This window comes from Mytilus galloprovincialis, chromosome 10, assembly GCF_965363235.1.
Source record: "Mytilus galloprovincialis chromosome 10, xbMytGall1.hap1.1, whole genome shotgun sequence".
Classification (NCBI taxonomy): Eukaryota; Metazoa; Mollusca; class Bivalvia; order Mytilida; family Mytilidae; genus Mytilus; species Mytilus galloprovincialis.
In genome coordinates this window covers 6,611,665-6,682,848 of record NC_134847.1, presented here as the reverse complement: position 1 = coordinate 6,682,848, position 71,184 = coordinate 6,611,665, and the positions used below count along the sequence as shown (strand labels likewise).

Genomic DNA, 71,184 nt, shown 5'->3' with positions numbered 1-71,184 from the left:
AATTATATCTAAATAACCAATACAATTCATTTTCACCTGATAAGCGTCATATTGTGCTTGTTATGCCCCATCTGCGATAGTAGAGGGGCATAATGTTTTCTGGTCTGTACGTCTGTTCGTCTGTCTGTCCGTTCGTCTGTTCGTCCCGCATCAGGTTAAAGTTTTTGGTCAAGGTAGTTTTTGATGAAATTGAAGTACAATCAACTTGAAACTTAGCACACATGTTCCTTATGATATGATCTTTCTAATTGTAATGCCAAATAAGAGTTTCGACCCCATTTTAACGGTCTACTGAACACAGAAAATGATAGTGCGAGTTGGGCATCCGTGTACTGGGGACACATTCTTGTTTATCTATTGATTAAGATGTTGTAGAGTTTGATTTCTTGTATGGACACTAATGTTAGATTGGAATCTATATGTTACCCTGCAAATTTCTAACCCGTTCTTGTTTTTGTTTTGTTTTCTTATTGATCTTATCCTCATATCGTTGTTTAATCATAATACTGACTGTACTTTAAATATAGTAATAGAAAATAGCTAGAACATATTGAATTGAGAATGTTGTTAATGGATAAAACATGTATTTTTTTCTTTCAATAGATTAGTAAACACTAGCTGTCACATATGTTGGTTTGAGTTATTTTTTTTTAAACTTAACTTATAAAGAAATGAACTTAATACTGATTTCAGACAATATTAGAGATTTTACTGATTCTTTGATATTGGCAAGAAAAGAAGCAGAACAGGAAGAAAACGAGGAAATATTATCCCAGCTATCTGACACACATCTTAGACAAACTTTAATCGGCATTTTTACTGGTGAGTTGAAATGAATAAAAGTTGTGTAATAATCTTAGAGTTTTACAAATTTAAATGCATTTTTTTCTTGGTGTTAAACATGTTATAAGAAGCATATGCATGTTGAAGAAATGCCACACAGATCTATAGTTTGACCTTAAACAAAAAAGAGGGGAATATAAACTTTAATTTTTTTTTACGAAGTTTTTAAGTACAAATGGCACAGTTTTAGCCGTAAGAGGTGTTTTGATTGGAAATTCATTGTCTATATTTGTACAAGTGCAACCAACAATTACTATAAGCTTGCAAAATGCGCAATATCCACACATTAATTTACCTTGTTTGCCTACATAGTTTTGTCTCAATCATTTATAAATAATGTATTGAAAATGTACTTTTAAATAGCTGGTATCGAAACATCGACAGTAACATTAGGTTTTGCTGTACGTTACATGGCTGGTTTACCAGAGATTCAGAGTAAAGTTCAGGAAGAAATAGACAGAGTTGTTGGTGAGTACTTTTAAGTTTGCTTATGTCGGTTTTTTTGCACTATTGATAAATAAACTGTTAACAAAATTTGATCCTGAATGGTCATTCGTCTCAACTCGGCCGATTCCGTACCCTCATAGAAGGAGAATAGCGGATTCTACCGAGGATTGCCGAATGCCGCAATGGTCTTCGACTTCCCACTGTATTTGGACTTTCCTCTTTTCTGATTTGAGGCAGAGCATCGCTTTTTATATTTTTGTAGACGAAAGACGAGTCTAGCGAACAGAACTATAAACCTAGTAGCTTTGATGAGTTTATAAAAAAAGCTTTAATTTATTTTATGATGATTTAATAATGGATGTAACACGTCATTTAATTGGTGGATTGTTCTTGTCTATCAGGTCAGTCATAATTTTGTCATATAACCGTGACGTCATCAGCATTTTTAAATGAATGACTCCTTTAAAAAGGAATTTAGAATGAGATTATAATGAATGACAGTACAAAAAAGACTGGCTATTTGGAAATAACCTTAAAATGTTGTGTTCACTGAATAACTAAGAGTGGTATTTAAAAGTGTGCACCGCATTTTTGATTTTATATCTTCATAGACAGAAAAATCTATTGCATTCATTCCTTAAATGTACAAATTTGTATATAAAGAGTTCTATATATCTAAACATTTTGGTTCTCTTTTATAAATATAGTGTAACTTCTGTCATAATGACAGTTAATTCATACTTTATACGCATGTTTTATTTGATAGTAAAGTCACATGTTATCATAAATTTTCCAACAGTTCGAAGAAAGTATGGTAAAATATTTTGACATGTTAAACATGCTTCATCCCATCACTGTACAATAATCCTTTCTTTACTTTATTTAAGTAAAATGTCCAAAATACCTTAAATTCAAAACGAAAAGTCCATAATCAAACAGCAAAATTAAAAGCTCAAACGAAAAGAAAACAAATGTGATATTCCTGACTTGGTACAGACATTTTGGTATGTAGAAAAGGGTTATTAGACTTAGGTTTATATCTAGCTGAGCCTCTCACTTGTATGGCAGTCGCTTAAAATGCTATCATAAAATAAAAAAAAAAATACCTTTAGCAGGGAAACTTAATCACATATAAAAAAAAACAAAAAGTCATGCATTTGACTTTCTAAATGACAACTATAGTCCAACTCATTGTATATACTAACAAAATGGTGTTTTTTTTCTCTCTAATAACACGAAGCACTATAAATGTATTGATTTATGGAAGCACCTATTTTAACATACCATATCTGTTCTAGCTCCTGAAAAAAAACCTGTTATTTAATTGAAATAACGAGTTTGTAGTTTGCTTTCTATACCCAAATTAAAAGCTCTCAAATTGTTATAGGAAAAGATCGATTACCAACTGTCAAAGACAGAGAAAATCTCAGTTATACAGAAGCCACCTTGCATGAAGCCATGAGACTTGGTACACCTGCTCCATTAGGTATTCCTCATAGTACACTTTGTGACACACGAGTTGGTGAGTATTTGAATTAATCAGACTTTTACAATGTTGTAGGCAGTCTATTACCAATTTGGACATTCCTCTTTTTTTAATTTGGATTGAATCAGACTTTTACAATGGTTGAGGTAGTCTTTTACCAATTTGAGTGGCATTACTTTTACATTTGCATAATTTTTAACTATATTTGCCCGTACAAAAGGATTACGTCTACGCGCCTTTATTTTACTGGTAAGTTTGGCAGTCAAAATTACTTTTGTTTTGATATGATAGAGACAATTGCAGGCGAGACAAAGCGTTCCTCAGAAATTGTATTAGGTTGTCTTTTATAGGTGGTTACGATGTTCCGACAACATAAAAATTAGACGTTTGTATAGAAATGTATTCAAAGTAAAATTTTACCTCTCTGAACTGCTCCGCTTATTACTATAATTCAATGGGTTTTTTTTCAGGCGGGTATGATGTTCCAAAGGATACAATGGTTATGATTAATCACTGGGCACTCCACAATGATCCTAACCAATGGAAAGACGTGAATAAATTTGATCCGACACGCTTCCTGGACGAAAACGGAAAACTTGGTAAGAAACCAGACAGCTGGTTACCATTTTCAGCAGGCAGACGTGGATGTTTAGGGGAATCTGTTGCTAAACCAGAACTTCATCTGATTTTTGCAACAATTATGCAAAAGTTCAAGATTACCTTACCTGAAGGAACGAGTCCTAAAATAGAACTAGCTGGATCTGGTGCCGTTGCACTACCTGCTCCGTATAAAGTCATTCTTAAAGAAAGAAATGTTGATAAACTCTCTTGACATTGAAAAATATTTTTCTTACTGAACAATTTCTATACTCCCAGTTTAAAACAATAATTGAACTATTTAGATTGTTTTTGTTTAAGTGTTGCTATGATTGTTACAAAAGTACTAGGCAATTGATTTGATATACCATACGCGCGTTTCGTCTACATAAAGACACATCAGTGACACTCAGATTAAAATAGTTAAATCTATGCCCGGAATAAGAAAATCCTTAGTATTTTAGATAATTCGTTCTTTTGCAAACAAATTTGTTTTTAAATGACCATATAGTTGAAATTCATGTCAACATCGAAGTGCTGACTATTGGGTTGGTGATACCCTCATAACGAACGAACACCTGTATTGGCATAGACACATTGGTGTAAATAGTTATCAAAGGTAGAAGGAATATAATTAAGTACGCCATACACGCGTTTTGTCTACATAAGACTCATCAGTGACGTTCATATCAAAATATTTAAAAAGCTAAACAAGTATAAAGTTTGATAGCAATTACTTTATCTTCTGATCAATACCATGGTATCTGTTCCTGCTATCGAATATTTGCATCATTAATTTTATATTATAATTATGAAAATACTTTCATCTTTATTTTCTCATTTAATATCAAACACAACTGATATATTGAAACTACATTTTATGTAATAAAAAGAATTAAGCGTCAGATATAATGAGAATTAAAGGATTTTGAAATTTATTTATTATATTTTTCGTACATAAATGACAGTGCGTCAGATAAGCATATACAGGCTGGTTGGTATAGCTATACATATATATTGACTGCATATTTTTTAAATTGTAATATAGTGTATTTCATTTATATGTAGCAAGTTGCACTTTAAAATAAAAAAGTATTTATCTATAAATACTTTATTAATTTTTTTTATCGGCAATAGAAATAAAGGTAACAGTAGTAAACTCCTGTTTAAAAGTCATAAATCAGGGTGTTATTGATTTATTTTAAACTAAAATCGAGAGGGAAACGCATCAACTATAAGAGGCAAATATTGGAACAACAGGAACACTGAACTGACAAAAAGAAACCCAACAACACCTAAACACCTGAATACATAGAAACGAACTCCTACTATTAGATTACAACTATCATATCCTGACTTGGTACAGGACACATTAAGAATAATTGATGGGTTAACATGGTTAATCCTGGTTTTAAGGCTTGCCGACCAAAGGAAACATTTACATGTATTTTTCATGTGATCAAAAAACAAAACAAATTACGAGATATTTTTCAGAGCTGTCGTAAGTCTCAAATCGATGCAAGTTTTTTTTTACCAGAAAATGTTTTACTACATGCACTGAACATAGCATTGTCGTGGCTTTTTTTTAATATTATTTTAAAATAAGTTTATGAGTATGATTTCGTGCATTCAATTTTTTTGTTTCTATTTCTGACGACACTTCATGCATTCAAAGTACCATCTGTGACTTTAAATTACTAATTATAATACGAGCGCAGTTCCTATTCCTTATGCTTTAGTCTCCTTTCTCATGTGACATTAGATTATACATTTTATACACTATGTTCTTTTTTTGTTTTTCTTTATCCATGCCGTATTTATACACGTATGCATATATAAGTTGTCATTTAATATGTTTTCAACTCTGAAGTAAAATGATGTAAGAAGATTTGACAACCGTTACGTGAAAATGCATTGTCTATGTTTTTGAAAAAAATACCAGCATATAAGAACACACGATTCTTTCTAGAGCATAATTAGACAGTTTTCAGTAATAAAGACCTCAAAAGAGGGTGGCTGGGCAATGAACTCTTCATTAACTATTTGGCGGGAAATCAATGCACTGTTTCATTGCACAGCAACACATACAACCTATTCATTATTTCTTTTCCAAAAAATAGAAAAACAAATAGTCGAAAGCTGAATTCTGTGCCGGTGTCAGACCACTCATTTATTTTATGTTAACGAAACTCTTCCCTAAAAAGTGCTTTTAATGTCATTGTTTACTTAAACTAACCAACACATTTGCGGAAATGAAATTTTAAATGAATGAAAAATATTAAGACCATTTTGAGCTAAACTATACATGAACATGATTTTGCTTTAAATTTGATGATTAATGCATTCCATAGTATACTTATCTAAGACTTCCATCTTTCTGAATATGCATGAAATATTAGCCACTGAACGTCAAGCAAACAACAATCAATCAATCCAAGATTTCAAGAAAAAAGGGTGATTCTTAAAAATGATTATTGTTTATTGCTTTTATCGGTTATTGCATGGTTATGTGTGTTTTGAATATTACTTAGTAAAGATATTCTGACTGCAGAATTCTGGTGATCTCGATCTATTCATAAAATTCTTCCGTTAGTCTTAAATACATATATATAAAAAAAGAAGTTTCACATAAGATAATAACTAACACAAGGATTCTTTTATTCTCTTCAATCAAATCACCTCTTTTGCTGGTCACTTTAAAGGGGCTCGTGGGTACAAAAAAAAAAACAGCAAAAATTGAAACATTTGTTTTTTCATTACAAATTTTATCTAATATTCTATCAGTTGTTACTTTATGATATGGTACAAAAATCAACCTCAAAAAATCAATTTATTTGGCCGCAGATGACTTTTCAAATGTATATATCATTGAAAATCTCCAAATTATCTCCCTTTGATAAAATAATGCAATTTTTTTTAACTCATCGTTGACCTATATTTTTGATTATTTTTTTCAAATGAACTGTACTAAAACTAAAAAATATTTGTTTTAAGCGATTTCTGTAATTTAGTTATTTTTTATTTCGATTTTACCTTTTTTTCTCCTATTAGTTCGACAGAAAAATACCTTAACAAAAGTGCATGCTTCTTTCAAATGCAGATTGTGAGCTTAAATGAACGGTGACCCAATATTTTTATTTACTTTTCTATTAAGTATAGGATAAAGTTTATTTAAATAAATAAAATAGCGAAATTCTATATTGAAAAAAATAAATTGATTTAGACCCGCGAGCCCCCTTAAAGGAGTTCGATTGTCAAGTGTTTTTTTTTTATTATGAGCAAGATTTTATATCTTCAAAGAATGGACCACCAATCTAAACTCTTATTTAGTAGAATAATTCAAAACAATATTAATGTTGCACTTTGTTTATGATTTAAATCTAACAAAAGAACAAATACCATGTATACAATTAGAACAATATTCATATCAGACAATCCTGTTATCAAAGTAACAAATAATTTTGCAGAACAACTATAACATGTAGTTCTAAATATCACAAGTGAATATGTACTTGAATAATCATATTTGAACTTTTGTTGAATTTCTATTGTAACATCAGGTGCTGTCTGGTAAATTTTTGTTATACGTTTTTGCATACTATTAGTATCTAATAAAAGGAATTGGTAGTTCACCTACATCATTACTAACCTGATGTTGACACGGAGGTTGTGAGTTCGAACCCACACGTGCCAGGGTCGTTCGACCCCAATCTTAAGGTTGTACCTAACCTTACAGGAGATAAATCTGTGAAATCAGCTAAACGTTTTAATTACGTTGCGTTGTTAAGGAAATATTAAGCTTCTCAATGATCAAAGTTAGTGTTTGTTTTTAGTTTAGTTTAGTTTATTAGAGAAAACTCAGCCGCAGAAGACTGCGTAACAGGAGCATATTTATATACACAATATTAATTACAACATAGTTCATAATACAAACAGAATACATTTTTAAATTATACATCTTCAGAAATAAGTTTGTGTTTATTACAGTTTTAAATTAGACAAGCATCTTTTCTACCTTTTGAATAAAAATTGACAGCTTAGACAGCACATTACTATTACTATATTTAAGCATGCCAAGTACTTTTTTTTCATTTGGATATTTTAAATAATAAGGAGGTATGAACTTCCCCCTTAAATCCTTAACTTCACAGTTGGTACATTTACATATATAGTGGTATACATCTCCAAGACCAGCTTTACAGAGTGGACAAATCCTATCATTTCGTGGTACGTTTCTCCATCTTCCTGTTTCGATGGGAAACTTTGTATTACATACCCTTAATTTACATATGTTTACTCTATGCCCCCGTCTTAATTTTAACAGATATGTTTCCAAGCAAAGCTCTTCTTTAAAGTGTAGATAAAACTCCCCCCTTGATGGATTGTTTATATCTGAGAACCATTTTTGAATAAACTGGTCCTGGAGACGCTGCCTTACATTAATTTTAATATAATTATAATCAACTTGCTCCGGAAAATTATATAGTTCACAAAAGCCACAATCATTGAACACAGATTTTACATAGTTAAACCACTTAAAATTACTACCTTCTTGCTCATGCATGTACCAAAGTAACTTATAAAGTTTACCCGATAGTTTTTTATCGTTTGTTGCTAGCTTGTGCCAAAAACATACCATTTTTAACTTGATCTGCAGTTCAAGTGGAAATCTTCCAAGTTCCCCATATACCATAAAATTTGGCGTAGATGATCGCACACCCAAACTGCGCTTACAAAACTGTAGATGTAACTTTTCAGTATTATTTTTATTTTCAAACCCCCATATTTCCGAGGAATAGGTCAAAATAGGAACCACCAACGCATCAAATAATTTTAGCTGTAGATCAATCGGAAGTGAGATATTTTGTATCTTCTTGTAAAGAGCATAAAGTGCTTTTTGAGCTTGGTCTACCAATTTTTTACGAGCTTGAAAGAAATTTCCGTTGTAATTAAACAGCAGACCAAGATAAACATATGAATCTTTAATTTCAATAATTTCATTACACAGTTTAAAAGTAACATTCTTATTATACTTTCTCTTTGAAAAAATTACAATCTTTGTTTTTGTAACATTAACAGTGAGTTTCCACTCAAAACAATATTGCTCAAAAAACATCCAGAGCTTTTTGTAACTCTTCTGCCGACTCCGCAAAAATAATTGTGTCATCAGCGTACAGAAGAATAAATAACTTGATGTACAAATCAAGATTCTCTGTAAATTTTCCATTAATAAATTTTAGACCATCCACAGCGTTTTCATCCAGATATTCCTCCAAGTCATTAAGGTATAAGGCAAAGAGAAAAGGTGACATTTTTTCTCCCTGTCTTACACCTACCTCACACGGGAAAAAAATCTGTTTTCAGTTCTCCATTTTTAACACAAGACTTAATATCTGTATACATGCTCAATATAACTTTAAACATTTTCCCACCAATATTATATTTTAATAGTTTTTGCCATAGTCCCACCCTCCACACTGTGTCAAACGCTTTTCTAAAATCTACAAAAGCGCAAAATAATTTCTTTCCCGAACTTAAATATAGTGAAATTAGAGCATGCATGATAAACATACTATCTTGAACAGAATACCCCTTACGAAAACCACCCTGGGCATCAGTTATAATCCCGATCTCGTCTGACAGAGCATTAAGTCTTGAATTAAGTATAGAGGTGAACACCTTTCCTAAATTCGATGTAAGACAAATAGCTCGGTAATTATCCAAATTATTTGGATCCCCCTTGTTTTTAAATAACGGCTTAATGATACCAATAAGCCATGAATTTGGAACGATTCCAGAATCAAACACTAAATTGAATAACTTAGTGTAAATAGGCAAAAATTGATTCACCGTGCTTTTTATATATTCGTTGACAATCTCATCTTCCCCTGGGGCTTTCCCATTACATAACTTTTTAACAGCTGACAGTATTTCGTACTCTGTAATTTCCTGATCTATATTTTCAATAAAACCCTGATTTTTTATACTATTAGCTAAATCCTCAAAATCAATATCATCATCTGGAACATCGCTTTTATTTAATGACTTAAAATACTCATATAATTGATCAATAGTAATTTGAGTATCTTTATCAGACCCCCCTCTATCAAATCTTTTCAAGATTTTCCAAAATTTACCAGAATCTTTTTTCGAAAGTTTACGCATGTCAGATTCTAGTGCATGTTGAAAACTCTCGAAACTTTTATTCATTTCGGTTCTATAAACTTTCCCGGACTTTTTCATTTCATCTCGGTTTTCTTTATTCTTATTTAAACTGTAACGGTTTTTCGCTTTATGGAAACCCTTTCGCTTATCTCTGCATTGTTTATTAAACCAAAGTTGGTTAGAAGTACCAGATGAATAGAATCTTCCCTTTGGTTTAAACACACGATTAGCGGTACTTTTAAAAAGATCACATATGTTGTCAACAGCTGTGTTGATTCGTTCTTTTGGATCAGTACTACTGTCCTCTGACAAAAGCAGTGATATCTCGTCAAATTTAGTAACGTCACTAACGAGTGTCTCAATAAACCGGTTTTCCTTGTCTGGGACCCATCGTGCATGACCACGCTGACTACTACAATTATCATCGGAATGTGTAGTAAAAATGTTCACTGAAGCATGAAAACAAAAACAAAGACCACAATGAACGTCAGAAAAAAGTGGGTTGAATTCGAGAACATTGAATTCTTTTATCAATGGAAATACACTGGAGGACAGTAATAAATAATCAATAAGAGATACACTATTACACGTAGTTAAACCTATCATATGATCATTACCTGGTAACCTACTGTTACCAATATACAAATTGTTACGTTTACAAAAATCTATAAGTTTGTACCCATAGTTATTAGGCACACTGCTATCTTCTGAACATCGCTTTAAAGATACATTGCTGTCACATAAATTTTGATAATCGTACAAATATGACACAAAACTGTCATCTTCAAAATCATCCAGTATATCAAAAAGACTGTCATCAGGGATGACAACATCATCTAACAATTTGGTTTTGGCATTCAAATCACCAACAATTAGAGGTTGACCATTATACTTATTAACAAGTTCTATCATTTCAATTTCAACCTCTGTGAACGCCTCATTGCTTGTATACTTAGTATTTTCAGGTGGAAGATACATACATCCCATTAACAAGTTTTTATCAAAATCAACTAACCCCTTTTCTAATACTACCCACTGTACGAATTCAGAATTAGATTTTGGAAATTTCAAAAATTTTTCTAAATTACTTTTAAAACAAATAATTATACCACCCGACTTCTTTTTAAATTTTGTTCTATGCTTAGCATCAGGCATCCCTAGAATGTCAAATTCATCAGTCTTTGATTCCAAAAATATAAGTATATCATACATCAGCATCAGTTCCTGAAATTCAGGAGACTTAAGCTTCGATCTCAACCCACATACATTTAGGCAAATACATTTCAAGGTATGATTTGAAAAACAATTATTTTCAGTACTCAACAGATCACTCCTGCTACGGAGTCCATCCTAGATACTTTTATGATGTTTACCTTGCTTTTCAGTAGATGAAGGGGTAGTATTTGAACTCAGATTGCGTTTTCGCAGAGCTGGTGTGTGAACAATTGCCTCAACGACATGAGTATTACCAAAAAATGAGGACAATTCAACAATATATTTATCAACCCCTTTATCACTGATATGTACTCCGCTAGGATCATTGATGTCAAAAAGGTGCCTCACAGCATTACCATTTTGACAAAATATATTAAAAGTGTCAATCAAAGATACAGAACTATCCTTTTTCCATAATTTAGCAAGAAAATTGTTTACAGATTGTGTTGTCAAACTGCTCTATAACCAGTGTCATTTTTCTGAAAAATTTGTTGGTTCAAATTTTTGGAAATCTTTTTATTTTCGTCAAAAGGTCAAAGTAAATGTTTTTGACAAAATTTTATGAAATTAAACGAGTCAAATAAATTTAAGTCAAGGTGTTTGGTACCACCTTAATTGACTAGAATTTTCATTTTTTTCTGACAAAGGTGGAGGGTTTTCTCCTGCTTCCTCTATCAATAAATCCAACCTATAGCCAATAATGCAGAAAATGGTTTTAAACACCAACAAACAATCAATTAATCTTAAAATAATAAACTCCCGTCAATTTATTTCTATTATCTTTTTTATTTTTGCTATGGGAATCCCTTAAAACTTTTAGGAATGTTTGTCCTCAATGCTATTCAACTTCGTACTTTATTTGGCCTTTTTAACTTTTTTTGGATTCGAGCGTCACTGATGAGTCTTTTTGTAGAAGAAACGCGCGTCTGGCGTATATACTAAATTTAGTCCTGGTATCTATGATGAGTTTATTTACAATAACATATACGTTTAAGTTAAGAAAATATACGACATATTTCATCATTTGCAATTGGCAAGATCTACAATCATGTTTTTCTTAGATCAGCATATAATTTTAGGCGATCCACAATCAATCAATCTAAATATCAATGTGTGAATGAAAATTCTACGCAGCACATTTTCAAATAAACACGATTTTTCGAAACTAATGTTCTTCGTAAAATGTCTGCACATCAAAATTGACGCTCTTTTTTTTGCATGCCATTTAAAAACTCAATTACAGGATTAAAGCCATTCATTAGGTCATTACTTAAATAAACTCATCATAGATACAAAGATTAGAATTTTGTATTTGTGCCAGACTCGCGTTTCGACTACAAAAGACTAATCAGTGACGCTCCAATGAACAAAATTTGACAGTGACAGTCTCTTCCGGTATAAATGAAATAACGAAAAGACTTTCTAAGGTTCGGATACTTTATTACCAGAGAATGAACACTCACTTGTGGAGTGAGTTCTCCAGTAAATAAGGAACTTGGCACACAGTAAATAATCTACATCAGAGTATAGTCATGTCTAGAAACTGTATAGCTGAGTCTAGTAAATATACAATCTGTAAATATGGGTTTCTGAATAATATATTCTGAGTCAATAATGGACGTCTTTCACTGACCAGTGTCCAGGCAAATTCTACCTAAGGTGCACACAGGAAAATTCAACTTAACAGCCAATAACTAAGAACTAATCAAAACAAGAGTTCAGTTTCAACCCCCATGAATATGTATGAGTAACATTACTCAATACGTAAATTATATACTAAATCAAGTCATAAAGGATATGATAAAGGAATCCTTGTCCATTCGTTTTTGATGCGTTTTGTTATTTGATTTTGCCATGTGATTATGGACTTTCCCAATTGATCTTCCTCTAAGTTCAGTATTTTTGTGATTTTACTTTTTAGTAAAAAATACTTTGCAAGAGTGAAATAATTCAACTATTAAGACTCAATAAGAATTTGATATTAAGTAGATTTTTAATATAAATCAATGATTTCAAAAGTGCAAATTACATAATTTATGAAGCATGAATAATCACTCTGCTACATCTTTATGAATCATAAGTGAATGCCATGAAAATACAAATTCACGTGAGGTCAATTTTATATATGGATGGAGATTTTGAACTATCCGCCAGATACCAATGTATGATGTTAATACTTAAGTAACCATACGGCTAAATACGATGAATATAATGGGTGATGGTGGAACTGTATACAAGATTTTACAGTCAAATGTTTTGAGAGATAGAACGAATTTCAGAGAAAGATCGAGATTTAAAAGTATTTAGATGTTCTTTATAAAGTTCTGTTTTTCTAAATTCATAGTTAGTCCTTCATTTCATTAGAAAAGTTTTGAACTGTTTCATTTGTGACCAATATAACTTTTCTACAGCTGATATATGAAACTATCACAAGAAATAAAAACTATTAGATGCGAGCTAATAAATCGGAACTCTCATTCAATAGTCATTCATTTTTGTGGGATTTCATTTGTCAGCTGTAGAATAGAGATATATTTCAAACACTTCTAATAACAAAAATCTAAATTTTTTTTATTCATTTAACAAAATGATTATATTTTTATTGTTTATTTCATTATAGCTTCTGATCATCACTTAAAATTGATTCCTCTTCATGTATTTATTCTGTCTTCAACAATGATTTGGAACGGAGCAGGTTGTGTATTACTACTAGATCCGCCTAATTTCAGTTCGGAATTGGTTCCTTCGGGTAATGTAATCTTGAACCTTTGCATTATCGTTGCAAAAATCAAATGAAGTTCTGGTTTAGCCACTACTTCTCCTAGACTCACACGTCTCCCTGCAGAAAATGGTAACCAGCTTTCTGGTTTCATACCAAGCTTTCCATTTTCGTCGAGGTAGCGTGTCGGATCAAATTTCTCAACGTCTTTCCAATACTTAGGATCGCGGTGAAGCGCCCAGTGATTAATCATAACAACTGTATCCTGTGGAACATCATACATAACCTCCTAAAAAATATAAAACACTACAAACAATATGTGCAGTTATTTTCAGCTGGATATGAAATTTTGTTTCGAATAAATTTTTAAAAACAAATCTCAATCTTTAGCCATCGATTTAAGGGGGTAGACCTTGGTACAGGGAGATAATTCTTTAAATCAGTTATGTGTTTGTAAAAGTCAAGTTTCCTCAATGAATTTTAAGCATTTACCTGAAACAGATTATAAATAATCTATGTAACCTAGAAGCTTAGAATATATTTATGAAAATGGTTGACACAAACGTACTGATGATTTTAAGAGTTATTTCCCTTAACCTAGGTCTACCTCCTTAAGCTGAAAATTTCAAACATTCTTTCAAAATAAAAACTCAACTAACTAACATGTATAATAACGCTGATACTTACTCAATATCCTCTGACTATGATTCAATTATAACTTGACTTTTTTGTAATTAACCGTTAAAACGACCCAAATCATTTTTCTTATACAACTGTTAGATATCAAATATGTGTTAAACGGTTGCAGAATCAAAACGCAAGTAATGATGTCACAAGTTTGAGAAATATGGCAGCTGCTTTTGTTGAGAAAATATTCCAATTAAATCGTCTTCTGACACTTTCTAAACAAGGAGATAGAAATGTTGATTACTTATTTCATAATTATAAATATATTCTGTAAATAATAACAAAATAATTTGGTTTACTTCACCTTTAAAGAATTACATAATCCGTTTCATTAATCAATGAAAAGTCTGTTATTTTAAAGGTTTACTACTTGTGTCACTTTGTGGGGAAATGACTTTTAGAAAACCTCAACTAGATTTTACATATTAAATGAAATTGGTTTCTTATGATCTATTTTTGATGTGAGTGTCATTGATGAGTCTTATAAAGACGAAATGCGCGTCTGGCGTATCGATTTGATAACTATTTATGGTGTACCTCTGATTGTGGTTATTGGTGATTGGTTTTTGGTCATGTCTAAAAACAGAGAGAGTTAAATGTATTTTTTTTATCAAATAAACTAACGGATGAAATAGATGTGAACCTAAAATTTTCTAATATCTAAATTTAATCTTGTAAGTATTGAAATGATGCTACAGAGAAAATTGGTTTAAATTAAGTCACAAAAATAAATATAAAACATATATAGTTTATTCTAAATCAGCAAAGACGTCTGCTCTCACAATGTCCAAAAAATGCAGCCTACTACATGTTCTTCAAGATGTAATGACTAATGTGGATTCATTTATTTTAGTGGGTACCAATTTTCATGGATAGAATAAACTTTGCATTATCGTAGATATTTTATTTCGTGGTTTAACTATGGTCTGCAAACAAGTCAATATAAAACTAGTTTTTCGTTGAACAATTGCATTTGTGGTTCATTTGTAACCACGAAATCCACGAAAATTGTATTAAACGAATATTATTAAATCCACAATTATCCACCGCAACTGCAACTGCATCATTAACATATATTAATTTTCCAAATTAGATAGGTAAGACCACCACATAAAAGTCTGATTGATTTTAGTACTCACCAACTTTTGTGTCACACATTGTACTATGCGGAAGACCTACGGGAACAACTGTAACAAGTCTCATTGCTTCATGCAAAGTGGTTCTGTAAAGCTGATATTTTTTTGTCTTTAACCGTCGGTAGTCTATCTTTTCCTAATCAAACATTGACATAGAAAACTGAGGTGCTAATCTATAAAAAAAAACAATTAACGGAAAACAAATATGACAGACGTAAACTAACAACAACCACTGACATACAAGTTCCTGACGGTGGACAGCAAATAAAAAATGTGTCAGAGTTACACGTTTTACTCCAAAAAATAAAAATTGTCAGCCGCCAATTGGTAGTTCTCAAATACAGATATGATAAATATTAAGTGTAATACTTGACCGTATAAACGCCCGTCCGTCCGTTCGTCAAAACATCGGTTTTATAATATCCCCTTGTTAATTATATCATAAGAGTTATAGGTTCGTTCTAAAATATAAATGACTTAGACAAATGTTTCCTTTTTATAATTTTATTAACTAAGAGTTAATGGTTACGGTTATGATTGTAGTGCTCACTTCTTAAAGTAAAATATTTTATTATTTTACAACATTGAATATGATGGTTTTTTTTTTGTCTTACTAACTTTAAATGTAGTATTACTATTTTTAACAAAATAATTTTGTATCCATAACATTTTGAGACACTTTGTAAACATCAATTGTCAACGTATTTTATAAATAATAGGTCAATTTCTGTTACAAGCAATAAAATTAGCCCTGCATTGTTTTTCTGCACACAAATACATTAATGACAAAATGAAACGTGTTTATCATTAGTTATGGGCTTTTATTTAAAATTAATTGACCATGTATTTTTGGTGTGAAGTGGAATAATAAGATGATAAAATAAAGGTTCACAATCTTTAAAAGCTTACATCTACGGAGGAAAAGAAAATAAAGAGAGACTGGATAAATCAATGTGTGATGTAAAAAATAGAAAACAACACGTTTATTAATTTATTGCATCCGAAGCGCTTTTCTGGATTTACCTCATCAGGAACGCTCAAAGCCCACCATTTGAAATCCGATATATTTTAGACCAACAAACTATATTAAGGCATCTTAAATGAAACATAGACCCCCCTAATAAGTAAAAATACAATAATACTAAACTCAGAGGAAATTTCAAAACGGAAAGTCCCTAATTAAATTGCAAAATAAAAAACCTCAAACCCATTAAATGAATGGAAAACAACTGTCATAATCCTGAATTGGTACAGGCATTCTCTTATGTACAAAATGGTGGATTAATTAGATATACGAAGATTTGGTATAAGTGCCAATGAGACAACTCTCCATTTAAGTCACAATTTGTAAAAGTAAGCCGTTATATGTCAAAGTGCGGTCTTCAACACGAAGCCTTGGCTCACACCGACAGCAAGAAATAAAGGGCAAAAAAATTGACTAGAAGAATAAAATTGAGAATGGAAATGGGGAATGTGTCAAAGAGACAACAACCCGACCAAATAAAAAACAACAACAGCAGAGGGTCACCAACAGGTCTTCAATGTAGCGAGAAATTCCCGCACCCGGAGGCGTCCTTCAGCTCTTTAAATGGAAAAAACCGACGGTCTAATCTATATCAAAAAGGAGAAACGAGAAACACTTATGAATCATATTAACAAATGACAACTACTGACCATCCGATTCTTGACAAATGTAAACCTTGTTTTATAGCTAGCTAAACGTCTCTTTGTAAGGTAGTCGCATTCAATTACATTATATTGACAACGACATGAACGATGCGTGAACGAAACAAAAACATAAAAAGCTGTTCAAACGATAGAATGAAACGGTAAAAAACTCACCAACAACTCTGTCTATTTCTTCCTGAACTTTACTTTGGATATCTGGTAACCCAGCCATGTAACGTACAGCAAAGAACAACGTTATTCTTGATGTGTCAATACCAGCTATAATTTACATTGTAAATGGTTTAATTAGTTAGCTTAATGTTGTTTTATTGTAGGACTGTCTTAGATCAGATTTGAGTTTTTACAAAATGTATAACCCCACCATTTTTTCTGTTTCCCTATTCAAACCCAGAACCCTGTAATCAATTGGTTGTTATTGGTTGAAACTTATTCTTAAATGATACACGAGTATATTATTTGGATAGCTGTGAAATTGATATTTGAAGCCAAGTACACATACTAGATCCATCTATTCGTTTAAACATGAAATTTAAAAATGTATTTGAGTGATAAACAATATTTACTGGTCTTGAATTTTCAAGGGGCAAAATATATAATTGTGTAAATTTTGGTCAACTAGTACAGATAAATAAAGAGTTCTCTCCACCATTTTCTACATAATGAAATGTCTGTACCACGTGAGGAACATGGCAGTTGTTTTCTATTCGTTATTTCTTAGGAGTTCGGTATTTGTGTAATTTTATTAATATTAAAGGAAACAATGCGGTACACAAATTCAAAGAGTTTTTCAATGTATTTAATAGATTACTATGTCTGTTACACATGTTTTGTTATTCATTCTGTTAACCTTGCAATTAGTTGTGAGTTTTTGATCCCGGGTGTGACTTTTAGGTGATCAACAACAATAAGAGCATTATTTGTTTTTTTGCTTTTTGTGTGGTCTAAGTGAGTCATGAAAGTGCAAGAGTTTTATATTATAGATAATCATATATACTTTATTTGTTCTTTTGCGGTACATGTTGATCCAATACTTAAAAAATTGTTAATCTGCCATAGATTTGTGAACTCACCGTTAAATATATCCATTAGCGTTTGTCTTAGATGTGTGTTTGTTAACTGAGATAACACTTCCTCGTTCTCTTCCCGTTCCGCTTCTTTTCTTGCCAGTATCAACGAATCAGTAAAATCTCTTATTTTGTCTGAAATCATTCATGAGTTTATTTCTAGTTTGAACAATTATGTTGTTTTTATCGTGATTAAGATGATAACACAATGTTGACAGCTGTATCCCTATTTTTGACATTTTAAACTAGTGTGTCTGTTTGATTTGTTCACGAATCATTGTCAATATAATGGAATATGATGCGACTGTCATACAAGTGAGTGGTATAGCTAGCTATAAAACCAGGTTCAATCCATCATTTTCTACATCAGAAAATGTATGTACCAAGTCAGGAGTATGCAAGTTGCTATCCATTCGTTTGTAGCGTTTGAGCTTTTGATTTAGCCATTTGATAAGGGATTTCCTTTTTGATCATTTCCGCGAAGTTCAGAATTTTTGTGATTTAACTTTTTGTAACAATCTATGATGGTTAAAATTTGGGAGTTTAAACAGATCAATTGAGATAAAAATTATTCCTTAAGATGTATTTAAAAATTACACAGTTTAAACCTTTCTTTATGTAATAGTAATACAAACTTCCATTGCATCCAGTCCAATAAAAAAATAGCTGGGGGACAATTCAATGAGAAGCAATACAAAACATCATGCATAAAAAATGGTGTTTAAGATATAAAACTGCTGACATACCAGAGTTAAACGTATTATCGTGTTCGTTGAATTTCTATGTGACTATAAAAACAAGTTCATCCGCCAATTTGGTAACTGTTCTGTACTTTTTTGTTGTCCATATTTTATACATAATTGGGAACATATCTTCAACGAAACCCTTTCCTGTCATTTATGTCAATTCATGGTCAATTTTCATCAATGTCACAAATTCAGGATCATCTAAGTAAACACTAAAAGAAAAACAAATATGTTCTACATTCTTACCGGATACATTACACTTGTCTAGGTCATTTTGTTTTATAAACTACGCCTTTGAATTAGCCTAGCACAGTGACTTCAGTCAGCAACATTTCTTCTAGGGTAAACTAGATAAGACATTAGAAAGGCTTACAAAAAGTTTAAATTATAAACATTTCAAGTTAAAATGGATCTGTTTTTTGCCACCACCCCCTTCCAAAAAACAATATCAGAATATTTTAAATCTGTGAAATAGATTTCACCTAGTAGGGAACTGAATTAGAAGGGTTCGTGTTTCTCATTATTTTTTTTATTTTCTTTTTTGTCTTTTGTTTACTGTTGTTTTTTTTTTGTCTGTTCATCTTTTTCCGTTTTAGAAATGGCATTTGCAGTTTATTTTCGACTTATGAGTTCAAATGTCCCTTTGGTATCCACGCCTCTATCTCAACTTAATGAAGACCGCCCGACTGAAATAGGCTGAGAAATAAAACAGCAGTTAAACAACAACAGATCTCGTAAAGCTGTATAAATGCAAACAGGCAGTCGTTACTGCTAAAAATATGAAAAAAAAATTTTGTATAATAAACCAAGAGAACATATGAGGAGATGACATGAATACAAAGCGGAGTAAACCAATAGGGGCGTGTATTTTATTTTTTTATCAGTAAAACGTTCTAATACAAATGCAATAAAAGTCTATCTTTGTTGATAAAGATACCAGTCTTGTATTACAACTCCAGTTTCCGGTGCATGTCAAAACATGGAGGGAAACAAAATAGTGCATTTTTTTCTGAATTTTTTTCTGAACTCAATTTTTTCTGTTTGATTATAGGTTTATGCTGAATTGAAACATATATATAGACTTTAAAAAAATCTTGCATCTTTTGGAGGATATCAATTCAGGAAAGTGGAAGGATATCATGTTTACTGGAAGTGGTGCGGCCTAGTAAAAATAGCAAACAGAAAGTAGAAAAAAAAATGTTTTGACTTCTGGATTACGTAACTTTTTATTCTTCGTGGCAAGACCCTCTTTTTTTTGGATTAAATCACAATTTCACATAAGTACATTCATGATATGAACATGAAAAAAAATTCTATGTAGCATTTTTTATTTTTTTATTTTCAAAGATCAGCTGTTTTGCATGTAAGCCTATGGAGCAGTCAATTACAAGACTGCAACCTAAACGGAGCTTTCGTAACAGATGACAGCACATAACCATTACAATGTTCTTTTTATTAGAATCACAATTTAATTCAAACTCAAATAATTTGTGGGGGTAATAGCAACAATTTACTAGTCTTATATATATAGATTGGATCCTCAATGCGCTTCAACTTTGTACTTGTTTGGCTTTATATATAATTTGATATGAGCGTCACTGATGAGTCTTATGTAGACGAAACGCGCGTCTGGCGTACTGAATATATAATTCTGGTACCTTTGCTAACTATTATAACAATGGTTATTAATTTGGTCTCGTGTTGAGAGTTGTCTTATAAGCAGTCGTACTACATCTTCTTTTTTATATATATCAGGGTTTTCTTTCTTTTATTTGTACTTGTATGTTATTTCTCTATTATATATATTCAATAGTTATCAAAGGTACCTGGATTATAATTTAGTACGCCAGACGCGCGTTTTGTTGAAGAGCATTCAGGATCCAAAATTCCAAAAAGTTGTCAATGTCACACCTGAAATTTTCCTTTTTTAAATCTTGTTTTAACTTTAAGCACGCATGAAGCCTACAATTGTTTTTTTACATTGTATCTACTTGATGGCTTATTGTTCGGATTCGAAAGATGAAAACAATGTTTAACAGTTTTTTTCGTTTTTTTTTAATTCAAAATAATGTATTTTGATATTTTAATTGTTTTTCAAGTTGCTTTTAGATAACTGTAACCGTAAGTCGAGTGTGCGTTGTAATGTTTATTTCAATTACTGACAGAAATGTTTTTAATGCGAGATTAAACGTCCATGCATTTACCTTTTCCAATTATAGTATTGACCTGACGGTGAATTAAAACCACAGTCTCATTCTGTCGTGCCAGGTAAACATCCACGAGACCACTATGTGTGGAGCTGAGGTGTAACAATATTCCACTCATATCCATTCATTGCTTACCTTTTCCCAAAACACACAGCATTAAGAATATTGAACACCATTAAATCTATGTAGTTTTCTGGATTAAATACTCCGGTTTCTTTTAGCATTAAGGGCAAACATTTGTTCATTGACTCATGAAGAACTGCTTCGAAATGATTTCCAATCATATATTGCCTACAAAAAAGGTTTCTGATTTTATTTTAATGATAATCATTTAACTTACCTTTTCAATTATCAGCAGTAATGCTTCCAATGTTTTCATGTGTTTTGAAGCGAGTCGGACACAACATATTTGCAAATGTAGTTTTGTTTTGTAATTATCTTACTTAATATAAAGCATGTCGAATATACATGTACTGCCTTATACAGGTATGAATAATTTAGAATACTAATGTTCACGCCAATATAATTGTTTGTTTACATAATGTTGATTTGTTAAACCGGGTCGTTGACTTATCCAACGCCTTGTAAACAATCAAATCACAACCAAATGGTTAAGCAAGAAAAAAGGTATTGGCACTTTTATTTTCTGTTTAGGATCACTGGTACAAATTATCAAAATTATAGAGTAGGTCGACTATTCAGCATTTTATTATTATCTGTAAATAATTTCGTTAAAAAGGAGACTGTACTACCACAGATAACTGAACGAAAGCTTGTTTTGTTTATTACTTGGACCAATGTGATTTAGAATGACATCAGAATAACTTTTCTCCCGCAGGTTAATTCGGACAGCCCAATCAGGTTTTGACAAAATGTCAATGAGTTAATCAAACTTATATATCAGTATAAAGATATTAATTGACAGTGCTTCGTAAGCCTTTGAAGGCTGGCTGATTGACTTTGTATTAATGTATGTTAAAATGTTATATCAGGTTGCACTATAAATAAGTGTTCTACCCCGTCATTCTAAATGTATTTGTTTTATATTGTTTATGCTAAATATGTTATAATGTATGTTGGGTTTAGATTGTCTGTTAATTCATCCTCATCCTTTGTATTGTATAGTCTTAGGCTTATAACATGTTTGCAAAGGAACAACTGAGACTTCCATGTATATCAATGATTCAAGCGTTTCATATATCTTTTATTTTTGTGCACGGTTATTTTTTACCATGACCTTATACGTCAATAGTTCCATTTATTATTGATAATTAGACGTATTACTAGAATTATTTCACTTGACTTGGCGGAGTTTAAGAAGTTCGTTCATTTAAAACCAGTCCATCTGTAGACAGTTTTAGGATAAGCTCCGCAATGAAGTGTCCAGTTATTCGTCCCATATCATACACTCAGTTCTTTTTTATATGCGTTTTGTGACACTGATTAGTGATTATAATTCAATAATAGTTATAACGGCAATCCTCCTTATCACACACATCTTTAAATAGACTGTCCTTATGCAAATTAAAACATAAACTCCGACCGATCAGTTGAAATAACATTGGTAATATACGAGTATAAAAAGACAAAAACAATTGGCCACTTGGAGAGTACACAGGCAAAATTGCAACGCATGTTTACCAGGTGTTTTTGAAAACGTATTGTAAACATGCGTTTCACCATATGTTTACCATGTGTTTTGAGTAACAGGTGGTAAACATGTGTTTGAAACCATGCGTTTCCCATACGTTTGAAAAACATGTGGTAAACATGCGTTGATGAACGCATGTGAAACACATGTTTACAAAACACATGAGAAACATACGTTTTACCACATGTTTAACATTTGTTTTAAGAAACACCTGGTAAACATGTGTTTGAAAACATGTGGTTTACATATGTTTGGAAAAACACCTGGTAAACGCATGTTTTGAGTAACACCTGGTAAACATAATTATGTTTAAAAACAGGTTGTTAACGTATGTTTTGAGTAATACCCTATAAACATATTGATGTTTAAAAACATATGTTTTCATATTTTATATTACTTAAATTAAGGGGGAAAGCATTAAACTTCAAAAAGAGGGGGTATGATTTTTTTTTTCTGACTCAGAAGGTTTTTTTTTGCACACAGTGTGAACAAATTTAATTAGTTTTTCGACGCTATCAATCAAATTATTTTGTCAAAATTAAACACTATAAGGTATGTGGGAAATCCACATTCAGAATAATAGTGTCATCTGCTTGACCAGAATATATTTTTTTCATCAAATTTGGAGTCAGATTTTTTTTTTAAACACACCCCCCTTTTTTGAAGTTAAATGGTCTTCCCTTAGTAAGTGTCAGATTGTCTGGGGTAGTTTCTATCTTGTTCAATGAGGCTCTTTAGAATTAGTGGAAAGAAACATGTATCCTGTTAAAATCATGACAAGCAATAGTCACTAAATTATATTCCTTTAATATGCCAAAGCATGCTACTAGAACAGTTGTAACTTTTGGGAATAAACGTCCTTCTCAATTTCTCTTTTCTATACAACTCGACCAACTCAAACACTGTTACTATAAAAAAAATTATGACAACTAATTTTATCAAACTACTACCCATGCACTTAAAAGAAAAAAGAAATGTAACAAACTAATTGAATAAAAATAAATACAAGGTTCTGGATGAGGGTCCTTTATATCTTTAATTTTCAGACCATTAACATTTTCTCTGTTTCTTCATTTATAATGTGTCCTTTACTTTCAATAATTCTCAATATACAGTCTAATTATAATTTAGAAGTTGAACCCCATGATTCTCAAATGTTCTTTATTCTATTTTTTGCATTTTTACTCTCCCCTTTCCTTTCTCTATTTTTTTCTCATTATTCTGCACTTTAATTCGTCCATCATTCTTTATTCTTTCCTCCCGAGACGGTTTCCAGACCCTCACTTTAGCAAATGTACGAGAGTACGCAAACCCGGAATTCTCACCGTTACCATTTTGTATACTATGACGCAATACATGGACGCTCACGAGCTGCGGATGGAGGTTTCAATTTTTTTAAACTAACTGCAAGAACGGACAGAGTCAGAGATACATGGTATACACATCTCTGGTTGTTCAAACTGATGGTCAAACCGATAAACAAATAAATGGAAATAGATAACTTGTAGATTCACTGGAAGAAACAAGGGAACGATTGAAATGAAAGTCAACGCAACGAAAGTGTTTTTGTTTTGATTGGTGACTTGCCACTTGGAAAGCTCAAAGAAAGGTAAAAATTAAAATTAAATCATTCACATTTTTTTAAAATGGATAAGCAGAAAGATGTAAGCATTAAATTCTCTCTGTGTCGACCATATACCGCCACACCATGCACATCGTCCATAGTCCATACTCTGTAAATAATTTAAGACATCTTCCATACTTCATGTACTTCAACTTTCAGTTCCATTGAGCATGTTGAGTTTATATCATAAAATATAATAATACAACACTATCCGACATATGAATGGTATGTTTGTATCTGGGAAAAAAGGGGGGGGGGTACTTCCTATATTACTTTTACATTACAAATATGCCCAAAATCAGGGTCACTGTTTCATGCGAATCCGGGTCCGTACGCCTTAATTCACGTTCGCCCTAGTACCTGTTCGCCCTGATACCTGTTCGCCCAGGGTCCATTCGCCCTGATTTTTATTTTTTTACTAATTGTTGTCTAGTGGCATAATTTTAAGTATTTGAATAAAATATGTTGAAGTTTGTTGAAAAAATCACCGAATATTGATATTGCCGCAATCAATTTCATCATTTTCCCTTTGATTGCAGTAGAATACTGGAATACAATGTATCATTTATCTTTGTTGATATTTGTTAACAAAATAATTGTATTCAGTCATTCACTAATGTATGCAGTATATAATAACTTAGACTAGTCTCAGAGTATTTTGATGAATGAACTTGTAAATCCGTTTTACAGTTCGTACATTTTTTTAAAATTAATTTCAAGCTGAATATATTATCAAAACAAATTTGTTTTTTATATTATAAATCCATCAAAAGACAGGTATCACAATAAGCAGTGATCCGAATTATTTTGTCATATATAAAACAATAAATTAATGATCCTTAACAAGCCATAAACTTTTAGATATTTCCATGTTTCCATAAATTTCAAGAATATATACCATAGAAATATATCTGATTAAGTTTATTCAACTTCAATGCCCTGAATACAAGTGCCTGAATATTAATATTTGTAGTAGGGCGAACGGACTCTAAGGGCGAACGAACTCAGGGCAAACGGACCCAGGGCGAACATGTTACTAGGGCGAACGGTCCCGATACCGTTTCATGCCTTGCTGGTTAGAATAGGCTACCGGTCCCTTCTTTATGACCTTCTTGTGAGAACAGTTTTTTTTGTAAACAAAGTACAAATGTATTTGTCTTCTAGGGGGGTTGGAGGGGTCCTGATTGCAAAATCCGGGGCATAAAAACATGAAATCCAGAGGGGTGGGTCTTTTCGTCACCCAAAACAACACCAAAGACCCTGAAAACCATTGACCACCTTTTGTCAATCATACAAGCACAGAGTTTGGGATACACAGTCACTTTGATTTTATATGATTTTAGTTTATGTAAAAATTTGATCATTCCAAGTAAATAAGACATAGGTCAACTGTTTTGTGTGTAGTGAATGCCAAGTTTCACATAACCTTTATCTCATTTTCACAGCTGGTTGAATTGGTCAACAGTGGGACCTTCTCTAGTCATGCGTGATGATGCTTCAATAATTCCTTTTTTAAAAGGTAATTTAAATAAAAAAATAAAATTTCCATCCTACATGTGTCTTACAGACCACTCTAAAGTGGGTATTCTTTTCTGAAATGTTTTCTAATTTTAATACCCGTATCCTATCTGCTTGTTTGAAACATGAATTAAAACTCACAGTGAGTCACTGATAATTTTATTTAAGACATAGCAATCAATATCCAGTACCAAAAGAAATATCACTAAACGCATGAAGCCAGACACAAAAGATTGTTTACAGGTGTACAAAATAAATATACAAGTCTCTTCTCTTTATAAAAGGGGGATGCTGTTTTATACATTTTTTTTTTCGTGTCATTTTTGTTGTTAAAAGGCAGATAATTAATCATGTGGCTGTAATATTTTAATTCTATAGAAAAAAAAAATTTTGAGCATTAGATAGTTTGATAGACATGTAAATCATTTAATGTATAGATATTCCCCATTTCCATTCTCAATTTTATTATCTATAGGTGTATTAAAGTCAGAACTGACACGAATACAGCACAAAATCGTGATACATACATGTATATACTTGCTGTTCGGTGTGAGCGAAGGCTCTGTGTTAAAGGCCGTACCTTGACCTATTATTTTCATTTATAAATTGTTATTTTGATGGAGAGTTGTCTCATTGGCACTCATACCACGCGTACATCTTCATATAACTTAAAATTTCAAATTCCTTAATCATGTTAATACATGTACATGTATTATATTTATTGCCCAAAGATTGACATTAATTGACAAAATCAGAGATGCAATATAACCAGTTCATTCATTAAAATGTTGTATTGATCATATTGATTTGAAATGATGCAGAAGAACATTAAAATAATTGATGAAATGCTTTTTGTAAATTCATATTATTTTGAAATGTCAAAGTGAGGCAATTTTGCCAGGTAACTGGTTAATTACATATATCATAACTTCCTTTTAACATGTTTATGCATTTAAACATTTTTCTTTTAGCATTTTTAATGAAAGTACATGCACTAAAAGAAGTAGTGGAAAATAATCAACAAAACAGAAGTCATTAGAGGCGATGCTTTCTATATTTATACATGTATCTAGACTAGAAGTGGATTTGAAAAGTGCTGTATTGATTCATGTGCAAATAAGGAGCAACAGCCAATGAAACATTGCAAATGTGTGATTAGAGGTATTTCATGAATGTTATGTTTAAGTTGTTTAAAATTTTTTTTGTTTTCAGACTTAGGGACGACATCAAAAGTTCAATGTAGGATAAAAAACTTACTTCACAGTTTTTTCACTGACAACCCCCCCCCCCCCCCTTCTTAACTAAATTTGGGAAAAAATGATTTACCAATAGGGATATATGTAAATATCGATTTTAGATATACAAAACTTGCAGAATTTTACCCCCACCCCCCACCTCCCACACCCCTCACCCCCAAACTATTTGATTTAATTTTTTTATCCTACATCGATCTTTTGATGTCGTCCCTTACATGTACAATGTACGTACATGTACAAGTAAATGTTGAGGACATAGAGGTGACATTTTTTATTCTTGGGTTAGTTTGAAATTTAACCATGTTAGCAGTAACATACTATTTATTTTAATTGGAAGCTCTCTTTACAATCAAGTATAGAAATCTATGAAATTTAAACACAAGGTTAATGACCATAAAAGGAAGGTTGGGATTGATTTTGGGAGTTTTGGTCCCAACAGTTTAGGAATTAGGGGCCAAAAAGGGCCCAAATAAGCATTTTTCTTATTTTTCCCACAATAACTTTAGTATAAGTCAACAGAAATCTATGAAATTTCTATGAACATAAGGTTTAGGACCACAAAAGGAAGGTTAGGATTGATTTTGGGAGTTTTGGTCCAAACAGTTTTGGAATAAGTGGCCAAAAGAAAGGTCCCAAATAAGCATTTTTCTTGGTTTTTGCACAATAACTTTAGCATTAGTACATTTGTAAGTTGAAATCTATAAAATTATAACACAAGGTTTATGACCACAAAAGAAAGGTTGGGATTGATTTTGGGAGTTTTTGGTCCCAACAGTTTAGGAATAAGGATCCGAAAGGGTCCAAAATGAAACTTTGTTTGATTTCATCAAAAAATGAATTATTGGGGTTCTTTGATATGCCAAATCTAACCGTTTATTTAGATTCTGAATTTTTGGTCCTGTTTTCAAATTGGTCTACATCAAGGTCCAAAAGGTCCAAAATTAAAGTTAGTCTGATTTTAACAAAAAATGATTTCTTTGGGTTCTTTGATATATATGCTGAATCTAAACATGTACTTAGATTTTTGATTATGGGCCAAGTTTTTAAGTTTCAGATGGGGGTCCAAAATTAAACTTTGTTTGATTTTAACAAAGATTGAATACATGGGGTTTGTCAATATGCTGAATCTAACCAAGTATTTAGATATTTAATATTTAGGCCCCGGTTATCAAATTGGTTCACATTGAGGTCTAAAGGGTCTAAAATTGAACATTATTTGATTTCATTTCATTTTCATTTCATCATCAAAAATTGAATTCTTGGGGTTCTATGATATGCTGAATCTAACCATTTATTTAGATTTTGGATATTGGACCATAATAGATAAATGTCTAATTTAAAATTTTTAAGTTTTTAAGTTTAAGTTCTTAGACCACATTTATTCTGTGTCAGAAACCTATGTTGTGTCAAATATTTAATCACAATCCAAATTCAGAGCTGTATCAAGCTTAAATGTTGTGTCATATTTGCTCCACATGTTCAGGGTTTGACCTCTCACCTCTGCAATCTTATAAAGCTGTGCACTGCAGAGCATCTGGTTTACTAAACATAGGTACATAAGATGGGTATACATGTATAATCCTTAAATTAGTAAATTGTAATAAAATCAATATTTTTATTGTTTTAATTTCAGAGGTCATTTTTCCACAAAAACAAGCTAATATATGTCAATGGGCCTGATGAAGTTGAGTTTTTTTTTACTTTTGGGAGAAATGGAACATATATATAAGTGAAGAAAAGTAAAGAAAAGGGGAAAATATTACAGACACAGTACATGGACACCAGCATGAGCAAGTTAAGACAAGGTATTATGTTATATAGAATATATATATATTTATGAATGTTTTATTAACTTGTTACCTCAACCAATCAAATTATATCACCACTAAATGAAGTGGGTGGTAAACAGGAATTTCCTTGACCAAATTCACATGTAAACATTAAAAAAATAACCTAGAAAATATAATAAACAAATTCAAATTACCACCTTAGCAATTCAGCAAAGCTATCGATAAAAAGTGTCACAATGCCATCATCGCACTTTGACTTAATCAAAATTTGCGATACTGCGTTAACCCATTGCACATCAGCATGACATTTGTGGTGCAGAATCCTGCATGTGGGATTACAATGTTACTTTTGAATTTCTTTGCCCTCATCAACCAAAAAGTAGTAAAATTTAAAACATAATTATTTTGCAATTTGGATTATTTAATTTATTAGGAAGTTTATATTAGTTAGACAAAACACATTAACATGTACCTTTATTCTTTAAAAATGACATGTAAAGTATATCAAACAATTAAAACTAGAGAAAGGTGACAGTTGAGGATGCAAACAGAAATTGTTTCCTTTATAAGTTATAATGAGTTATTTGAGAAGAAAAAAAAATCAGTTTAAATAGGTATTCTGATATATATGTGATTTTCAATGGTTTTAACTTTTAAGTTCCCTTTCTGTGGTCTGTCCATCCAGTTTTCCACACTTTTTATGCCCCTTTTATATGTATGGGCATTTTGTTTCTCGGTTTGTGCATTGGTTTCTCTGTCTGTCTTTCTTCAGGTTAAAATTTTTGGTCAAAGTAGTTTTTGATGAAGTTGAAGTTCAATGATATGATCTGTCTAAATTTAATGCCAAATTAGAGTTTTGTTCCCAATTTCATTGTCACTGAATAAAGAAAATGATAGTGCAAGTGGGGCATCCATGAACTAGTCTATGGACACATTCTTGTTTCTTCATGCTTGAAGATATTGATATGATATTGTTTTATCATGACAAGTAACAGATCCAGTTTAATTTTTTTTCGGGTCTAATGATTTTAATAATGGTCCTTGGTCTTACAAAATTCACTTAAATAATTAGTTTTCAACACTTTGATTTGATATTTGTTATATAGTTTACACATGTTACACCATGACAAGTTATACTGTGGATTCATTTATTTTCGTGGGTACCAATTTTCGTGGATTGAGGAAAACTTACAGGTTGGTGGATATTTAATTTGGTGGTTTTGCTGAAGTCTGCATACAAGCAATAGGAAAAATTGTCATTCGTTGAACTTTTAATTTGGTGGTTCAACTGTTCACACGAAATCCACGAAAATTGGTATCCAACGAATAATAATGAATCCACAGTAGATAAAGTTATAAATTTGTTCCAATACAATGAAATTTAACTGGTAGGGGACTATATTATAAGTTATATGGTTGCTACTGACCCCCTACAGATCCATAGAGGGTTAGTAAAATCCATAGGGTGTGAGGCTGGAGGCCAAATCCCCTATGAATTTTATTCACCCTCTATGGATCTGTAGGGGGTCAGTAGTTAACCGTATAATGAATTTATCGGACACCAGACTTTTTCTGCTGCGTTCTGTAGAAAAAATTAACAATGAAACACAACAACATTAATAGATGACGTCACCATTAACGTGTCATGAACCTCTTATGAAACTTACTAACCCCAAACGGTCTCATAGGGGGTCACCACATGACGGCGTTTAACCAATCACAACGTGATAATTCAGCTGTGGTCCGATAAATTGTAATGCAATACTGACAGAATGCTTGTAAATATACAGATGTTCATGTACAAAAATGTATCACTGTATAAAGTAATAATAATATTAACCTTAATTTGATTATTTTGCTTGTTTTAAAATCAAGATATATTGATAGTTAGTTGCTGTTATTATAAAATTTGCATCTTGCGTTTATTTCAGAATCTGCCATGGAAAGAAACTGTTAAAAGAAGAAAAGAAAGATGAAGAAATAGACTTTAACTTGTGTTACATATATGTACATTTTATTATACTATTAACAAATTTTTAAAATATATTCTGTTACCAAAGATGAGAATTTATTATCAATCATGCCATTTGAAGAAAACATGCATGTATAGAAATTGGTTTAATTTTAAGCTGATAGGATGGTTAAGGGGTTCTCATCTTGATGATACAATTTGTAAGCGTTCTTAAAAATCCTTAAAAAAACTGTGTCAAAGTGCAAACTGTGAAGCTGTAGATTCTTAATTGATTAAAACATTTGCATTCAGACGAAATGCTCATATGATGCAATAGAATTGATACCATGAAAGTTTTATTTCAAATGAATAATTCACATGATGACATGTTTTGTTCATATATTATACAAGTTATTAGAACCCCTCAGTTATTCTGAAATTTATTGCCTTGAGTGCAAGAGGTTATTAAAGGTTCAAACAGGGACCAAGTCAATGCAAAGACTTGAAAACTGGTATAAGCTGCTTTGCTATGCAAAAAGCATTAAGAAGTAAGAGCAGACTGAATCAACACATAGTCAGAATTTTGTGTCCAGGTAGGGAGACATATCTTCCTGCAAACTGTTACTTTGTGAGTTAGGGTGTCAGTCTTATACAAATTAGGGTTGGAGCTCATTTCTGATTATCATGATCTCATAGCCTGCATATGCATATGACTTGCGACTGGAAGTAAAGCAACCATCATCCAAACATATGTTTACCATACGGTTTATGATCATCTGTTAACCATATGTTCTCAAACATATGGTTACCATGAACATGCGTTTATCGTGTGTTTTCAAACGCATGTTTCACATAAACAGACATTTACCATGTGTTTTCAAACGCATGTTTTCCATAAACGCATGTAAACAATACGTTCTCCAAACATGCGTTTAACGTACGGTGCTCCAAACATGCGTTTCTGACATGTTTTGAAACGTACGGTAAATTCCTGGTAAACATGCGTTTACATGCGTTGCAATTTTGCCTGTGTAGGTGGGTTTGACAGTGTGATTTATTAACGAACAGATCGGTTTCCGTGTCTATTTTATGATAAATAAAGGCAAACGCTGTTCGAGATGCATAAAAGTATTCAGAATGCTGTATATGACTTATTCTAGTGTGTTGAACATAAAGAGTCAACACAGCTAATGCAGATACTTTCTGAGCTTGTCCTTATACCCTTATGTTTGCTGCTTGAAACGCTTGAAGTTCAGAGGGATTTTGTAACTTACTCTCTGTGATTTATGAAAGTGCATTGATTTAGAAAGACATATAAAAACATAATACAACAATTCAATGATCATAAATCATAATCACAAAATGGTCAAACTATGGATTTTACCACGTGAAAAACAATGCACAGGTGCTTTCAACAAAAATAAATTAAACCTGCTGATTACTATTTTGTATCTTGGGTTTCCGTAATCATCAATTTTTTATTCTGTCTGGTGATTAGCCATACGAGAAACCTACTACCTGTAGGATGGAGGGCCTTAAATGCCGACCGGCATGAAGAGGATAGGTGAAGGTGAAGGTGATTACTATTTTGACGATTAGAAGACGGATATTGAATCTGTTCTATGATACAAAATTTCATAACTATCCTGTAAAATCTGCTATTTGTGCAAAATAAATCAGAAAGCTCCTAGATCATCCAGGGTTCTGATGGGGTTCTTGTTGTTCAGTCTTTAGTAGACTGTTGTTTTTTTCTTTCTCAATTCTTTTTTTCCTCTTCATTATCAGTTGATCTTTGACTTATGAATTTGAAATCCCTTTACTGCCACTTTTATACCAGAATGTTGGACTTAATTATACACATTTCTTCCAGTGCGTTCTATTTGTTTATGAAAGCAATTGCTATTCCAATAACTATTATTTTTCTTTATATACATATAAAGACTATATTCTGTAAACCAATTTTTTTTACGTTAAACTATATTTAGGATATTATCTTTAAGACAGGGAACATAAAACAACTACTCGTATTTGACTAGAAAGAATAAATCAAACTTATACCTTAATGCCTTTCCCGCAATTTTTCTGTGCAGTTTCCATGTTGGTGTATTATTCGCAAAAGCAATATTTTTACCCCCTTCGGTGAACCTATCAACTTCAATGTAAAATGTTTGATTTTATACAAAATGAATATCTTTCACATTTTTAAAAGAATGATTTGGTTGTTGTCGCTTTGACACATTCCCCATTTCCTTTCTCAATTTTAAGTAACTAATTGTTTCCCTGGTATAAAAAGTTAAGACCGACTAACCGGCAAATCGCATTTCTTAAGAAAACGCATCAACCCCGTTAGTTGCAAATTCTACAACCCTGCGCGGAAAATTACATTTTAGACAATAGAAACTTTACCGAAACCAGCATTATTATATTGAGAAACTGACAAGGATATGTCTCATATAGTCGATTAAGGACCTGAGATTGATAAATGATCGGTTCCTTCCATACAGTACTAGATGCAGCATTAACAATTCTCAATAAGGAAAATTCTTCACGTTATTATAATTTTGTACGTTTCGAAACCAACTCGTCTTATTTACACTTCGTTTAAAAATTGCATGACTAAAATTAAAAATGTTTTATTTCCAATTAAAGATTCATTAAAGGCATATACAAGAGCTTTCGTCATATTGCACACACATGCATAAGATTATACATAAATATGAATATGATTAAAAAGGACATTAGACATGTTAAAAGCACTGGTACGAGACGAAATATTTTTAGTATGTATGTACTCAAACAGTGTGTGTATATTAAAAAAATCTCGTATCGTACCATCAGTTAAACCGTTCTAATTCGTAACCCCGGTTAGTCCAGTTCTAGTCATATGCATACAGTTGATGACAAATATTTACACAGCCTACATATCTATTGTATACTGCACAATGAACTGACACAATTATATATAAATAACGGAAGATTTGATGAGTTTATTATAAAATTAAACGTATAAATATCTACATACAGATTGTATTTTGCCGGAACGTGTATTATCGATCTGCAGCAAGGAATCCTTTCTGGAGTTAAAAATATATTATCGAGCTGCGAACCAGAGAAGGTAAATGGAAATTATTTTTAATAACTATTATATATATTACATAGAACAATGATGTCAGGTTAATTTATAAATGGTTGCCTCCAATTAACATGATTAACCCCAGTGGCAAATATTACATGCATATATCTACCTCTTTAAAGATAAAATGGCATAATCACTTTTTTGGACCAGATAAACGTATATATGCTAGACAAGTTTCCGACCGTCAACTGATAATGAAAGTTTCAATATCACATGGCAGACAGATTTAACGCATACTTGTCATTCAGGAGTTTTTCCCTATTAGTCTTTGTTTAATTGGCATTTTAAAAAAAAAATTGCAGATGTATTTTTGTTTCCAATAAAGAACAGGTTAAATGTTTACCCTGTTCAGAACTACAATCAAAATTCCCCTAAAACTGTAATTGCTTATAAGTAAGAATCGTACAATTAGCATTTAAGTTTAAACTTTTTATACCTTTAATTGTATTTTCATTTACCTGTACTGACAGAATGTTGAGTTCAGTTATATCAACGTTGAATATCCAGGCAGTTCTAGTTGGTTTAGTAGTTGTACTTATTGTATACAAACTCAGACAAAGATGGAAGTATAATCTCCCTCCAGGACCATTTTGCTGGCCTCTGATTGGAAGTTATGAAGGTAATAACATTTTGTATGGCCTCTGATTGGCAGTTATGAAGGTAATACCATTTATTTGGCCTCATTATTATGTATGCTCAATATAACTAACAGCTAGTACTAGTATGCCAATTAAGTGACTTGTTGCTTGAAGGCTTTAAAAAGATAAGTTTCCTCTTACCAGACCGATTGAAAGGAGTTGGTCCGGTAAGGGCTGTTTTTGGCCTCAAATTTCAGATTCATCTAACGAAAGTTTTTGGACACTTTTTAAACACTTAAGTGTCTATTTCAATTGATTCTAATAGTGTATGTGAAAGATTTTAACTGATTTAGTAATTAGAAACGCTCTGATTCAAGCTTAGATATGAAAATTCTATCAAATATGCCAAAAAACGTCACTTTTCAGATGGTTTTTGTCAAAAATAAAAGTGGCCGCATCCGTGTTCATCCTTAAATTTTATAGATGTTTTGTATTATCATCAAATACAACTTACATTTCAATATTATGAATGAACACAAATACGGCCACTTTCATTTAAGACGGAAACCTTCCAAAAAATAACCAAACTGCCAAAAATTCTGAAGATTTCAGTAATTTAGCATGACTTAATGATGCTGGAATGCAATATTTGTGCATTGTTTTGTAAAAAACAGCTCATATTTATGTAGCAGAAGCATTTTACTTTCCAAAATATAGCTTAAAGATTACATTTTCACAATTTTCTAAAACTGCTATTTTTTGGGGCCAAAAAGGGGTCTTACTGAACCTACTCCTTTATAGATCATAACCTTAAAACTATTTTCTCATTTGTAAAAAAATATTTCATTATCAGACTATATTTCCTACTAAGACTAAACATTTTACCTGCTTGTAAACCGGTTTTCAGTCAGCATATCAGGAGAACACGATTCTTATTTTGTCCCCTGTCCATAATTTTTTTGATTAGATTTAATATGTTTGATGTATACGTATTTGTGTTTTCTGGATAAGTGTGTGTTTTTTCTGTTTAAGTAATATTGTGTTTCCTGTCTAATTTATTGTGTTTTCTTACTAAGTATTTTTATTTTCTGCCCAAGTAAGATCGTTTTGTCTAGTTATTAAATATTTTGGTTTACTTGTTTGTATAATTCAGATTAATGCGTAATTTCTTCAATTTCAGTTATCCAAGCCAAATTTCTACATGAAATATTTGTAAAATATGCGAAAAAGTATGGACCAGTGTTTACTGTTAGTGCAGGTAAGTAAACACAGTTGGAGAGATATTACATCAAAATGCATTTTAGTGTGTAGATAAAGGAAATCTCTTTGATCATTGTTGATTAGCTTGCTGAACCGTGAAGATATAATTAGGCTAGGTAAACTATCCTCCTTTAAGAGTAGACTAGTCCGACAGATAACAAATCAATCTGTCTGTAGGACTAGATTACTCCGAAAAGAGGGTGGTATACCTAACCGTATAATGACTCCACGGTTCAGCAAGCAAGCAAGCTAACCAATGATATTACCTTTTAACAACACACTCAATGCAATTTGCTTTAGGAAAATCAAGAGCTCGAAATAGCTAGGTTAAAATAGTGTCATTTAAGGAGAAATTGGCGACACTGTGTTTATTTATAGATATAATTTGATTAAAATTTTATATATGTATACCTGTATATTTTATGTCATTTTTTTTCAAGTTTTTAATAACACAAACATGTTAAAGATCGATGTTCCGAATTAGTATAGTTTGAAAAAACTAATGGGATTTAGAACATCAGAGCATGGTAGAATAATGACAAATTGTAAAATGGTAAAAGGAAATGGAGAATTTGTCAAAGAGAACACAACTCGATTATAGAGCACAAAACAACACAAGGCCACCAATGGGTTTTCAATGTCTCTAAATAGGAAAAGAAAATAATTTGCCTATTTAAGATAAAAGGATTTATCAAATTTTGCCAAAAAAATATATTTTCTAATTTCCAAAAAAAAAAAATGAAAAAAAAAAAAAAAGAAATTACGCAAACACATTACAAACACAAAATATCAGATAAACAACAACAAAAAAAAAACTGAATCAAATTGGAAAAACACCAAAATAAAAAAACGAAAGATACATGCAGTGGATACATCGGGGATTTGTGCAGGATTTCTTTTTAATATTCAAAGTTAATTCAAATGTTTATTCCTGTTAAATATTATCACATATAACACCCTTTATTTTTATATTGGGTGAGAAAAAAATGACAGCTAGCTACAATGTATGTACAGAAAGCTATTTTTACAGGACCTTATCATATGGTTGTTTTAAACGATATCAACAGCGTCACAGAAGCATTGGTCAAAAGCAAAGCTGATTTTGCTGACAGACCATTCATTCATTCAGGTATGTGTAGACTTAAAACATAGATACATAGATCCATATATACATAGACCAGATACTGTCATAGTTTTGCCCCAGAAACTGACCTTATATAAGTTATATATATGCAGATTTTGATATTTTATGGCGGCCATCTTGGAAAAAGCCGCCATATTTAAAATGCAAGGTGGGTCCATAGCTAATAGGTTTTGAAATATTAATAACTACTACCATGCCAAATTGGTGCTTTTATCATCAAACCCAAATTTTTTTTACCAATCAGGCGGACTATAAGGGCATTCGGCGATACAGTTGCGATCTCATGACAAATATTTTACATTTGCATTTCACATATTAAGCAATTCAAATCTGTAATACACACAGGCCTTTACTTTTAGAGATAACAGAGGTAGAAATTTGAGACATTTATTCTATTTATTTAAAAAATTTCATTGATGATTTTTTCATTTAAATTTGTACAAATAATTTTCGCACGTAATAAAACCTAATGCCATTTTAAAAAAGAGGGGTCCATGTACTCATTTTTAAGTTAGATCAGTTTAAATCATAAAAAAAAAACAGTCGAAAAGTGATTCTTTTTTCGATATGTCACAATATGAAGTCGCAAACTAACATTTTACGTTAACAACGTCATTACATGTACCTACCCTCTATCTGTATCGTATGCTCTTAGAATGAGTATATTAAATTTGATGTATGCCTTTTTGTGCTTCTTCGTTTACATTTGTTGTTTTTATAGTGTTGCAAGTATGTTTGTTTTGTTCATACTTTTAACGACAAAATTATTTTTGTGTCTAACTGTACGAATTTCAAACGCGCATTTTTATACCAGCAATGAAAACCTTCTTTCCTTTACGGGTAGACTTTATATACATAAATTAAGTGGTACAAGAAAAGCGAAATGAGTATGTTGAATTTGATGTATGCCTTTTTGTGATTCTTCGTTACATTTGTTGCTTTTATAGTGATATTAAGATGATAACACAATATTGACTGCTGTACCCCTATTTTGACATTTTTACTCTTTGAGTATGTTTGTTTTGTTCATACATCGTTGACAATGTAATGGAATTTGATGCGACTATCATACAAGTGAGAGGTTTAGCTAGCTATAAAACCAGGTTCATCCACCATTTTCTACATTAGAAAAGGCCTGTACCAAGTCAGGAATATGACAGTTGTTATCCATTCGTTTGATGTGTTTGGACTTTTGAATTTGCCTTTTGATTTTGGATTTTCCTTTTTGAATTTTCCTCGGAGTTCGGTATTTTTGTGTTTTTACTTTTCGCTACTCTGTTACAAAAGAACCAGCTTTTTAAAAGACTATCATACAGTGATAATATACTAGTAACAGAAACATGAAAGGTGCATGTCCTTGTATTTGAGAAAGAAGCCATTTAAAATTTATAAAATATTGAAAACAACGCGTTATTAATTTCTTGTGTCCGAAGCGCTTTTCTGGATTTACCTTCATCAGGAACGCTCAAAGCCAAACATTTGAAATCCGAAGATGTACAAGTATAATTTAGCAGAAAATGAATTTTGGAAAAACAAACTTTAAATAGCAACTGCTTGAAACCTATCAATTTAGCATACATTTTAATGACATCTCTTAAAATATTTATATTTCTTTTTGTGGTAAATGATTATCAGTATAATTTTGTATCTGTGAGAAATTGTGCTTTCAGCTCACATGTTAACGGAAGGAAGTAAAGATCTAGTTTTTGCTAAATATACACCAACATGGAAACTGCACAGAAAAATTGCAATAAAGGCATTAAGGTAGGAATCAAAATTAATGATTATTGCTTAAAACTTTACACACTTCTTTGTTATATTAATCTAAAGATCTGTTTACTTTTTGGTTTTGATTCAAAATTTTATTTTAGTGATATTTAGTTTTTTGTAAAAAAAAAAAAACAGGGTTGGGGGTTTCACATGTACCGCTGTGTCTCAAAACAATATATGGTTATTGCTTAAAACTTTCTCAGAAACTATTTATGCATAAAACCTCCACACAAGACGTCGAGCGTATCATGCGCTCATGGCGCAGCTGTTTATTTTGGATTAAATGCAGTCAAAATCCTATGGTACTGACTTAGATTAGTTTCCGTTATACACCTGATCTCTTCGGTGTTTATCAAGATAATGGTAGCGTTTAAGACAGACAACACATTACAATCACTGATTCCGGTTATTGCATAAAGTAGACAACAATAATAATAAGAAAAACACTTATTATTTGTAGGCAGTATATGGCAGGAAACCGTTTAGAGGAAGTTTTACATGCTTCAATGAACATATGTTTACCTTTAATGGCAAAAGAAAATGGAGCATTTAACCCAGAAAATTACATAGATTTAATGGTGTTCAATATTCTTAATGGTGTGTGTTTCGGCAAAAGGTAACCAGTAAATTTATATACAGTTCTAAGAACATGTTTATTTTGTCATTTTAAAATGTCAACGTGCGCAGTTCAATAAAAAAGCTCCAGACTGTAAAACATTTGAATTCAATAGATTACCTTTTTTGCAGAGGTTTATAGTTTTCATAAAAATTGAGAATTGATATATACTGATCAACTCGTGATACTCAATTTCAATTTAATGATAAACAAGCCTTTGGCAAGTTTATTTGTTTTGATAAGTCATTATAGATACCGGGCATACAATTTTGTACGCAAGACTCATCAGACTCAGTGACTCGGTGACGCTCGAATTAAAAAGGTTCAAAATATAAAGTACGAATTTGAAGACCATTAAGAACTCAAAGTTTAATTAGTTTAGATTAAGCATTGATTTTGTAAATTAGGAAATATTGAAAAGCATACGATTCGTGCACAGTAAATCCCTTGAAATGAAAATGGAGATGCTGAAAGTGGCAAAGAGACAACAACCAGACCAAAGAGCGGAAAACAACCGAAGTCAACAAATGGGTCTTCTATACAGCGAGAAAATCCGAGGCATGCTTTAGATGGCCCCTATATAAAAATGTGCACTAGTTCAGTGATAATGAATAGTAATACTTTGTTGGTATGTTGGTAGCTAATTATTGTTTAAAATATAAATGAAGTTTTAAAAGCAATATTTATCCGAATTTATATACTTGTAAACGTTGTTTACCTCATCAACGTTTTTCAGTGTTGAATTAAATGATTCAGAGTTTATTTTTGTTGGTATGCAGGAAGCGGATTTATTTTTCCTCTTAAGTATAAATTGAAAGTCTAAAACAACATCTATCCCAATTTCATCTAGCTAAGGCTGTAATTTTTATTCATCTATTGACTTTTTTCAGTGTTGAAGTAGATGATCCAGAGTTTATAAAATTGATGAAAATTATCAAGGAAATGCTTGAAATGACAGGAAGAGGTTTTGTTGAAGATATGTTCCCCATCATGTTTAAAATATGGACAACTTATAAGTACAGAACAAGCAACAACATGAATAATGAGGTCATCTCTATCATCAAAAGAAAATTCGAAGAACACGAAGAAACATTTGATTTAGGTATGTCAACAGGTTTGATGTGTTTATACAACAATTATTACAATACGTGTATGTTTCATTATATTACGTTATTTTGATTGGCTACAAACAATCTTGCATCATTCTGAAATTGACCTTCATTTCAAAATGAAATGTTAAATTCATGATGACATGAGGTTCCACAATAAAGTGCACAGGGTAAATAAAAAAAAACCTTGATAGAAATCGCGTTTTATGATCCTAGCAAAATAACGTTATTATAAGTATTGCACGCTTCCTCGTTAATTTTTTGTATCCTCTTCTATGCTGTTTATTAGTAATAACATAAACTTAGCAATGTAACTCTACTAGGTGTGTATTTTGACCTCTCTCCAGGTATGCTCCTTACCAAAACATTTGAAAATCTAAAATTGAGTGATCATAATCCTGTGAAAGTATCTATGCTTCTGTAAATAAATTTATTTTAGCTTGCTTTTGTCAACCGTTTGCTTCATTTTATACAGACCAAAATTGTGTTTCAATACTTGCAACTGTGATTTTGATGATATATAACTTAGCTATAAAGGGAGAAAAAATACCAATTAAGAGGGCAATAAAGTATTACTATATTATATTTTTACAAATTCAGTCTTGACGATGAAATCACTTGAACTCAATTTCACATTATTAAAAAGTAAAAGTTTTTCTTTTCCTTTTCCTTACCTGTGCACTTTATCGTTACATAGAAACTTGTGTCATCACAAAAATATCGAACGAAGAGGAAAATTTAAAATGAACAATCCTTGGCAAAAATGAAAAGCTTAACTCCACCAAATAAATGGATACCAACTGTCTTATTCCTGACTTAGTGCAACCAAATTTGTATGTAGAAAATGGTTGATTAAAACCTGGTTTTGAAGCTAGCTTAACCTCCAACTTTTATTATATAAACATATTAGCATTTGTTTTATTTTTTGATTGACTGATTGATGTTCAATGGCAATAATTTCATTTATGTTGAGAGTAATAGCAAATTTAAATAACAATAGATGATTAGTGTTTGTTCCGCGAGATGCGACGACTGGATTAAAGGGCTGGAGATTTGAACTGATCGACATCTGTTGACAGCTTGTCCTCAAATTTTCTCCACTTGATTCTTTTGTCTCATATCCGGGGTTTTAAAGGACAAACCAGATGATTTTTTTTATTGTAAATGTTGCAACATGCAATCTATGGACCCACCAAAGGGTTGAAGGATGCGTAACGATATTTTACTTCAAGAGAGACAGGCACTCAACTAACACGAGACATTACGTTAATTTTCTAATTCTGACTGGACACAGCTGCTAATCTATATGCGTGCTCAGCCATCAAGACTCTCAACTTTTAAACTGGTTCCTTTCTCATAACCGTATTAATGTGTTTTACTTTTATAACAGTATACCACAAATGGAATTCACGAAAATCAATATACCTTAAAAAGTACATAGTAATAAGGTCTAATGAAAAATGAAACATCAAGATCAAAGAAAGAACAAAAAGTGAAATAATATAAATACAAAACTCCAAAGAAATTAAAATCAGAAATTTAGTCCTTAATCATGTGGCAAAATCCAAAATCAAATCAAAAATCATATAACAAACTTATGTACAAAAACACTTCACAGAAAAACACATACACTTTCATCTACAATTACTACATACAAAACTACTTAACCACATTTATTTTCAAATTTGATTGTGCCTTTTTTTATTCTATTTATTAAGATGTTGTAGAGTTTGATTTCTTGTATGGACACTAATGTTAGGTTAAAATCTCTATGTGTTGCCCTTCAAATGTTTAACCTGTTTTTAGCTCACCTGGCCCAAAGGGCCAAGTGAGCTTTTCCCATCACTTGGCGTCCGGCGTCCGTCGTTTAACTTTTACAAAAATCTTCTCCTCTGAAACTACTGGGCCAAATAAAATCAAACTTGGCCACAATCATCATTGGGGTATCTAGTTTAAAAATTGTGTCCGGTGACCCAGCCAACCAACCAAGATGGCCGCCATGGCTAAAAATAGAACATAGGGGTAAAATGTAGTTTTTGGCTTATAAATCAAAAACCGAAGCATTTAGAGCAAATCTGACATGGGGTAAAATTGTTTATCAGGTTAAGATCTACCTGCCATGAAATTGTTTTCAGATGAATTGGACAACTGGTTGTTGGGTTGCTGCCCCTGAATTGGTAATTTTAAGGAAATTTTGCTGCTTTTGGTTATTATCTTGAATATTATTATAGATAGAGATAAACTGTGAACTGCAGAAATGTTCAGCAAAGTAAGATTTACAAATAAGTCAACAGGATTAAATGGTCAGTTGACCCCTTTATGAGTTATTGCCCTTTATAGTCAATTTTTAACCATTTTTCGTAAATCTATGTTATCTTTTACAAAAACCTTCTCCTCTGAAACTACTGGGCCAAATAAAATCAAACTTGGCCACAATCATCATTGGGGTATCTAGTATAAAAATTGTGTCCGGTGACCCAACCAATCAACCAAGATGGCCGCCATGGCTAAAAATAGAACATAGGGGTAAAATGCAGTTTTTTGCTTATAACTCAAGAACCAAAGCATTTAGAGCAAATCTGATAGGGGTAGATGATGAATTGGACAACTGGTTAGTAGGTTGCTGCCCCTGAATTGGTAATTTTAAGGAAATTTTGCCTTTTTTGTTATTATCTTGAATGTTATTATAGATAGAGATAAACTGTAAACAGCAATAATTTACAGCAAAGTAAGACCTAAAAATAAGTCAACATGACCAAAATGGTCAATTGACCCCCTAAGGAGTTATTGCCCTTTATGGTAAATTTGTAACAATTTTCATAAAATTTGTAAATTTTTACTAACATTTTCCCCTGGGCCAATTCTTATAGATAGGGATAATTGTACGCAGCAAGAATGTTCAGTAAAGTAAGATCTACAAACACATCACCATCACCAAAACACAATTTTGTCATGAATCGATCTGTGTCCTTTGTTGAACATTCACATAGACCAAGGTGAGCGACACAGGCTTTTTAGAGCCTCTAATTGCTTTTGCTGTTTTCTTGTTGATCTTATCCTCATATCGTTTTTTATTTATAATACTGAATGTACTTTAAATATAGTTCTAGAAAATAGCTAGAACATATTGAGTTGAGAATGTTGTTAATGGATAAAAACATGTAATTTTCCTTTCAATAGATTGGTAAACACTAGCTGTCACATTTGTTGTTTTGAATAACTTTTTTTTTTAAACTTAACTTAAAAAGAAATGATCTCATTACTGATTTCAGACAATATCAGAGATTTTACTGATTCCTTGATATTGGCAAGAAAAGAAGCAGAACAAGAAGAGAACGAGGAAATATTATCCCAGCTATCTGACACACATCTTAGACAAACTTTAATCGATATTTTTACTGGTGAGTTGAAATGAATAAATGTTTTGTTATAATCTTAGAGAAATAGAAATTTGAATGCGTATTTTCTTCTTTTATAAATATGGTGTTACTATTAGAAGTTAAACATGTTATAGGAGGCAAATGAATGATGAAGAAACGCCACACAGTTCTATATTTTGACTTTCAAAAAAAAGAAGGGAATGTGAACTTTACATTCCAAGATACATATATTTTTACGAAACTTCAAAGTACAAATGGCACAGTTTCAGCAATTAAAGGTGATTTAATGTGAAATTGCATTGTTTATATTAACACAAGTGCAACCTACAATAACTATAAGCTCGCAAAATGCTCAATTAATTTACCTTGTTTGTCTACATAATTTTGTTTTAATCATTTGTAATAATCTATTGAAAATATACATTTTAATAGCTGGTATCGAAACATCGACAATAACATTAGGTTTTGCGGTACGTTACATGGCTGGGCTACCAGATATCCAGAGTAAAGTTCAGGAAGAAATAGACAGAGTCGTTGGTGAGTACTTTTAAGTTTGCTTGTGTCGTTTTCTTGCCATGTTTATAAATAAACTGTTATTACCAATGATATTTTAACTGATCGGGCGGAGCTTACGTTTTAATTTGCATACGGACAATCTATCTGAAAATGTGTGTGATAAGGATGATTACCGTTATAATTATTATTGATTTCTAATCACATATCAGTGTCATCAAAGGAATTTACAAAAGAATGACTGGACACCTCATTTATGAGTTTATCATAAAACACCTTTCTATAGATGGACTTGTTTATTATAAAAGAGGAACGAACGATATTGAAGGGACAGTCAAACTCATCAATCGAAAATAAACCGACAACGCCTGGCTAAAAATGAAAGAAGACACACAGACAAACAATAGAACACATGACACAACATATAAAGCTAAAGTATAAGTGAACCGATAAAACTCCGGCCAGTCAAATAAAATAAATCGAGTAATAACAAAACTTGACCATCAACAAGCTTCAACTTCGTACTCTATTTGGACTTTCCTCTTTTTTGATTTGGGCATCGCTTTTGATATTTTTGTAAACAAAAAATGTGTCTGGCGAACAAAACTATAAACCTAGTAGCTTTGATGAGAATTTTGAAAGCTTTAATTTGTTTTATAATAATTTAATTTTGCATGTAACACGTCATTTGATTGCGGATTGTTCTTGTCTATCAGCTAATATATATAATTTTGTCATATTACCGTGACGTCATCAACGTTTTTTTTAATGATTTACTACTTTAAAAGGAATAGAGAATGATATCATAAGGAGTGACAAAAAAATTAAAATTCTGGCTATTTGAAATAACCTTAGAAATGTTGTGCAATGTAGAGTAGTATTTAAAAGTGTGCACCACATTTTTGATTTTATATCTCCATAGACAGAACAAATATTACAGTCATTCCCTTGTATTTAAAGAGTTTGATATATCTGAATATTTTTACTTCTGTCACATAATAACATTTTCATTCATACTTTTTACGCCTGTTTTTGTATAAATAAGACTTCTCTTGGTAGTAAAATCATATATCAAATTTTCCAACAGGTCACTTTGAAAGTATGATAAAATATTCTGACATTTTGACGTGCCTCATTCCATCATCTTGTTAATGGATGCTTCCTTTTCATAAAAAGTAAAATACAAAAAAACCTAACTCCAAGGAAAATTTAAACGGAAAATCCATAATCGAAAAAAAAATAAAAAAAATGTGACATTCCTAAATTGTACTTAAGTTTTGATTTGTAGAAAACGAGGATTAAACCTCTGACTTGTATGTCAGTGACACAAAATGCCATTATATTGACAAAATTTATATCTTTTACAGTGAAACGAAATCATATACCAAACACATAAAAGGCATGAAATTAACCTTTTACATTACGAATACAGTCCAAGAAATTGTATTTACTTACATAATGAAAAAAGACAACAGTAGTATACCACTTTTCGTAAGTCATACATCGATCGAGAGAAAACAAATCCGGATTACAAACTTAAACCGAATAAAACAACGAAACAACAGAAACACTAAAGTACAAAAAAAAAACGACAATGTAACACATATAGAAAAGAACTATAAGATAGCAACTGCCAATGATTTCTTTTTACATGAAACACTATTAATATATTGACTTATGGAAAGACTTTTTGAAAATTCCATATCTGATTTAGCTCCCTGAAAAATACAGTTATTGACACAAAAAGTTTGTAGTTTGCTTTGTATACCCAAATAAAAATCTCTCAAATTTTTAATAGGAAAAGACAGACTACCAACTGTTAAAGACAGAGAAAATCTCAGCTATACAGAAGCTACATTACATGAAGCTATGAGACTTGGTACAGCTACTCCAGTAGGTGTTCCTCATAGTACACTTTGTGACACACGAGTTGGTGAGTAATTGAATTAATCAGACTTTTACAATGTTGTAGGCAGTCTATTACCGATTTCGACGTTCCTCTTTTTTTTTAATTTGGATTGAATCAGACGTTTACAATGGTTGGGGTAGTCTTATCCCAATTTGAGTGATATTACTTTTACATTTGCACAAATTTTAAATATATTTACCGGTACAAAAAGATTACGTTTACGCGCCTTTATTTTACTGGTAAGTTTAGCAGTCAACATATTTTTTTTTGGATATGATAGAGACAATTGCAGGCGAGACAAAGCGTTCCTCGGAAATTGTATTGGGTTGTCTTTTACAGGTAGTTACGATAATCTGACAACATAATAGTCAGACGTTTGTATAAATATTCAAGGTAAAACATCTCTCCGAACTGTTCCACATATTATTATATTAATTAAATAGTGTTTTTTTTCAGGCGGGTATGATGTTCCAAAGGATACAATGGTTATGATTAATCACTGGGCACTTCACAATGATCCTAACCAATGGAAAGACGTGAATAAATTTGATCCGACACGCTTCCTGGACGAAAATGGAAAACTTGGTAAGAAACCAGACAGCTGGTTTCCATTTTCAGCAGGCAGACGTGGATGTTTAGGGGAATCTGTTGCTAAACCAGAACTTCATCTGATTTTTGCAACAATTATGCAAAAGTTCAAGATTACATTACCTGAGGGAACCAATCCTAAAATAGAACTAGCTGGATCAGGTGCCGTTGCACTACCTGCTCCGTATAAAGTCATTCTTAAAGAAAGAAATATTTTATAAACTCTCTTGACATTGAATTTTTTTTTCTGAACATTTTTTATACTTTTAGAAAAAGATATAGACAACGCTTTCATATCGATCCGGCCTATATTTAAAGTCGATCCGGCTCCAATAAAAAAGTATATTTATGAGGAATACAAATAAAGATATATATTAAATGTAATTCATTAATGTTTATGAATTTTATTATAATGTAAAAGGTGAACGGTAAAAAAACGACCGGATACCATAGACAACCTCCCAGTTTAAAATAATAATTGAACTATTTAAATTTGTTTTATTTCATACTTTAAATATGTTTTTGTTTAAGTGTTGCTAAGATAGTTACAAAGAACTAGCTAGACTTCTGATTTGATACGCCAAACGCGCGTTTCGTCTACATAAAGACACATCAGTGACGCTCATATTAAAATATTTAAATCTATCCCCTGGATAAGAATATCCTTAGTATTTTGGACAATTCGTATATACAAAATTTAGTCCTGATATATATGATGAGTTTATTTACAACCACTGGGTCGATGCCACTGCTTTTGAGATTTATTTCCCCGCGGGTATCACCAGCCCAGTAGTATGCACTATTTGTGCTGATATGAATTATCATTGATATGGTTATATATATAAATAAACTGTTTACAAAATTTAGAATTTTTGAAATACTAAGGCTTTTTTACCTCAGGCTTAGATAACCTTAGCTGGATTATGCAAAATGTTTAGGAATTTTCGTCATCAATACTCTTCAACTTCGTACTTTATTTGGCTTTTTTAACTTTTTTGGATTAGAGCGTCACTGATGAGTCTTTTGTAGATGAAACGCGCGTCGGGCGTATATACAAAATTTAGTCCTGATATCTATGATGAGTTTATTTGCAAACAGATTTTATTTAAATGACCATATAGTTGAAATTCGTGTCAACATCGAAGTGCTGACTATTGGGTTGGTGATATCCTCATAACGAACGAACACCAGCAGTGGTATCGACCCAGTGGTGTTAATAGTTAAAGATAATAGGCTCATAATTTTATACACAAGACACGCGTTTCGTCTACATAAGACTCATCAGTGACGCTCATATCAAAAATATTTAAAAAGCCAAACAAGTATAAAGTTTGAGAGCAATTACTTTATCTTCTGATACCATGGTATCTGTACCTGATCAAATATTTGCATCATTAATTTTATATTAGAATTATTTTAAAAGATACTTTAATCTTTATTTTTCTCACTTAATATCAAACACAACTGATATATTGAAACTACATTTTATGTAATAAAAAGAATTAAGCCTCAGATAAAATAAGAAATAATATGATTTTGAAATCTATTCATATAATTTTTCGTACATAAATGACAGTGCATCATATAAGCATCTATAGGCTGGTTGGTATAGCTATACATATATATTGACTGCATATTTTTTGAATTGTAATATAGTGTATTTTATGTTAATGTAGCAAGTTGCACTTTAAAATAAAAAAAAATATTTATCTATGAATACTTTATTAAAAAAATTGATTGGCAATAGGAATAAAGGTAACAGTAGTAAACTGCTGTTTAAAAGTCATAAATCAGGGTGTTATTGATTTATTTTTAACTAAAATCGAGGGAAACGCATCAACTATGAGAGGCAAATATTGGAACAACAGGAACACTGAACTGCACAAAACAAAACCCAACAACACCTAAACACCTGAATACATAAAAACGAACTACTTGAATTAGATTACAACTATCATATCCTGACTTGGTACAGGACACATTATGAAGAATTGATGGGTTAAACCTGGTTCTAAGGCTTGCCGATCAAATGAAATATTTACATGTATTTTTCATGTGATCAAAAACAAAACAAATTACGAGATATTTTTCAGAGCTGTCGTAAGTCTCCAATCGATGTAAGATGTTTTTTTTTACCAGAAAATGTTTTACTATATGCAAAATGTTTTACTATACGCACTAAACATAGCATTGTCGTGGCTTTTTTTTTATTGTTATTTTAAAATTTTAAGATAAGTTTATGAGTATGATTTCGTGCATTTATTTTTATTTTTTTTTCTATTTCTGACGGAACTTCATGTATTTAAAGTCCAATCTGTGACTTTAAATGACTAATTATGATACGAGCGCAGTTCTTATTCCTTATGCTTTAGTCTCCTTTCTCACGTGACATTATATTATACATTTTATACACTATGTTATTTTTTTATTTTTATTTATCCATGCCGAAAAAAATACCAGCATATAAGAACACACGATACTTTCTAGAGCATAATTATACAGTTTTCAGTAATAAAGATCTCAAAAGAGGGTGACTGGGCAATGAACTCTTCATTAACTATTTGGCGGGAAATTAATGCACTGTTTCATTGCATAGCAACAAATACCTGTTCATTAAGTCTTTCCCAACAAAAAGAAAAACAAATAGTCGAAAGCTGAATTCTGTGAAGGTGTCTGACCACTCATTTTACCCTTTTTAATTTATGTTAACGAAACTCTTCCCTAAAAAGTGCTTTTAATGTCATTGTTAACTTAAACTAACCAACACATTTGCGGAAATGAAATTTTAAATGAATGAAAAATATTAGCCATTGGACGTCAAGCAAACATTAATCAATCAATCTATTGAGTATTAAAATTTCAAATCAATTTCGGGATTTATTTTCTTTCTTTATTTTCAATGACAGTAATTTAAAGAATAAACTGCGTGTCCGCTTTAGGGGTATTCTTGCCAGTTGAACAGACTTATAATTACATTCAAAAATAAGGATAGATGACATTAAATTCGTTGTCTTTTGTTTTAAAACATCGTTGGTCAAATAGCTAAAGTATTCCATATACGTTGTGAGACGAAGACTATTTTAATAAGGACGTTCCCGATTATGAATAAATTTGGTTGACGTTTTTCACACTTGAAAAGAATATCTATTCGTAATTTTTCGATTCCATTCCAAGAAGATCCTTAAATTTCCTGTCAATTTTTTAAAACATCTTTTTTTTCAAATAGCTGAAGTATTCATGCGTTGTGAGATTTATATTTTGATGAGAACATTAATTCTTAAATAGGTAAATAAAGATCGCTTTGGATGGACTAAATTATATAATTAGGGCCCCGCCTTTAGGCGGGTCGCCCTATAGTGATCAGTCTGTCCGTCCGTCAGTCCGTCCGTAACACTTTAACTTTGTGTCCGCTCCATATCTAGAGAACCATTATGATTTCATACTTTATACTTTACATGTTTATTAACCACCACCAGAGGGCGTGTCATGATGTATGTACAACTTCCTAGGTCAAAGGTCAAGGTCAAAATACTTGGTTTCAGTTGACAACCCTGTGTCCTGTGGTGAAGATCGTGTCCGCTCTATATCTTGAGAACCGTTATGATTTCAAAGTTTATACTTGACATCCATTTTAACCAACACCAGAGGGTGTGTCATGATGTATGTACAACTTCCTAGGTCAAAGGTCAAGGTCAAAAACTTTGGTTTCAGTTGAAAACCCCGTGTCCTGTGGTGAAGATCGTGTCCGCTCCATATCTAGATAACCGTTATGATTTTATACTTCATACTTAACATGTTTATTAACCAACACCAGAGGGTGTGTCATGATGTATGTACAACTTCCTAGGTCAAAGATCAAGGTCAAAAACTTTGGTTTCAGTTGACAACCCCGTATCCTGTGGTGAAGATCGTGTCCGCTCCATATCTAGATAACCGTTATGATTTTATACTTAATACTTAACATGTTTATTTACCAACACCAGAGGGTGTGTCATGATGTATGTACAACTTCCTAGGTCAAAGGTCAAGGTCAAAAACTTTGGTTTCAGTTGACAACCCCGTGTCCTGTGGTGAAGATCGTGTCCGCTCCATATCTAGATAACCGTTATGATTTCAAACTTAATACTTTACATGTTTATTAACCAACACCAGAGGGTGTGTCATGATGTATGTACAACTTCCTAGGTCAAAGGTCAAGGTCAAAAAAACGTTGGTTTCAGTTGACAACCCCGTGTCCTCTGGTGAAGATCGTGTCCGCTCCATATCTAGATAACCGTTATGATTTCAAAGTTTATACTTGACATCTATTTTAACCACCACCAGAGGGCGTGTCATGATGTATGTACAACTTCCTAGGTCAAAGGTCAAGGTAAACAAAACTTTGGTTTCAGTTGACAACCCCGTGTCCTGTGGTGAAGATCGTGTCCGCTCTATATCTTGAGAACCGTTATGATTTCAAATATTATACTTGCAATCCATTGTAACCACCCCCAGAGGGCGTGTCATGATGTATGTACAACTTCCTAGGTCAAAGATCAAGGTCAAAAACTTTGGTTTCAGTTGACAACCCCGTGTCCTGTGGTGAAGATCGTGTGCGCTCCATATCTAGATAACCGTTATGATTTTATACTTAATACTTAGCATGTTTATTAACCAACCCTAGAGTGTGTGTCATGATGTATGTACAACTTCCTAGGTCAAAGGTCAAGGTCAAAAACTTTGGTTTCAGTTGACAACCCCGTGTCCTGTGGTGAAGATCGTGTCCGCTCCATATCTAGATAACCGTTATGATTTCAAAGTTTATACTTGACATCCATTTGAACCACCACCAGAGGGCGTGTCATGATGTATGTACAACTTCCTAGGTCAAAGGTCAAGGTCAAAAAAACTTTGGTTTCAGTTGACAACCCCGTGTCCTGTGGTGAAGATCGTGTCCGCTCTATATCTTGAGAACCGTTATGAATTCAAATATTATACTTGACATCCATTTTAACCAACACTAGACACTGCCAGAGGGTGTGTCATGATGTATGTACAACTTCCTAGGTCAAAGGTCTGTCTGTCTGTTGGTCTGTCCATCGCTAACAAATTTGATCAACTTATTTCCCCCCACGTTATTGACAGCGGGACCCACAGAGATGGCTCCCATCTCAATGGTATCTAGTTGCAATTGTTAATGATCTGTCTGAAATATTGCCGATTCTAATTTTTTAGTTCATACACTCGTGTTTAGAAGGCTATTTTTATTGATAAATTTATTCAATTAAAATAATTCAGTATTTTATCGTTACAAAAGTAACCAGAAGTCATAATTCATTTAAAAGTGAGCTTATGCAAAATATATAAAAAAAATTATACAACAGCTATCCAGTTAGTGTGCGACCTTATTACTCCCGTAAATTAATTTTAATTCTTTTTCTTACATTTCTGTGTCTAAAACTATAACTGACTCCCGTATATCATTCATACGAAATGTTGTTCACACCTGAAATGGTGAACCGTTACGCCTAGATGTCACTGAATGAAGATCAAAAGATTAGAATTACACAATAGTAATCTTTAAATTACCTTGAGTTTAACTACGTATTCAACATTCACTAAGTGTCAGAAATTAACACACAATTTATTTCCACAGTACAAGCAAGTGAAAATGTTTGCTGCAATGAAGCAAAAAGTTCAGAATACAAACATGTATTTTTTAATACACTATCGATCATGTCAGTTTCATATGTCTGTTAAAAGTATTTGCAGAAAAAAAATCATAAAAATGTTCTATTGTAATATGAGGCAGGCATTACCTGTAAATGGGGACGATGTCTGTATGAATTATTTTTTTGTAACTTAAACATTTGTTAAAAAAAAAGAAACGGAAATACCGTAACGTTTCCGATTTTGGTTTTGTTATTAGGGATTTTAGTTGTGACGTTATTTAAGTTATGACGTCATGTACAATGTAAACAAAGAAACGCTATCATCAGGTAACTTTTTTTCATATCAAGGAATTATTAAAATGCGTTCCTTCCTATTTTATACTAGACTGATAAATATATATTTTACTCAAAGTTTAATACAAACGAGACCGGAAAAAGGAAGTACATTGTAGATTTCTGCGCAGATGCGGGAATTCAAAACATGACATAAAAAAAAATTGAACGATTTTTAGTTCATTAGTACAATGAAATTTCCCGATTTTTTTTTTTTTTTTTTTATTGATTTTTCTACTGTTATTGGGGACTTCGTCCCCATATTATTTACTTTAATTACTAAAATTCGTATACAAAAATCCACACATAAATCCTACAATCTAATTTTAAAAGTTGCATGGCTATCACTTACTTTTCGTTGGTTAATAGCTACACCAAAAGTCGCCGATGCGCTTTAAATAAAGTTATTAGATGGTTAACGAACAAGACTTAAATGAGATTAATTTCACTTCCGGCATGCAAAAAGACTTAAACTACGTCACATAAGTCAGTAAGTTTGAAGAAATAAAATTAATAATTTTCAATTTTCTTCTTTATTACTTTTCATATCAAAATAAAACTTGGTGAATATGTTTTTTATGGTATTATGAACATAATAAGATGAAAAGTGAAAAATCGCGAATTATCCCTTTAAATATGTATAAAAAAGAAGTCTCACATAAGATGTTAACTAAAACAAGGATTCGTTTATTCTCTTCAATCAAATCACCTCTTTTGCTGGTCACTTTAAAGAGGCTCGAGGGTACAAAAAAATCAGCAAAAATTGAAACATTTGTTTTTTCATTTCAAATTTTATTTAATATTCTATTAGTTGTTACTTTATGATATGGTACAAAAATCAACCCAAAAAATAAATTTATTTGGCCGAAGATGACTTTTCAAATGAATATATCATTGAAAAAGCTCCAAATTATCTCCCTTTAATGAAATAATGCCATTTTTTTGTATAAAAATTGAAATAACTTTTTTTTAACTCATTGGTGACCCATATTTTTGATTATTTTTTTTAATTCAACTGTACTGAAAAAAAACTAGACTACAGTATTGTAAAATTTATGCGATTTCTGTAACTTATTTTTTTTTATTTTTTATTTTACCTTTTTTTCTCCTATTAGTTCGACAGAAAAAAAGTACCTTAAAATAATGCATGCTTCTTTCAAAGGCAGATTGTGAGCTTAAATGAACGGTGACCCAATATTTTTATTTAAGTTTCTATTAAGTATAGAATAAAGTTTATTTAAAGAAATAAAATAGCGAAATCTATATTTAAAAAAATAAATTGATTTAGACCCGCGAGCCTCCATAAGAGTTCGATTGTCGAGTGGTCTTACTAAGGTTTTTTTTTATTATGAGCATGATTTTATATCTTCAAAGAATGGATCATCAATCTAAACTCTTATTTAGTAGCATAATTCAAAACAATATTAATGTTGCACTTTGTTTACGTTTTAAATCTAACAAAAGAACAAATACAATGTATACAATTAGAACAATGTTTCATATCAGACAATCCTGTTATCAAAGTAACAAATAATTTTGCAGAACAACTATAATATGTAGTTCTAAATATCACAATTGAATATGTACTAGAATAATCATATTTGAACTTTTGTTGAATTTCTATTGCTATTGCTTTAACATTTTTAATTGAATGTATTTTGCTGTTTGTTTGTGACATCAGGCGCTGTCTGGTAAATTTTTGTTATACGTTTTTGCATACTATTAGTATCTAATAAAAGGAATTGGTAGTTCACCTACATCATTACTAACCTGATGTTGACACGGAGGTTGTGAGTTCGAACCCACACGTGCCACCGTCGTTCGATTCCAATCTTAAGGTGGTACCTAACCCTACAGGGAGATAAATCTGTGAAATCAGCTAAACGTTTTAATTACGTTGTGTTGTTAAGGAAATATTAAGCTTCTTAATGATCAAAGTTAGTGTTTGTCAAACTGCTATATAACCAGTGTAATTTTTCTGATAAATTTGTTGGTTCAAATTTTTGGAAATCTGTTTATTTTCGTCAAAAGGTCAAAGTAAATATTTTTGACAAAATTTTATGAAAATTAAACGAGTCAAATAAATTTAAGTCAAGGTGTTTGGTACAACCTTAATTGATTAGAATTTTCAGTTTTTCTGACAAAGGTGGAGGGTTTTCTCCTGCTTCCTCTATCAATAAATCCAACCTATAGCCAATAATGCAGAAAATGGTGTTAAACACCAACAAACAATCAATTAATCTTAAAATAATAAACTCCCGTCAATTTATTTCTATTATCTTTTGTATTTTTGCTATGGAAATCCCTTAAAACTTTTAGGAATGTTTGTCCTCAATGCTCTTCAACTTCGAACTTTATTTGGCCTTTTTAACTTTTTTGGATTCGAGCGTCACTGATGAGTCTTTTGTAGACGAAACGCGCGTCTGGCGTATATACTAAATTTAGTCCTGGTATCTATGATGAGTTTATTTACAATAACATATACGTTTAAGTTAAGAAAATATTGTAACAAACCTAGGGTTGCTATAAAACTGTTTAACTCATCATTCAGGAGGAGTGGAATCAACGGCATTGTGGAGAAACAGATTTGTAATAAACATAACAATGATATTTATTTTATTAGTATTTTGACTTCTTCTTTCAATATAATAAACATCAAATACACATTCATCATTCAATAGATAAAGCAATAAATCGGGTGGTCAATATAAAAGGTAGTTGACGGTTCAAGAGATTGATTCAGAATGACATGTCTGTCTACAGGCTCCTATTTATGTCTTTTGACACTTACTATGACGTTAGAGTAAACATCTAATCGTCCAATCAAAAGCAACGTTTCTTACGTCTTTTGGCTTGAAACGTTCAAGAAGACAATCAGATTTCGTTATTATTAAATAAAGAAACATTATTAAGTTGTCCTCACTTTGTCCTTTTTGTCCGAATTTTATTTAAAAGCGAATAAAACCAAAAGGACATTTCTACATAATGCTATAATTAAACGGACAGTAAATTCCTTTCTCGATACGGCGTATGAACTTATGTGTAATTTACCTAAACCTTACGCATTAGATATACTGCTTAAATGAGATCAATGAAAACCCTGTTCTATCATAAATAAACACAATGTTAATGAAAAGGGAGGCACAAACATAATAAATACACAATTTATCTGCATTGATAAAGTGTTAACTTAAACAAATAATAATATGAGATCGCAAAGTGAAAGTACAGAACGGTGTCATGGCAGATGTAAACAAGTTGAATCTCACGACGATATTTGTAAAAATAAATCACTGTATGACGGTATAATCAAAGTATTACATAGGTAAACATTGCCAAGATATACATATAAAACTGATCCTTATCGCTTGCAAAGTACAAATAGTTTAAATCATGAGTATGAATGTCAATGCATTTATCAGTGTTTGTGCACTCTCGGGAAGTTGACCACCCGGCAATATTCAAATAAATATATGTCATATACAATAAATAATACGTTAAATAATAACAATAATAAGTCCAGATTTGTCACAATTTCCCCCACCCAAGTCTTAAAATACTCCTGTATTTTCTGGAGGTAACAGTATACCAGTACTTTTATTTTTGTTTACTTAGTCTCTGTGTTCTTTAGTCTTTAATAGAATATATTCACACTGTTTAATTATATCATCCACACTTCTGTGTCTTCAGGGAAATCCTCTTTCCATCTGTAGATAATTTTCACTATTACATTCAGCAATTTCTGATATGACATCGGACACATTTAAAAACCATAGAGAAACACTAGAGCCATTCACGAATTTCTTCCACTTATCTACAAAAACACAGTATCACTTTAACATCAAATAATAATTTCTGTTGACGCTGCAACTATAATTATTAACTACCTTGGAAATATCACAATATTCCACCAAATTTTCTAGAAAACCCCCTCTTTTCAACCAACTCTGGGGTGATCAGTCCCTATAGGCAAATCTGGGCTACGTTTCTAGAAATATCACATAACAACTGGATGCATTCACAACACTGCACCATCACATACATGTAACAACTGGATGCATTCACAACACTGCACCAATACTTCTTCATATATCTCAACACATGAATAATCTTATTCATAAAAAAATAAAAAAATAACGAGTGATACACATTTAAACACACAAGCACAATAAATTTTGAATGGCGTCTTGTCCTCTTCTTTGGTTTTAACTTCACTTCTTGCTATATTATGAGACACTTTCTTTTATCACTTTAAACTGTTTCCATTATATTCTGTGAGTCTATATATGTGAAATACTATTCCTGGTTTCTTTGTCACTTCAATATTCGATAATTCACTGGTACTGCACAAATTTAAATGCTAAAATTTTATCAAGGTAATATCACAAATAATCACATTATTTTCATAAAACATATTTTTCCCAAGTTCTATTATGTTTGTCCATCAACGGAACTATGCATATAAAATCCCTTATCTGTTATTTTTCTTGACCCCCTATTTGATTTATTCTGCTATTTATAATTTGAGTCTGAATTTCATTTCCAACATATTTAAAATCATTTAATTAACATAAAATACGATTTCTGTAACCGTCAACTCCCGACCTATTGAATAAACGGAAGGTTGTCTCCCTGAACCGTTTCCATAGTTGTATTTGGTCTGAAATTTCTAAAATTCTGTGAATTCGGGGGTTTATTCTCCCTAATTTCATGACCATTAAACATAGAACATTGTCTATAAAAATGATCAGGCGAGTCACAAATGAAGCAGGTCCTTTGATTCTGTGTATTACTCCCGTTTTGGTAAATGTTGCGGCCAAATCTAAAGTTGGATCGGTTGTTCGTATTCCGAATCTGATTTTCTAACTTATCCATTCTACTTAAAAGCATTTGAATGGTTCTGTCATTATTTGGCTGTTGGGAAATTAATCTGACATTTGGGTTACCATTATTTTGCCATTCCATATCTAATTTATTTTCACTACAATTTTCATAAGAAACTGAGCGGACACTGGTTTTCTTTTGACTTGACTCCCCCAAAAGAGCCTCATATCTTTCAATTATATCTACAGCGTCAGCGACCGTTTTACATTCTCGATCTACACATCGACATTTCATTTCTATAGGAATCGACTTGTATAACTGATTGAGCGCCAACACTTCTTGTGCCAATGAATCTAAATTACAATAAGCCTTTTGTACCATCTGGCGGAGGTCATCACCGAGAGCAGCAACTGTTTCACCGGAATTTCGCGTTCTCATTTCAAAACGCGATAACCATCGGTTTTGTTGACGGGCACTTCCGAATCTTTCTTCTAAGCGTCGGACAAGAATACTGTAAGGTCGGCGTTCATGTGTAGGAAGGCTCATATAAAAAGTTCTCGCAGGACCTTTCAAACTTGCAGCAAGTGTCAATACTCTATCTTCCATACTCCATCTGCCTAGTTCTGCACAATCTTGAAAATGCGAAAAATATTCTTCCCAGTCATCTGATCCACTATAAGCATCTGGGCGAATTGTAGCAGGATGTCCAGCAATCGGCAACTGTTCACGGCAAAATCGTGGTGCATTTCCCCATTTTCGTTCATGACTGTTATTATTTTCAAAATACGAAACACCCGGATTAACTTCAAAATTTCGTTCCGTCTCTACTGTATTTCTCTGTCTTGCTATGTCGTCTCGTACGTTGTTATTAAATGCACTTTCAATATCACCTTGTCCCTGTTTTGCTGTATTTAATGCAGAGTCTTCATTATTTTTCTCGACCGTTTCACGTTTATCCATATTAAACTCGATTTCTGAATCGGATTCGTCAGACATTGAAAATTATTACTAGTTCACTATAAATATCGTTGAAAAATTAAGATTTCTATTCAAACTTAACAATCACAGGCGAGGTATTCGATCACTGGATGACAATTATTTTTTGTCATCCCACTTCTGACACCAAACTGTAACAAACCTAGGGTTGCTATAAAACTGTTTAACTCATCATTCAGGAGGAGTGGAATCAACGGCATTGTGGAGAAACAGATTTGTAATAAACATAACAATGATATTTATTTTATTAGTATTTTGACTTCTTCTTTCAATATAATAAACATCAAATACACATTCATCATTCAATAGATAAAGCAATAAATCGGGTGGTCAATATAAAAGGTAGTTGACGGTTCAAGAGATTGATTCAGAATGACATGTCTGTCTACAGGCTCCTATTTATGTCTTTTGACACTTACTATGACGTTAGAGTAAACATCTAATCGTCCAATCAAAAGCAACGTTTCTTACGTCTTTTGGCTTGAAACGTTCAAGAAGACAATCAGATTTCGTTATTATTAAATAAAGAAACATTATTAAGTTGTCCTCACTTTGTCCTTTTTGTCCGAATTTTATTTAAAAGCGAATAAAACCAAAAGGACATTTCTACATAATGCTATAATTAAACGGACAGTAAATTCCTTTCTCGATACGGCGTATGAACTTATGTGTAATTTACCTAAACCTTACGCATTAGATATACTGCTTAAATGAGATCAATGAAAACCCTGTTCTATCATAAATAAACACAATGTTAATGAAAAGGGAGGCACAAACATAATAAATACACAATTTATCTGCATTGATAAAGTGTTAACTTAAACAAATAATAATATGAGATCGCAAAGTGAAAGTACAGAACGGTGTCATGGCAGATGTAAACAAGTTGAATCTCACGACGATATTTGTAAAAATAAATCACTGTATGACGGTATAATCAAAGTATTACATAGGTAAACATTGCCAAGATATACATATAAAACTGATCCTTATCGCTTGCAAAATACAAATAGTTTAAATCATGAGTATGAATGTCAATGCATTTATCAGTGTTTGTGCACTCTCGGGAAGTTGACCACCCGGCAATATTCAAATAAATATATGTCATATACAATAAATAATACGTTAAATAATAACAATAATAAGTCCAGATTTGTCACAATATATGACATATTTCATCATTTGCAATTGGCAAGATCTACAATCATGTTTTTCTTAGATCAGCATATAATGTTAGGCGATCCACAATCAATCAATCTAAATATCAATGTGTGAATGAAAATTCTACGCAGCACATCTTCAAATAAACACGATTTTTCGGAACTAATGTTCTTCGTAAAATGTCTGCACATCAAAATTGACGCTCCTTTTTTTTGCATGCCATTTAATAACTGAATTACAGGATTAAAGCCATTCATTAGGTCATTACTTAAATAAACTCATCATAGATACAAAGATTAGAATTTTGTATTTGCGCCAGACTCGCGTTTCGACTACAAAAGACTAATCAGTGACGCTCCAATGAAAAAAATTAGACAGTGACAGCTTTTGTGACCCTTTGATCAGAAATGTACTAGGGTTTTTCTCGGCATGTTTGTGAAAGGGGTCTCTTCCGGTATAAATGAAATAACGAAAAGACTTTCTAAGGTTCGGATACTTTATTACCAGAGAATATAAACTCACTTGTGGAGTGAGTTCTCCAGTAAATAAGGAACTTGGCACAAAGTAAACAATCTACATCAGAGTATAGTCATGTCTAGAAAACTGTATATCTGAGTCTAGTAAATATACAATCTGTAAATATGGGTTTCTGAATAATATATTCTGAGTCAATAATGGACGTCTTTCACTGGCCAGTGTCCAGGCAAATTCTACCTAAGGTGCACACAGGAAAATTCAACTTAACAGCCAATAACTAAGAACTAATCAAAACAAGAGTTCAGTTTCAACCCCCATGAATATGTATGAGTAACATTACTCAATACGTAAATTATATACTAAATCAAGTCATAAAGGATAAATATCCTTTAGTAAAAATACTTTGCAAGAGTGAAATAATTCAACTATTAAGACTCAATAAGAATTTGATAAGTAGATTTTTAATATAAATCAATGATTTCAAAAGTGCAAATTACATAATTTATGAAGCATGAATAATCACTCTGCTACATCTTTATGAATCATAAGTGAATGCCATGAAAATACAAATTCACGTGAGGTCAATTTTATATATGGATGGAGATTTTGAACTATCCGCCAGATACCAATGTATGATTTTAACCCTTTTAAAAGTAACCATACGGCTAAATACGATGAATATAATGGGTGATGGTGGAACTGTATACAAGATTTTACAGTCAAATGTTTTGAGAGATAGAACGAATTTCAGAGAAAGATCGAGATTTAAAAGTATTTAGATGTTCTTTATAAAGTTCTGTTTTTCTAAATTCATAGTTAGTCCTTTATTTCATTAGAAAAGTTTTGAACTGTTTCATTTGTGACCAATATAACTTTTTTACAGCTGATATATGAAACTATCACAAAAAAGAATAACTATTAGATGCGAGCTGATAAATCAGAACTCTCATTCAATAGTTATTCATTTTTGTGGAATTCCATACGTCAGCTGTAGAAAAGAGATAGATTTCAAACACTTCTTATAACAAAAATCTATTTTTTTTTATTCATTTAACAAAATGATTATATTTTCATTGTTTATTTCATTATAGCTTCTGATCATCAGTTAACATTGATTCATCTTCATGTATTTATTCTGTCTTCAACAATGATTTGGAACGGAGCAGGTTGTGTATTACTACTAGATCCGCCTAATTTCAATTCCGGATTGGTTCCTTCGGGTAATGTAATCTTGAACCTTTGCATTATCGTTGCAAAAATCAAATGAAGTTCTGGTTTAGCTACCACTTCTCCTAGACACACACGTCTCCCTGCAGAAAATGGTAACCAGCTTTCTGGTTTCATACCAAGCTTTCCATTTTCGTCGAGGTAGCGTGTCGGATCAAATTTCTCAACGTCTATCCAATAGTTAGGATCGTGATGAAGTGCCCAGTGATTAATCATAACGACTGTATCCTGTGGAACATCATAACCTCCTAAAAATATAAACCACTACAAATAATATGTGCAGTTATTTTGAGATGGATATGAAATTTTGTTTCCAATAAATTTTTAAAAGACAAATCTCAGTCTTTAGTCATCGATTTAAGCTGAAAATTTCAAACATCACAACATTCTTTCAAAATAAAAACTCAACCAACTAACTTATATATAACCAAATGTTGCAAAACACCTATCCGACCGCCATGACAAATATGTTGTTGTCCCTGCAGATAAAGCCCCAAATAACATCGTTTTTGTGTGTAAAAGTCACTACATCAACTGCTTGATAAACGAATTAGGTATTGACAATTCACTTGGTAACTCAACATATACCCTCACGACACTTACCAAAGAGGAAATCCTGGATAATCATAGGTCTGTTCTATGTTCCTTTGGAATTTCAACCAAAGATGAAGAACTGGATCTTCCATCACTGTATTGGATACCTAAACTACATAAGTGTCCTTACAAACAACGGTATATTGCTGGGTCTTCCAAGTGCTCCACGAAACCTCTTTCTAAATTATTAACATCTATTTTATCAGCAATCAAAGACGGGCTTCAAAGTTATTGTGAAACTGCCTATTCTAGAGGTGGCGTGAATCAGATGTGGATACTTAAAAATTCAAAAGATCTTTTAGAGTACATACAATCTAACTCTCTTTCATCTTGTAACAGTATTAAAACTTTTGACTTTTCTACCCTGTACACAAGTATTCCACATTCCAAACTAAAAGACAAATTGAAAGAGTTGATATTACTTTGCTTCATAAAAAAGAATGGCCAACGTAGATACAAGTATCTTGTCTTAGGGAGGGATAAATCCTACTTTGTAAAGAATCACTCTGATTCAAACAAAAAATTCTCTGAAACTGATATTATCAAGATGCTTGATTTCTTGATTGACAACATATTTGTTACGTTCGGAGGACGTGTTTTTCAACAGACTGTCGGCATTCCAATGGGAACAAACTGTGCCCCTCTACTCGCCGACTTGTTTCTTTATTATTATGAGGCTGACTTCATGCAGGAACTTCTTAGGAAGAAAGATAAGAAGTTAGCAATATCCTTTAACTCTACTTTCCGCTATATAGATGATGTTCTTTCACTAAACAATTCAAAATTTGGTGACTATGTGGAACGCATCTATCCAATCGAACTACAGATAAAGGATACTACAGATACAGTTAAGTCGGCTTCATATCTTGACTTACATCTAGAAATTGACAATGAGGGTCGGTTGAAAACAAAACTTTACGACAAAAGAGATGATTTCAGCTTTCCAATTGTGAACTTTCCATTTCTAAGTAGCAACATTCCAGTAGCACCTGCATACGGGGTATATATCTCCCAATTGATACGATATTCCCGTGCTTGCATTTCCTATCATGATTTTCTTGATAGAGGTTTGCTGCTCACAAGGAAGCTATTAAACCAAGAGTTCCAAATGGTGAAGTTGAAATCATCCCTTCGTAAATTTTACGGACGCCATCACGAGTTGGTTGACCGTTATGGAATAACCGTTTCACAAATGATATCGGATATGTTCCTTACGTCGTAACTACAATCCCCTTCCCTTTCATGAATATGACCTACCGAATTAGACTATTTACCGGATTTGTAATCACTTAAGCAACACGACGGGTGCCACATGTGGAGCAGGATCTGCTTACCCTTCCGGAGCACCTGAGATCACCCCTAGTTTTTGGTGGGGTTCGTGTTGTTTATTCTTTAGTTTTCTATGTTGTGTCGTGTGTACTATTGTTTTTCTGTTTGTCTTTTTTATTTTTAGCCATGGCGTTGTCAGTTTGTTTTAGATTTATGAGTTTGACTGTCCCTTTGGTATCTTTCGTCCCTCTTTTATAAAATAACGCTGATACTTACTCATCTGAAGCTATAGCATTGTAACTTAATATCCTCTGATTATGATTCAATTAAAACTTGACTTTTTTTGTCTTAGTAACTAACAGTTAAAACGCCCTAAAGTTCTCTCTTGTACGACTGTTTAAAATCAATTATGTATTAAACGGTTGCCGAATCAAAACTCAATAGATAACGAAGTAATGATGTCACAAGTTTGAGAAATATGGCAACTATTTTTGTGGATGATATATATTAAATTAATTGTCTTCTAATATTCTTTTGACAAGGAGACGGAAATGATAATGACTGATTTATAATAAGAAATATTCTCTGTAAATAATAACATAATAATTTAGTTTCCTTCCCCTTTTAAGGTTCACCAAAACAAATAGACAAGTAAGGCCGAATTTTTAACTCAAAAAGTACTCTGTGTGCAGACTTACCTGTGCAGTTTTGAAGGTTTAAATACCTAGCATTCACTAGATATATAAATTAAATGTATTTTGCATTTCAGAAAGATGAAATCTTTTTTGGATTTTATTGGGCATTTTTTTCCTTCCTGTAGAAGGTGTAAAAATAAACTAAGTTGGGATATAACTTTGAGATGCTCCCTCTCAGGTAAGAACTGGTTTGTCTTCTATTGATTGTCCTTGATTGGCATAGACAATAGATTTCTTCACATTTATAGGTGAGTTAAAGAGTTTATCTGAGTGGACAGTATCAAAGTAATTCAGGTGTTGTTTAGTGTCGGTTAGTGTATAGAAATGTGTATAATATGAAACTTAGAGCGAGGGGCTTATACACCTTTCTATACACTATCCTATTTAGCGCATATTTACAACTTGAGTAATCCTTTAATTAGTCTATTGACATATTGTGGCTGACTAGATGTAGCTCATTTACGTAGTTTTGTAAATCTACTCTCTAATATCATTGTAAAAATTGGATTTCAAAAGGCCCTTGACGTTAGAATGAAAAGAAGGTAGCTGCTGGTGTTAGTATGTTTATTGATATAAAGCCGTGTTTTACTATACATGTACTTATTTCCATGGTAAGATGACAAAATAAATTGACCAAAAGCAGACAATTCTTAAATTGCAGTGACAGCTTTACATTCTTGAAAACATTTTTTTAATTGCACATAAAAACTAAAACTATATTGGAAATGCTTTTAAATGAGTACAAACATGTAGACCCCCCTCCCATATCTTTGGTTGAAACACTTTTAAAAATGGCTGGATCTGCCCCTGGTATGTAACCATAGGTAGTCTAGTGGATAGTTTACATGCATGACATATTTGTCACTGGACATAAGGCAACCAATAATCGAACAATTTATGACGAAATATATCAAATTGCTTTATTGATAATTTCCCTTCAAAAGATTCATGGTTGACTCTTTTTGTGTACAAAGTAAATGCATGGAAGATAAAGGATTACAAATTTTAAATGGGGTTGTACTTTAATCAAGATATAAAGAACCATTATTGTTACTCTTTATTTTAATGAAAGAAGCTTTTAATTGTCAAAAGAAAAATTAGATCAAAAGATTGATTAGTAGGATGTTAAAAATCTGTTTGAAAACTAATTACAAACTATTTAGTTAAATTAGGAACACATGATTTATTTCAAAATAGCCAGTAGCAATTTTTGTTCTAGTATCTTGATTACGATACAATGAAATCTTACCCTTGTGGTCCTTCATGCGGAGTTACTTAGTACACGGAAAAAGTATGTACTATCAAAATTGAGGCAAATTCAAGCAATTTGATTAGACGAAAAGTTGTAAATTTGTGCTAATTTTTACATCTTCTGCAGGAAGGAAAAAAAAATACCCATCAAAATTCAAAACGATTTTACCTTTTTGGAGCACAAAAAGCCTTTAACTGTCATATATCTAGTGGATGTCAGGCCTTAAAACTTTCCAAACTTCACAGGTAAGTCTGTACACTGAGTAGTTTTAGAGGTGAAAATACGGCCATATTTGTCCATTTATTATGATGAACCTTAACAATAACATTACATTCATTGATAAATGAAAAGTAGGTAATTTAACTATTTGTGTCACTTTGGGAGGGGTGACTTTTATTAAACCACATCTTATACAATCAGAATATCTAAAATATTCGTAGTTTTTAAGTATTAAAAAGAAATTGTTTTCTTATGATCAATTTTTGATGTGAGCGTCACTGATGAGTCTTGTGTAGACGAAACGCGCGTCTGGCGAATCAAATTAACGGCCTGGTACCTTTGATAACTATTTACTAGAGTGTATCCCTGCTTATTGTTACTGGGAATTGGTTTCTGTTCATGTCTTACATCAGACAGAGTTACATGTATTTCATTTTTTTAATCAACTTATGAATGAACTGCATGTGAATCGGTAATTGTCCATTATCTTAATGTAATCTTGTTAGTGCAGTAACGATACGACAAAGACTATTGCACTAAATGATGCCACACTTATAAGAACATAATTTATAAAAATCAAGAAAAGATGTCTGACTTCATATTGTTCAAAATAAAAGAAATGTAGCATACAACAAGATGCAATAACTAATCGAATTCGGCTGCAACTGCATAATCCCAATATATCATGTCTCTAAATAAAAAAGATAAGAGACCACGTTGAAGTCTGATGATTTTAATACTTACCAACTTTTGTATCACACATTGTACTATGAGGCAGACCTACGGGAACAACTGTACCAAGTCTCATGGCTTCATGCAAGGTGGCTTCTGTATAACTGAGATTTTCTCTGTCTTTAATCGTCGGTAGTCTATCTTTTCCTAAATAAAGGTTGACACAAAAGCACGCATTTAAATTTGTACGATAAATGTAGACTACATGTATTATACAAAAATACGAACACGAAGTATGATTGTTAACAAAACAACTATCCAACAATTTTCAAATAAAGTTGATGTAAGTGATTATAGGTAAACATATGGTCTTTGACAAAGTGAAAACCATATACCTTATAGTCTGCTATGAAAGGCACGACTAGAAAAATCTGAAACATTTTCCAATTGACGAAACAAATATGAGAGACATAAACCAACGACAATCACTGAACTACAGGATCCTGACTCTGAACAGACTTTGGAACTTTATAAACTGTAAAATTGTAGTATAGCTTTTTGTTCGGTGTGAGCCAAGGCTCTGTGTTGAAGGCCGTTCATTGACCTATAACGGTTTACTTTTATGAATTGTTTTTTTCGATGGAGAGTTGTCTTATTGGCACTCACACCTCATCTTCCTATATCTATATAATATTATATCATTTTCAGCAACATACTTCTCAAAAGTTTGGTATCATAACATCTGATTTTATTGAATTAACCTCATTTGGGTTGAGAAATAATGATATTGATCGATGGTATGTTGTTTAGCGTACAGAGGCGAACGGAAAAAAGAGTTCATACAATGAGGTTTTATAATCTATAAATCAAACTTGCATCTATTGAGAAAATGAGAATACCAAGAGATTGACAAAATCAATATAAGATACAAATAATACCAAATGTGTTTCAGACAAGAAATACAACAGTTGCCCTCTAGAATACATGAAAAGCTTTTAAAGTGACAGGGCCAAACATTGTGATACTCACCAACAACTCTGTCTATTTCTTCCTGGACTTTACATTGGATATCTGGTAACCCAGCCATGTATCGTACAGCAAAGTACAACGTTATTCTTGATGTGTCAATCATGTCAATACCAGCTATATATAAAAAGAAACACTTTGTAAATGATGAATTCAGTTTGTTCTTATGTTGTTTTAGATCAGACTTGAGTGTTTACGAAGTGTATAACTCCACCATATTATCTAGTTCCCTTTTCCAACTAATGCCCCTATAATCGATTGTTTGGCATTGTAACTACAAGACGTGTCAAATGACGGGGCCCCTCCCAAATGATACATAAGTGAAATGTTATATCTTGGGTAGTTGTGAAATTGAAATTTTAGTTAAAAAATAAATCTATTACTCAAGTAACAATATTCGATCCCTCTATTCATTTTTAAATGCGAAATAGACAAATTTTTGAGGGATAAACAATAATTACTAGTTTTTGCAATTTTAGGGGCCAAAACATATCAAGTTTAAATTTTTCTCAATTAATACAAGAAAATAAAAAGTTCTATCCACCATTTTGTACAAAATGAAATGCCTGTCTCAAGCGATAAATATGACAGTTGTTTTCTATGCGTTTGATGTGATTTAGCTTTTGATTTTGCCATTTAATAAGGGACTTTCCATTATGAATTTTACTTGGAGTTAGGTATTTTTGTTTTTCAATTTGTTTTAAATGAAAGAATCAGGTACAAACATACATTGAAGTTCTTTTTCAATAAATTTGATATATTTCATTGTCTGTTACACATGTTAGGTTCCTTATTCTGTTAATCTTGCAATGAGTTACATTGAAGTTCTTTTTCAATAAATTTGATATATTTCATTGTCTGTTACACATGTTAGGTTCCTTATTCTGTTAATCTTGCAATGAGTTGTGCGTTTTTGCTCCCTGTTGTGACATTTAGGTGATCAACAACAATAAGAGCATTATTGTTTTGCTTTTTGTGTGGTCTAAGTGAGTTCAAGGTTTTTATGTAAAAAAATTATGTTAAAGGTATACCTAAACTACATAAGTGTCCTTACAAACAACGGTATATTGCTGGGTCTTCCAAGTGCTCCACGAAACCTCTTTCTAAATTATTAACATCTATTTTATCAGCAATCAAAGACGGGCTTCAAAGTTATTGTGAAACTGCCTATTCTAGAGGTGGCGTGAATCAGATGTGGATACTTAAAAATTCCAAAGATCTTTTAGAGTACATACAATCTAACTCTCTTTCATCTTGTAACAGTATTAAAACATTTGACTTTTCTACTCTTTACACAAGTATTCCACATTCCAAACTAAAAGACAAATTGAAAGAGTTGGTATTACTTTGCTTCATAAAAAAGAATGGCCAACGTAGATACAAGTATCTTGTCTTAGGGAGGGATAAATCATACTTTGTAAAGAATCACTCTGATTCAAACAAAAAATTCTCTGAAACCGATATTATCAAGATGCTTGATTTCTTGATTGACAACATATTTGTAACGTTCGGAGGACGTGTTTTTCAACAGACTGTCGGCATCCCAATGGGAACAAACTGTGCCCCTCTACTTGCCGACTTGTTTCTTTATTATTATGAGGCTGACTTCATGCAGGAACTTCTAAGGAAGAAAGATAAGAAGTTAGCAATATCCTTTAACTCTACTTTCCGCTATATAGATGACGTTCTTTCACTAAACAATTCAAAATTTGGTGACTATGTGGAACGCATCTATCCCATCGAATTGGAGATAAAGGATACTACAGATACAGTTAAATCGGCTTCATATCTTGACTTACATCTAGAAATTGACAATGAGGGTCGGTTGAAAACAAAACTTTACGACAAAAGAGATGATTTCAGCTTTCCAATTGTGAACTTTCCATTTCTAAGTAGCAACATTCCAGCAGCACCTGCATACGGGGTATATATCTCCCAATTGATACGATATTCCCGAGCTTGCATTTCCTATCATGATTTTCTTGATAGAGGGTTACTGCTCACAAGGAAGCTATTAAACCAAGAGTTCCAAATGGTGAAGTTGAAATCATCCCTTCGTAAATTTTACGGACGCCATCACGAGTTGGTTGACCGTTATGGAATAACCGTTTCACAAATGATATCGGATATGTTCTTTACGTCGTAACTACAATCCCCTTCCCTTTCATGAATGTGACCTACCGAATTTGTAATCACATAAGCAACACGACGGGTGCCACATGTGGAGCAGGATCTGCTTACCCTTCCGGAGCACCTGAGATCACCCCTAGTTTTTGGTGGGGTTCGTGTTGTTTATTCTTTAGTTTTCTATGTTGTGTCATGTGTACTATTGTTTTTCTGTTTGTCTTTTTCATTTTTAGCCATGGCGTTGTCAGTTTGTTTTAGATTTATGAGTTTGACTGTCCCTTTGGTATCTTTCGTCCCTCTTTTATCATAGTATATTTGTTCTTTTGCAAAAGAGGGGCGAACGTTACCAGAGGGACAGTCAAACTCATAGATTGAAAATAAACTGACAATTCCATGGATAGAAAAATAAAAATATATGTTGATCCAATACTTATAAGTTCTTAATGTGCCACATATTTGTGAACTCCCCGTTAAATACATCTAATATCGCTTGTCTAAGATGTGTGTTTTTTAACTGAGATAATATTTCCTCGTTGATATCTTACCACTAAATATATCCATTAGCGTTTGTCTAAGATGTGTGTTCGTTAACTGAGACAACACTTCATCGTTCTCTTCTTGTTCTGCTTCTTTTCTTGCCAGTATCAAGGAATCAGTAAAATCTCTTTTTTTGTCTGAAATCATTAATGCGAATATTTCTAGTTTAATAAACAATATATTATAACAATTTTTTGCAGTTACGATTTTGGAGGTTTTACAGATCTAATGAGAGAAAAACTAATAATTACGATATATTTGTTATTTATTTATATTCTAGTAATATAAACTTCCATCGCATCCAGTCATATAAAAAATAAATAAAGAACAGTTCAATGGGAATCCATATTAAACATTATGCATAAATAGTTATCAAAGGTATTTGACTTATAAATCAATACGCCAGTCGCGCTTTTCGTCTAAGACTTATCAGTGACGCTCAGATCAAAATAGTATTAGAGCCAAACAAGTTTAAAGTTGAAGAGCATTTATTACCAAAAATTTCAAAAAAGTGTGCCAATTACGTCTAAGGTTATTTATGCCTGGATAATTCGCACTTTTCTAGATCATTTTGTTTTATGGATTAGCTAAAGTAACATTTAAGTCAGCAACTTTCATACAAGGCTAAAATAGATATGCATTATAAAGGCTTACATAAAGTTACAATTATAAACATTTCAGGTTTAAATAGATCTGTTTTTGTCAACATTAAAATGTTAAGATTCTTTAAATCTGCGGTGAACTGAATTAGTAGGGTTCGTGTTTCTTTTCTCTTTTTTTTTTCTGTTAAAAATTGTCTTTTGTTTACTGTTGTTTGCTTTTTGTCTGTTTGTCTTTTTCATTTGGAAATTGCGTTGCCAGTTTATTTTCGACTTATGAGTTCAAATTTCCCTTTGATATACTTGACCTCTATCTTTACTTAATGACGATCGCCTAACTCACATAGGCTACGAATTAAAAAATGCGTTTAACAACAGGTTTTATAAAGTTGTGTAAATATATGTAGGCAGTCATGACTCCTAAAATATTTGAACTATAAACCTATAGAAAACATGAGGAGATGACATGAATACAAAGCGGAGTAAACCGATAGGGGCGTGTATTTTTTTTCTTCTTTTCAGTAAAACGTTCTTATACCAATGCAATAACACTCTTTCTTTGTTGCTAAACGGAGCTTCCGTAACAGATGGCAGCACATAACCATTACAATGTTGATTTTGTTTAGAATCACAATTTAATTTAAACTCAGATAATTTGTGGGAGTAATAACAACATTTTTAAACTTGTCTTATAACAATGGTTATTAATTTGGTCTCTTGCCTTATTGGCA

The 71,184-nt window shown here is 32.0% G+C and overlaps 3 protein-coding genes and 1 long non-coding RNA gene across 6 annotated transcripts in view; 3 read left to right on the top strand and 1 right to left on the bottom strand.

Moving 5' to 3' along the window:
• The window catches only part of LOC143049740 (steroid 17-alpha-hydroxylase/17,20 lyase-like), a 19,701-nt gene extending 15,221 nt beyond the window's left edge, over positions 1-4,480 (top strand). For both annotated transcript variants that reach the window (XM_076223437.1, XM_076223438.1), the window contains 4 exons: positions 694-822; positions 1,207-1,311; positions 2,678-2,812; positions 3,247-4,480. In XM_076223437.1, coding sequence (XP_076079552.1) covers positions 694-822; positions 1,207-1,311; positions 2,678-2,812; positions 3,247-3,608 — 731 coding nt within the window. In that variant the 3' untranslated portion in view covers positions 3,609-4,480. The remainder of the gene's footprint in view (positions 1-693; positions 823-1,206; positions 1,312-2,677; positions 2,813-3,246) is intronic.
• Positions 4,481-12,727: 8,247 nt separating this feature from the next.
• On the bottom strand, positions 12,728-33,112 carry LOC143048843 (steroid 17-alpha-hydroxylase/17,20 lyase-like). The gene is made up of 9 exons (XM_076222712.1): positions 33,100-33,112; positions 32,850-32,943; positions 21,137-21,292; positions 18,982-19,006; positions 18,795-18,828; positions 18,055-18,183; positions 17,138-17,242; positions 15,373-15,431; positions 12,728-13,761 (listed from the first exon to the last, which is right to left on the bottom strand). The coding sequence occupies exons 1-9, from the start codon at positions 33,110-33,112 to the stop codon at positions 13,405-13,407; spliced, it is 972 nt and encodes a 323-aa protein (XP_076078827.1). The 3' UTR covers positions 12,728-13,404.
• LOC143049748 (uncharacterized) lies at positions 23,889-30,899 on the top strand. Of its 2 annotated transcripts, XR_012970300.1 has the most exons (5): positions 23,889-24,261; positions 25,722-25,795; positions 26,766-26,955; positions 28,684-28,855; positions 30,772-30,899. It is a non-coding gene; the product is annotated as an uncharacterized LOC143049748 (long non-coding RNA). The 2 variants fall into 2 exon arrangements; XR_012970301.1 differs by lacking the exon at positions 25,722-25,795 and having other exon boundaries at positions 23,895-24,261.
• A 606-nt stretch (positions 33,113-33,718) lies between the features above and the next one.
• Positions 33,719-48,584, top strand: LOC143049744 (steroid 17-alpha-hydroxylase/17,20 lyase-like). Its single transcript, XM_076223454.1, has 11 exons — positions 33,719-33,906; positions 34,398-34,546; positions 35,686-35,763; positions 36,796-36,894; positions 38,580-38,673; positions 39,140-39,295; positions 40,186-40,397; positions 43,677-43,805; positions 44,217-44,321; positions 46,096-46,230; positions 46,663-48,584. Exons 2-11 carry the CDS (start codon positions 34,399-34,401, stop codon positions 47,013-47,015), a joined length of 1,509 nt encoding a protein of 502 aa, XP_076079569.1. The 5' UTR covers positions 33,719-33,906; position 34,398; the 3' UTR covers positions 47,016-48,584.
• Positions 48,585-71,184: the final 22,600 nt, after the last annotated feature.

What these genes read in the sequence shown, in the direction of transcription:
- LOC143048843 (XM_076222712.1), bottom strand. An exon ending in GCTGTGTGTTTTGGGAAAAG is followed by an intron (nt 19,007 to 21,136) that starts GTAAGCAATGAA and finishes TTTTTCTTTTAG; the next exon opens with TGTTTACTTAGATGATCCTG. An exon ending in ACTTAGATGATCCTGAATTT is followed by an intron (nt 18,829 to 18,981) that starts GTGACATTGATG and finishes ATAGTCACATAG; the next exon opens with AAATTCAACGAACACGATAA.
- LOC143049744 (XM_076223454.1), top strand. Translation starts at nt 34,399, where the DNA reads ATGTTGAGTTCAGTTATATCAACGTTGAATATCCAGGCAGTTCTAGTT. An exon ending in TCTGATTGGAAGTTATGAAG is followed by an intron (nt 34,547 to 35,685) that starts GTAATAACATTT and finishes CTTCAATTTCAG; the next exon opens with TTATCCAAGCCAAATTTCTA. An exon ending in CAGACCATTCATTCATTCAG is followed by an intron (nt 36,895 to 38,579) that starts GTATGTGTAGAC and finishes TTGTGCTTTCAG; the next exon opens with CTCACATGTTAACGGAAGGA.